Consider the following 72,089-nt stretch of genomic DNA (forward strand, 5'->3'; position numbering starts at 1 on the left):
CGTCACGCTGTCGGAGAACTCATCTACCTCTCCGTCTCTCTTGCTGGATCAAGAAGGCCGAGATCATCGTCGAGCTGTACGTGTGCTGAACGCGGAGGTGCCATCTGTTCGGCACTAGATCGGAACGGATCGTGAGATGGATCGCAAGACGGTTCGTGCAACGGATCGCGAGATGGTTCATGGGACGGATCGAGGGACGGATCGTGGGAAGAATCGCGGGACGGTTCGTGGGACGGTTCGCGGGGCGGATCGAGGGACGTGAGGACGTTCCACTACATCAACCGCGTGTCTTAACGCTTCTGTTGTGCGATCTACAAGGGTACGTAGATCGGAAATCCCCTCTCGTAGATGGACATCACCATGATAGGTCTTCGTGCGCGTAGGAAATTTTTTGTTTCCCATGCGACGTTCTCCAACAGTGGCATCATGAGCTAGGTTCATGCGTAGGTGTTATGTCGAGTAGAACACAAAAAATTTTGTGGGCGGTGATGTGCGATTTGCTGCCCTCCTTAGTCTTTTCTTGATTCTGCGGTATTGTTGGATCGAAGTGGCTCGGACCGACATTACTCGTACGCTTACGAGAGACTGGTTTCATCTCTACGAGCAACCCCGTTGCTCAAAGATGACTGGCGAGTGTCGGTTTCTCCAACTTTAGTTGAATCGGATTTGACCGAGGAGGTCCCTGGAGAGAGGTTAAATAGCAATTTATACATCTCCATTGTGGTGTTTGCGTAAGTAAGATGCGATCCTACTAGATACCCATGGCAACCACGTAAAACATGCAACAACAATTAGAGGACGTCCAACTTGTTTTTGCAGGGTATGCTTGTGATGTGATATGGCCAATGACGTAATGTGATATATTGGATGTATGAGATGATCATGTTGTAATAGTTAATATCGACTTGCACGTCGATGGTACGGCAACCGGCAGGAGCCATAGGGTTGTCCTTAAACTAACGTTTGTGCTTGCATATGCGTTTACTATATTGCTAGGATGTAGCTTTAGTAGTAATAGCATGAGTAGCACGACAACCCCGATGGCGACACGTTGATGGAGATCATTATGATGGAGATCATGGTGTGGCGCCGGTGACAAGAAGATCGTGTCGGTGCTTTGGTGATGGAGATCAAGAAGCACATGATGATGGCCTTATCATGTCACTTATGAATTGCATGTGATGTTAATCCTTTTATGCACCTTATCTTGCTTAGAACGACGGTAGCATTATGAGGTGATCTCTCACTAAAATTTCAAGATGAAATTGTGTTCTCCCCGACTGTGCACCGTTGCGACAGTTCGTCGTTTCGAGACACCACGTGATGATCGGGTGTGATAGACTCAACATTCACATACAACGGGTGCAAAACAGTTGCACACGCGGAACACTTGGGTTAAACTTGACGAGCCTAGCATGTGCAGACATGGCCTCGGAACACAAGAGACCGAAAGGTCGATCATGAATCATATAGTTGATATGATTAGCATAGAGATGCTTACCACTGAAACTATTATCGACTCACGTGATGATCGGACTTGAGATAGTGGATTTGGATCATGTACCACTCAAATGACTAGAGAGATGTACTTTTTGAGTGGGAGTTCTTAAGTAATATGATCAATTGAACTAATTGTCATGAACATAGTCTAATGGTCTTTGTGAATTACGATGTGGCTTGCGCTATAGCTCTACTGTTTTTTTATATGTTCCTAGAGAAAATTTAGTTGAAAGTTGAAAGTAGCAAACTTTGCGGACCGAGTCTGTAAAACTGAGGATTGTCTCATTGCTACGCAGAAGGCTTATGTCCTTAATGCACCACTCGGCGTGCTGCACCTCGAGCGTCGTCTGTGGATGTTTTGAACATCTGACATACACGTTTCTGATGACTACGCGATAGTTCAGTGCAAAATACTTAATGGCTTAGAAGCAAGGCACCGAAGACGTTTTGAAACATCACGGAACATAAGAGATGTTCTAAAGAGATGAAATTGTGATTTCATGCTTGTGCCCTTGTTAAGAGGTATGAGACCTCCGACAAGATTCTTTGTCCACAAAGTAAAGGAGAAAGTTCAATCGTTGAGCGTGTGCTCAGATTGTCTGAATACGACAATCGCTTGAATCAAGTGGGAGTTAATCTTCCAGATAAGATAGTGATGGTTCTCCAAAGTCACTGTCACCAAGCTGTGAGAGCTTCGTGATGAACTATAACTGTTGGAAATATGCCCTAGAGGCAATAATAAATTAGTTATTATTATATTTCTTTGTTCATGATAATCGTTTATTATCCATGCTATAATTGTATTGATTGGAAACACAGTGCATGTGTGGATACATAGAAAAAACACTGTCCCTAGTAAGCCTCTAGTTGACTAGCTCGTTGATCAAAGATGGTCAAGGTTTCCTGGCCATAGGCAAGTGTTGTTACTTGATAACGGGATCACATCATTAGGAGAATCATGTGATGGACTAGACCCAAACTAATAGACGTAGCATGTTGATCGTGTCATTTTGTTGCTACTGTTTTCTGCGTGTCAAGTATTTGTTCCTATGACCATGAGATCATATAACTCACTGACACCGGAGGAATGCTTTGTGTGTATCAAACGTCGCAACGTAACTGGGTGACTATAAAGATGCTCTACAGGTATCTCCGAAGGTGTTCGTTGAGTTAGTATGGATCGAGACTCGGATTAGTCACTCCGTGTGACGGAGAGGTATCTCAGGGCCCACTCGGTAATACAACATCACACACAAGCCTTGCAAGCAATGTGACTTAGTGTAAGTTGCGGGATCTTGTATTACGGAACGAGTAAAGAGACTTGCCGGTAAACGAGATTGAAATAGGTATGCGGATACTGACGATCGAATCTCGGGCAAGTAACATACCGAAGGACAAAGGAAATGACATACGGGATTATATGAATCCTTGACATTGAGGTTCAACCGATAAGATCTTCGGAGAATATGTAGGATCCAATATGGACATCCAGGTCCCGCTATTGGATATTGACCGAGGAGTACCTCGGGTCATGTCTACATAGTTCTCGAACCCGCAGGGTCTGCACACTTAAGGTTCGGTGACGTTTCGGTATAGTTGAGTTATAGGTGTTGGTAACCGAAAGTTGTTCGGAGTCCCAGATGAGATCGAGGACGTAACGAGGAGCTCCGAAATGGTCCGAAGGTAAAGATTGATATATAGGAAGTCCTGTTTTGGTCACCAGAAAAGTTTTGGGCTCATCGGTATTGTACTGGGAGTGCCGGGAGGGGTGCCAGGGACCATCGGGAGGGGTGTCACGCCCCAAGGGGTCTAATGGGCTATGGGAAGAGATAAACCAGCCCCTAGTGGGGTGGAATAAGTTACCACTAAGGCCCATAAGGTTTGAGAAGGAAAAAACACAAGGTGGAAAGAGTTTCCAAGTGGGAAGGTGGAATCCTACTCCAAGTAGGATTGGAGTAGGACTCCTCCACCTCCAATTTCGGCCAAACCCTGAGGGTTTGAGGCTGCCTCCTCCCCTCCCTCCCTCCTATATATACTAGAGGTATTCAGGGTTTTTGAGACACAACTTTGCCACGGCAGCCCGACCGCATACCTCCACGGTTTTCCTCTAGATCGTATTTTTGCGGAGCTCGGGCGGAGCCGTGCTAAGATAGATCACCACCAACCTCCGGAGCGCCGTCACGCTGCCGGAGAACTCAACTACCTCTCCGTCTCTCTTTTTGGATCAAGAAGGCCGAGATCATCGTCGAGCTGTATGTGTGCTGAACGCGGAGGTGCCGTCTGTTCGGCACTAGATCGGAACGGATCGTGAGATGGATCGCAAGACGGTTCGTGCAACGGATCGCGAGATGGTTTGTGGGAGGAATCGGGGGATGGATCGTGGGACGGATCGCGGGACGGTTCGTGGGACGGTTTGCGGGGAGGATCGAGGGACGTGAGGACGTTCCACTACATCAACCGCGTTTCTTAACGCTTCCGCTGTGCGATCTACAAGGGTACGTAGATCGGAAATCCCCTCTCGTAGATGGACATCACCATGATAGGTCTTCGTGCGCGTAGGAATTTTTTTGCTTCCCATGCGACGTTCTCCAACATCAAGACTTTCTATGTCAAGCCAAAGATGGTCAGCAGCCAACATGCCTACTGCGGAGGGATCGTGATCAGCAAGCTCCCCCGGGTCGAATGGCCGGAGGGTACTTTTATTGATACCGTCAAAGCCTGGTAAAAGGAGTGGTTTTACATCATCGAACCTCGGGATACAATCTGGCCGGTGCCCCGTCAAGTTCAGATCCAGACCCCCCAAGAGGCTAACCTCGTGGGTTAGAAAAGGTCTTGACTCGGGATTGGCCTCGGAGGTGAAGTCACTCGAGAAGCGCATCACACAGATGGTGGAGTGATACGTCCATTTTGCATCATGTTTTCATGTTGATATTTATCGCTTCTTTGGCTGTTATTTCACTTCACGGTACTATCCTTATGCCTTTTCTCTCTTATTTTACAAGGTTTACATGAAGAGGCAGAATACCGGCAACTAGAATTCTAGCCTGAAAGTGGAGCAAAGTTGAGATACCTATTTTGCGCAACTCCAAACGCCGTGAAAATCAACGGGGATTGTTTTCCCAATTTATCGAAAATACTGGGCCGAAGAAGTGCCAGAGGGGCACCAGGGGGTGCCCACAAGCCTGCACGGTGTAGCCACCCCCCCAGGCCGCGCCATGGGGGCTTGTGGGCAGCCCACTGGCACACTGGCCCTAGCTTTTTCGTGGTTTCGCCGCCGCCACGAGGCGGAACTTGAGCAGAACCAATCTAGAGCTCCGACAGGACGATCCTGCCGGGGAGGCTTCCCTCCCGGAGGGGGAAATCGTCGCCATCGTCATCACTAACACTCCTCTCATCGGAGGGGACTCATCACCATCAACATATTCATTAGCACCATCTCATCTCCAAACCCTAGTTCATCACTTGTAACCAATCTCCGTCTTGCGACTCCGATTGGTACTTGTAAGGTTGCTAGTAGTGTTAATTACTCTTTGTAGTTGATGCTAGTTGGATTATTTGGTGGAAGAGTTTATGTTCAGATCCTTGATGCTACTCATTACCTCTTTGATCATGAGTATGATTATGCTTTGTGAGTAGTTACTTTTGTTCCTGAGGACATGTGATACGTCATGCTAATAATAGTCATGTGAATTTGGTATTCGTTCGGTATTTTGATATGTTGTATGTTGTTTTTCCTCTAGTGGTGTTATGTGAACGTCGACTACATAACACTTCACCATTATTTTTGCCTAGAGGAAGCCATTGGGAAGTAGTAAGTAGGTGATGGGTTGCTAGAGTGACAGAAGCTTAAACCCTAGTTTATGCGTTGCTTCGTAAGGGGCTGATTTGGATCCACTAGTTTAATGCTATGGTTAGACTTTGTCTTAATTCTTCTTTCGTAGTTGCGGATGCTTGCGAGAGTGGTTAATCATAAGTGGGATGCTTGTCCAAGTAAGGGCAGTACCCAAGCGCCGGTCCACCCACATATCAAACTATCAAAGTAACGAACGCGAATCATATGAACATGATAAAACTTGCATGACAGAAATTCCCCTATGTCCTCGGGAGCGTTTTTCCTCCTATAAGACTTTGTCCAGGCTTGCCCCTTGATACAAAAGGGATTGGACCACTTTGCTGCACCGTTGCTACTTTTGTTACTTGTTGCTCGCTACGAATCATCTCACCACACAATCACTTGTTACCGACAATTTCAGTGCGTGCAGATATTACCTTGCTGAAAACCACTTGTCAGATCCTTCTGCTCCTCGTTGGGTTCGACACTCTTACTTATCGAAAGGACTATGATTGATCCCCTATACTTGTTGGTCATCAAGAATCTTTTCTGGCGCCGTTGCCGGGGAGTGAAGCGCCTTTGTTAAGTGGAACTTGGTAAGGAAACATTCATATAGTGTGCTGAAATTTATTGTCACTTGTCACTATAGATACTAATCCTTTGAGGGGCTTGTTCAGGGTATCTTCACCTCGAACGGAAGCACGAATGGTTGCTCCTCAACCTGCTGCACCTACTGAAAATATTTGCTTTGAATTTCCGTCGGGTATGCTTGAGAAACTGCTGGCTAATCCTTTTACAGGAGATGGAACATCACATCCAGACTTGCATCTAATCTATGTAGATGAAGTTTGTGGTTTATTTAAGCTTGTAGGTGTGCCCGAGGATGAGCTCAAGAAGAAGGTATTTCCTTTATCTTTGAAGGATAAGGCGTTGACATGGTATAGGCTATGTGATGATACTGGATCATGGGACTACAATCGGTTGAAATTGGAATTTCATCAAAAGTTTTATCCTATGCATTTAGTACATCGTGATCGGAATTATATTTATAATTTTTGGCCTCGTGACAGAGAAAGCATCGCTCAAGCTTGGGGGAGGCTTAAATCAATCTATATTCATGCCCCAATCATGAGCTCTCGAGAGAAATTATCATTCAGAACTTCTATGCTCGGCTTTCTCATGATGGTTGCACCATGCTTGACACTTCTTGTACCGGTTCTTTTATGAAGAATATATTGACTTCAAATGGAATTTATTGGAGAGAATTAAACGCAAATCTGAAGATTGGGAGCTTGAAGAAGGTAAGGAGTCAGGTATGAATTTCACGTTTGATTGCGTTAAATCCTTTGTTGAGACAAATACCTTTAGTGAATTTAGCGCTAAGTATGGACTTGACTCTGAGATAGTAGCTTCATTGTGTGAATCATTTGCTGCTCATATTGATCTCCCCAAAGAGAAGTGGTTTAAATATCATCCTCCTTTAGAAGTCAATGTAGTTAAACCCACTCCAGTTGAAGAGAAAGTCATTGCCTATAATGATCATGTTGTTCCCAGTGCTTACATTGAGAAACCACCTTTCCCTGTTAGGATAAATGATCTTTCTAAAGCTTCAACTGTGATACGTAGAGGCTACATTAGAACACCTACACCCCTTGAGCAAATTAGAGTTGAACCTAGCATTGCTATTATCAAAGATCTTTTGTCTGAAGAAGTTGAGGGACATAATATTCACTTCTTTGAAGATGCTGCTAGAATTGCTAAACCTCATGCTAGAGACAAACATAGGCCTGTTGTTGGCATGCATGTGGTTTCTGTTATGATAGGAGATCATTGTTATCATGGTTTATGTGACGTGGGTGCTAGTGTTAGTGCAATACCTCAATCTTTACATGATGAAATCAAAGATGAGATTGCACCTGTTGAGATAGAACCTATAGATGTCACTATTCAGCTTGCCAATAGAGATACTATCTGCCCTGTGGGAATTGTTAAGGATGTTGAAGTCTTGTGTGGTAAAGCGAAGTATCCTGCTGATTTCCTCGTTCTTGCTACTGCACAAGATAGCTTTTGTCCCATCATATTTGGTAGACCCTTTCTCAATACTGTCAATGCTCATATTGATTGTGAGAAGAAAACTGTGACTGTTGGCTTTGAAGGAGTGTCACATGAGTTCAGTTTCTCCAAGTTTGGTAGACAACCTCATGAAAAGGAGTTGCCTAGTAGGGATGAAACTATTGCCTTAGCCTCTATTGTCGTGCCTCCTACTGATCCCTTAGAGCAAACTTGCTTGAGCATGAAAATGATATGCATATGGATGAAAGGGATGAGATAGATAGAGTTGTCTTAGAACAATATCCTATCCTTAAGAATAATCTGCCTGTTGAACTGCTTGGGGATCCACCCCCACCAAAGGGTGATCCTGTGTTCGAGCTTAAACAGTTGCCTGATACTCTTAAGTATGCCTATCTTGATGAAAGAGAGATATATCCTGTTATAATTAGTGCTAGCCTCTCAGAGCATGAAGAAAAGAAGTTACTACAAACTCTAAGGAAGCACCATGCTGCTATTGGATATACTCTTATTGATCTTAAGGGCATTAGTCCTACCCTAGGCCAGCACAAGATTAAAATTGATCCTGACTTCAAACCAGTTGCTGATCATCAAAGGAGATTAAATCCTAAGATGAAAGAAGTAGTGAGAAAATAAATACTAAAGCTCCTGGAAGCAGGTATCATCTATCCTGTTGCTCATAGCGATTGGGTGAGTCCGGTGCATTGCGTTCCTAAGAAGGGAGGCATTACCGTTGTCCCTAATGATAAGGATGAATTGATCCCACAGAGGATTATCACTGGCTATAAGATGGTGATCGATTTTAGGAAATTGAATAAAGCCACTAGGAAAGATCATTACCCTTTGCCTTTTATCGACCAAATGCTAGAAAGGCTGTCCAAACACACACACTTCTGCTTTCTAGACGGTTATTCTGGTTTCTCCCAAATACCAGTTGCACAATTTGATCAGGAGAAAACCACTTTCACCTGCCCTTTCGGTACCTTTGCTTATAGACGGATGCCTTTTGGCTTATGTAATGCACCCGCCACCTTTCAAAGATGTATGATGGCTATATTCTCTGACTTTTGTAAAAAGATTGTCGAGGTTTTCATGGATGACTTCTCCGTTTACGGGTCTTCCTTTGATGATTGCCTCAGCAACCTTGATCGAGTCTTGCAGAGATGTAAAGACACCAATCTTGTCTTGAATTGGGAGAAGTGCCACTTTATGGTTAATGAAGGCATCGTCTTAGGACATAAAATTTCTGAAAGAGGTATTGAAGTCGATAAAGCTAAGGTTGATGCAATCGAGAAAATGCCATACCCCACAGATATCAAACGTATAAGAAGTTTCCTTGGTCATGCTGGTTTCTATAGAAGGTTCATTAAAGACTTCTCTAAGATTTCTAGGCCTCTTACCAATCTCTTGCAAAAGGATATTCCTTTTGTCTTTGACGATGATTGTGAGGAAGCCTTCGAAATACTTAAGAGGGCTTTGATAACTACACCTACTGTTCAACCACCTGATTGGAACTTACCTTTTGAGATCATGTGTGACGCTAGTGATTATGCTGTTGGTGCTGTCCTAGGGCAAAGAGTTGATAAAAAGTTGAATGTTATTCACTATGCTAGTAAAACTCTAGACAGTGCCCAAACAAACTATGCCACTACGGAGAAGGAATTTTTAGCAGTCGTGTTTGCATGTGAAAAGTTCAGGTCTTACATAGTTGATTCCAAAGTCACTATTCACACTGATCATGCTGCTATTAAGTACCTCATGTAGAAGAAAGACGCTAAACCTAGACTTATCAGATGGGTTCTCTTGCTACAAGAATTTGATTTGCACGTTGTCGACAGAAAGGGTGCTGATAACCCAGTAGCAGATAACTTGTCTAGGTTGGAGAATGTTCTTGATGACCCACAACCTATTGATGATAGCTTTCCTGATGAGCAATTGAATGTCATCAATGCTTCACGTAGTGCACCATGGTATGCTGATTATGCAAACTATATCGTTGCCAAATATATACCACCTAGTTTCACGTACCAGCAAAAGAAGAAATTCTTCTTTGACTCGAGACATTACTTTTGGGATGATCCTCACCTTTATAAGGAAGGATTTGATGGTGTTATTAGACGTTGTGTACCTGAACATGAACAGGTACAGATCCTACAGAAGTGTCACTCCGAGGCCTACGGAGGACACCATGCGGGAGATAGAACTGCACACAAGGTATTGCAATCAGGTTTCTATTGGCCCACTCTCTTCAAGGATGCCCGTAAGTTTGTCTTGTCTTGTGACGAATGTCAAAGAATAGGTAATATTAGCAAACGTCAGGAAATGCCTATGAACTATTCACTTGTCATTGAACCATTTGATGTCTGGGGCTTTGATTATATGGGACCTTTTCCAAAATCCAATGGGTATACTCACATCTTAGTTGCTGTCAATTACGTCACTAAGTGGGTAGAAGCTATCCCCACTAGTAGTGTTGATCACAACACTTCTATCAATATGCTGAAAGAAGTTATCTTCCCTAGATTTGGAGTCCCTAGATATCTAATGACCGATGGTGGTTCACACTTCATTCATGGTGCTTTCCGTAAAACGCTTGCTAAGTACGATGTCAACCATAGAATTGCGTCTCCCTATGACCCTCAGTCCAGTGGTCAAGTAGAGCTAAGTAATAGAGATATTAAACTGATTCTGCAAAAGACTGTCAATAGGTCTAGAAAGAATTGGTCTAAGAAGCTCGATGATGCACTATGGACTTATAGAACTGCCTATAAGAATCCCATTGGCATGTCTCCGTACAAAATGGTGTATGGGAAAGCATGTCATTTACCTCTTGAGCTAGAGCATAAAGCTTATTGGGCAATCAAAGAGCTCAACTTTGATTTCAAACTTGCCGGTGAGAAGAGGTTATTTGATATTAGGTCGCTTGATGAATGGAGAACTCATGCATATGAGAATGCCAAGCTGTTCAAAGAGAAGGTTAAGAGGTGGCATGATAAGAGGATACAAAAGCGTGAGTTCAATGTAGGTGATTATGTCTTGCTGTATAACTCTCGTTTAAGATTCTTTGCAGGCAAGCTTCTCTCTAAATGGGAAGGCCCCTATGTTGTTGAGGAATTATATCATTCCGGTGCTATCAAGATCAACAACACGGAAGGTAATTGTCCGAGAGTGGTACATGGGCAGAGAATCAAGCATTATATCTCAGGTACTCCCATAAATGTTGAAAGCAATATCATCAATACCATAACTCCGGAAGAATACCTAAGGGACATTTATCACCCTGTTTCAGACTCCGAAAACGAAGAGGTATGTGATTCGGTAAGAAAATAGAGTCCAAAACTTTTCCAGTAGGAAATTTTCTCCATTTTGGAATATTAGAAAAAATACAAAAATTGGAAGTAGTCCGGAAAGTGCGCGACGAGGCGACAAGCTTGCACGGCGCGGGCCCACCCCCTGGCCGCACCGTGAGGGCTTGTGGCCACCTTGTGTGCCTCCCGGACTCCGTTTTCGTGCAGGGTACTCCTTCTGGTCTGGAAAAAATCACTATATACACTTCCGTTTGGTCTGACCCCTGCATCATGCAGATTTCCTCTGTTTTTCGTTTCGAGCCTGTTTTCTGCCGCAGATCTAGGCCAAGATGTCTTCTCAGGATTCAGAGGGGGAGAGCTATGTGACTGATTACCTTGCTAACCCCAAGGTCTATGCTGACTTTGATCCATATGGCTGGACCACTGATGAGGAAGAAGACTATGATCCCAAGGCGAAGGAACAAACAAGTTTCGATGAAGAGGAGGCTCCTCTACCTCAACCTGGACACACGCATGTGGAGTTCAAGAAGTTGAGCCTCCCTAACTCAAGGAACAAGCCTAAGACCTTGTTTATCCCTTCTCGTTTCTTGTACGAGAGTAAGGAGGAATTATGCCAAAGGGTGTTGAAGCTTGAAGAGGAAAATGATGATCTGAGGGACCAGAATTTTATGCTCAAGTGGAAATTAAACAAGCTCAAGACCTCTTCAACAACTCCACCACCATCACCACCAAAGTAAGACAACTGAACATTGGTATGGGAAATCCCCTTGGCTTTTGCCAAGCTTGGGGGAGTTGCCCCCGTATCGTATCACCATCACATCTTTTGCCTTTACCTTTGTTTTAGTTTTCCTTTTCAGTTTTCTTTTTCTCTAGTAGTTTAAAAGTCTTAGTGTTTTAGTCTTGAGTTTTGCTTTGTGTCACCCCCAATGTATTCTTGCTTGTGAGCCATATAATAAAGAGTGTCTTAGTTGAAGGGCTTTGCCTCTTGCCATGATCAAAAGAGTGAGAATAGAACAAAAGCATGAAAGATCATGTAATGATCTTATGGGAAGTGACGGCTTCACATATAAAAAGAATGGGGACTGAAACTTGTTGAGGGTAGGCAAACGCAGACCTTGGTCATTGTTGCAATTAATAGGAAGTGATAAAGAAGGAGAGGTTCACATATAAATATACCATCTCTGACACCATCTATGATTGTGAACACTCACTAAACTATTACATGCCTAGAAGTAGATGTTGGACAAGGAAGACAACGTAATGAATTGTGTTTGCTTGGCTCTGAATAATGTTATATGATTAGAGATCCGTTAGCATGTGACGATTGCTTCCACCTCATATTAGCCAAAACTCCCGCACCAAGTAGAGATACTACTTGTGCATCCACAAACCTTCAACCCAGTTTTGCCATGAGAGTCCACCATACCTACCTATGGATTGAATAAGATCCCTCAAGTAAGTTGTCATCGGTGCAAGCAATAAAAATTGCTCTCTAATATGTATGATCTATTAGTGTGTGGAAAATAAGATTTATACGAACCTGTGATGAGGAAGACATAAAAGCGACAGACTACATAATAAAGTTCTTTATCACAGGAGGCAATATAAAGTGACATTCCTCGCACTAAGAGGACACGCATCCAAACCTCAAAAGCGCATGACAACCTCTGCTTCCCTCTGCGAAGGGCCTATCTTGTACCTTTACATTTTTCCCTTGAAAGAGTCATGGTGATCTTCACCAATTCCTTATTTTGCCTTTGTCTTGGCTACCGTCACATGCTTGGGGAAGATCTATATTCATATGTCAACTTGGAGGTAGGCATTCATGAATTATTATTGTTGACATTACCCTTGAGGTAAGCAGTTGGGAGGCAAAACTATAAGCCCCTATCTTTCTCTGTGTCCAGCTGAAACTTTGATCTCATGAGTACCACGTGAGTTGTAGCAATTGTAGAGAACGAAAGAATGATTGAGTATGTGGATTTGCTTTACAAGCTCTTACTTGACTCTGTCTGATGTTGTGATAAATTGCAATTGCTTCGATGACTAAATGCTATCGGTCGTTACTTCTCGGTAAGGTTCTTGATCCATGCTTTACTTTGTGAAGGAATTATCACTTTAGCATGAGAGATTATATGTTGGTATTGCTGTTCTGAGCTTGGTCATGATGCATGCATGTTCGTATCTTGTTTTGTCGACACATCTCTCCCTAAACATGCGGACATATTTATTCAGCTCGGCTTTCGCTTGAGGACATGCGAGGTCTAAGCTTGAGGGAGTTGATACGTCCATTTTGCATCATGTTTTCATGTTGATATTTATCGCTTCTTTGGCTGTTATTTCACTTCAAGGTACTATCCTTATGCCTTTTCTCTCTTATTTTGCAAGGTTTACATGAAGAGGGAGAATACCGACAACTGGAATTCTGGCTTGAAAGTGGAGCAAAGTTGAGATACCTATTCTGTGCAACTACAAACATCGTGAAAATCAACAGGGATTTCCCCCCAATTTATCAAAAATACCGGGCCGAAGAAGTGCCAGAGGGGCACGAGGGGGTGCCCACAAGCCTGCACGGCGCGGCCACCCCCAGGCCGCGCCATGGGGGCTTGTGGGCAGCCCACTGGCCCACTGGCCCCCCTCTTTTGCTATATGGAGGGTTTCGTCCAGAAAAAAATCACAGAGGACCTTTTTCGTGGTTTCGCCGCCGCCACGAGGCGGAACTTGAGCAGAACCAATCTAGAGCTCCAGCAGGACGATCCTGCTGGGGAGACTTCCCTCCCGAAGGGGGAAATCGTCGCCATCGTCATCACTAACACTCCTCTCATCGGAGGGGACTCATCACCATCAACATCTTCATCAGCACCATCTCATCTCCAAACCCTAGTTCATCACTGGTAACCAATCTCCGTCTCGCGACTCCGATTGGTACTTGTAAGGTTGTTAGTAGTGTTAATTACTCTTTGTGGTTGATGCTAGTTGGATTATATGGTGGAAGAGTTTATGTTCAGATCCTTGATGCTACTCATTACCTCTTTGATCATGAGTATGATTATGCTTTGTGAGTAGTTACTTTTGTTCCTGAGGACATGGGATAAGTCATGCTAATAATAGTCATGTGAATTTGGTATTCGTTCGGTATTTTGATATGTTGTATGTTGTTTTTCCTCTAGTGGTGTTATGTGAACGTCGACTACATAACACTTCACCATTATTTGGGCCTAGAGGAAGCCATTGGGAAGTAGTAAGTAGATGATGGGTTGCTAGAGTGACACAAGCTTAAACCCTAGTTTATGCGTTGCTTCGTAAGGGGCTGATTTGGATCCACTAGTTTAATGCTATGGTTAGACTTTGTCTTAATTCTTCTTTCGTAGTTGCGGATGCTTGCGAGAGGGGTTAATCATAAGTGGGATTCTTGTCCAAGTAAGGGCAGTACCCAAGCGCCGGTCCACCCACATATCAAACTATCAAAGTAACGAACGCGAATCATATGAGCATGATGAAACTAGCATGACAGAAATTCCCGTGTGTCCTCGGGAGCGTTTTTCCTCCTATAAGACTTTGTCCAGGCTTGTTCCTTGCTACAAAAGGGATTGGGCCACTTTGCTGCACCGTTGCTACTTTTGTTACTTGTTGCTTGCTACGAATCATCTCACCACACAATCACTTGTTACCGACAATTTCAGTGCGTGCAGATTTTACCTTGTTGAAAACCACTTGTCAGATCCTTCTGCTCCTCATTGGGTTCGATACTCTTACTTATCCAAAGGACTATGATTGATCCCCTATACTTGTGGGTCATCAAGACTCTTTTCTGGCGCCGTTGCCGGGGAGTGAAGCGCCTTTGTTAAGTGGAACTTGGTAAGGAAACATTCATATAGTGTGCTGAAATTTATTGTCACTTGTCACTATAGATACTAATCCTTTGAGGGGCTTGTTCAGGGTATCTTCACCTCGAACGGAAGCACGAATGGTTGCTCCTCAACCTGCTGCACCTACTGAAAATATTTGCTTTGAATTTCCTTCGGGTATGCTTGAGAAACTGCTGGCTAATCCTTTTACAGGAGATGGAACATCACATCCAGACTTGCATCTAATCTATGTAGATGAAGTTTGTGGTTTATTTAAGCTTGTAGGTGTGCCCGAGGATGAGCTCAAGAAGAAGGTATTTCCTTTATCTTTGAAGGATAAGGCGTTGACATGGTATAGGCTATGTGATGATACTGGATCATGGGACTACAATCGGTTGAAATTGGAATTTCATCAAAAGTTTTATCCTATGCATTTAGTACATCGTGATCGGAATTATATTTATAATTTTTGGCCTCGTGACAGAGAAAGCATCGCTCAAGCTTGGGGGAGGCTTAAATGAATGCTATATTCATGCCCCAATCATTAGCTCTCGAGAGAAATTATCATTCAGAACTTCTATGCTCGGCTTTCTCATCATGATTGCACCATGCTTGACACTTCTTGTATCGGTTCTTTTATGAAGAGATATATTGACTTCAAATGGAATTTATTGGAGAGAATTAAACGCAAATCTGAAGATTGGGAGCTTGAAGAAGGTATGGAGTCAGGTATGAATTTCACATGATGAAACTAGCATGACAAAAATTCCCGTGTGTCCTGGGAGCGTTTTTCCTCCTATAAGACTTTGTCCAGGCTTGTCCCTTGCTACAAAAGGGATTGGGCCACTTTGCTGCACCGTTGCTACTTTTGTTACTTGTTGCTCGCTACGAATCATCTCACCACACAATCACTTGTTACCGACAATTTCAGTGCGTGCTGATTTTACCTTGCTGAAAACCACTTGTCAGATCTTTCTGCTCCTCGTTGGGTTCGACACTCTTACTTATCGAAAGGACTAAGATTGATCCCCTATATTTGTGGGTCATCATTGAGGCGAAGATCGAGCTGATCAACGTGATTCAGGTCATGCTTCGCCTTCGTGTCCTACCCTGCCAACATCGGGATACTCCATTGTGGTCCACCAGCTCGGTGCCAGACAGTGTGCACCAGTTCTACCACACTACCCATGAGAAATTGTGGAAGGTGTTTCAAACCTCAATAGGAATGGCCTGCCGAGGAAGAAGACATCGTCTTAGTTGCCAATTCCCCTCCTTTGAAGGTATGACCGAGCTTTTATTCTTACTCAAAGCTTTAGTTTTTAGCAAGAATCTTATCCTTTCCCCGAATGTTCCTACAGGGCTGGCTGGACAAGGCTGTGAAAATAAATGGCTCAGCCCCCCTGCCTGAGGACCCCAGGTCGCCATTGTTGACCGTGATGCTGGTTGTGGTGCCATACGCAACGCCGAAGAAAAAAAGAGAAGAAGAAGAGGGAGACCCGCGGGGGCCTCCGCTCAAGTGGTCATCCAGATACCAAGTCTAGAGACACCCACGCTTCCTCCACCCATGAGGAAGAGGATGCGGAGTACACGGAGGAGAAAGACTCCCCCCAAACAAGAAAGAGGGTGGTGCCGGAGGGGTCGAGGAGGGCTTGCCTCCTCATGCCCCGAAGAGACCCTGCAGGAACAAGGTCATCCTACCCGACGTCAACCCGAATTCTGATGAGGACTCTGGGGATTTTGAGAGGGTTCCCCGACGGACCCCGAGGATCAAGCCGCCGACCCAAGGGTATGGAATCCGAATTTTATTCAATGGAGTTATACCGAGCTTTTGTTAATAAACAGACATGCGCTTTTCCCTGACGCAACCCTACCGAAAATCTCCTGGTGAACGAGCTCTCGGAGGGGGTTCACCACCAGCCAAGCTAGCAGAGAGGAGGAATGTGTCCCGTACTGCCCTTCCCTAGGCCTCGGGCGAGGCCGCGGAGGTGATATCCCAACAGGCCCCCAAGGGGACAAGGTGGTGATGGCCGAGGTTCATACGTCGGCCACCGAAGACCGAGAGGTCCCAGCCGAGGTTCATGCCTCAGTCATCGAAACCCAGGAGGTTGATCCCCTCCCAGCGAGTGGAGAGGGGGCCGCGATTCATCCGATATTCCTCCGAAGACAACTCTAGGGACCTCCAGTCCTTCGGCATCTTCAACGTTGCCTTTCCCGGAAGGGGAAGACGAGATGTTGCCACTGGTGCCGCTCATGACAGAATGGGTTGCGGACGAGTGGCCTGCAATGATGGAGGAGGCTTTATCCAGCTCATCCATTGTCGATGATCATCACACCCTTATGGGTGCGATTCTACAAAGTATTCATTCCATTGATAGCGGACTAAAGGAAGCCTTCAACGGTTTACTGGCGGGCTTCAAGGTAAAACATGTCGTGTTAGATTTATTTATAAGGTTTTACGTGCCTCATAGGTATAATAGCCCCCGAGCAACGGGTAAGTTGAAAAACTTACTCGTGGATCAAAAGAACTTATAGACATGGATAAAAATAGTTCGAGGACCCTTAAACTATAACAACTCAGGGGAGTACTTTGGCCGAGTGTCCCCGCCCCGATAGCACAGATGCTTATTAATCCATAACTTCTCTCGCAGGCCTCGTCCTCGGCTGTGGCTGAAAGTGCATGTAGTTGCCATGTGTAGTTTTGGTAATTGATGACAATCCTAATGGACTAATGTTTGCATTGAGTTATACATTTTAAGGAATGTTCTATATGCAACACATGAAGAATATTGGATGATTTTAAGTATGCTTGTTCCATGAATATGCAAGGAGCCCGAATGAATTCTAAATGAATGTTGTATAGATATTGTTGTGCATACATCAAGGATGAGCTCAATGAGTGAATCAAATATGATACGATCAAGATGAATTCCATGTGATGAACTAATGTGATCTATGTGGAGTTCATTGAGGACCTAAGACATTCTCATACTTTGGCTTATGGTTTGAGCCATGATGTATCAAGATCTTGAGAGAATAATTAAAGAGAAGAATCCTACATATGTCTTGAAAATAGGATCATGATGAGCTCATATGTTGTATCATGAAGACGAGCAAGTTATAGCCAATATGAGATTCATGGAGACACTTGATATGGTCATGGTGAATTGAGATATTGGCAATCATTTCTTAAAGCAATTAAGCCTAACAAGAAATCAATAGAGCCTTCAAGGCATTAAGATTAATCATGGATCTAAGATAAATGTTGACCAAGATGAAGATCAAAGAGTTAACTCAAAGTTGGCCATCACACAAGCACAAATGATGTACCACATGGGATCCTGTGGTATGGTAAGTCATTGTCAATTTCACGTTGTGTACTAACCCATACTAGGTGTTGTCTATGTCTATAAGGGTTAGGTAATTCTAGTGGGCTCGCATCAAGACAGAGATTCCAAGTGTCCATGAGATGATTACATCAAGGGTTCTTGATCATGTTTGACAAGGACAAGTTCAGGATAACCATTTCTAAGGATTACATTCTTGAAGCTTTTGGATGTTCACATGATAGGCAAATGAAGATGAATACAAATCAAGGCTTTCCACATTGTGTATGGGAGAGCTACTTGAAGACTTCATCAATGTCTTGCCCTCAGCTTGAGCCAAGAAGAAACAATAACATCAAGCTCAAGTCTAAGGCCTGACTCAAAGGTATTAGTTCCTTTGACGTTAGTGGTGCTGAGTGATGATCATCGAATAAACATATACACTCAAGTATGGATTATAAGTAGCTATGTAGTGTAGCTCTTTTACGATTCTTGAGTTTTAGGGATCCCGCACTATTAAGAGGGGACCACTAGCTCTCGCAAGAAACTTGCTCAAAACTCTAGGGAATTCCACTCTCTCTATCTTCTCGTTGGTCTGCTCCTGTTCGGTAGTCCGATGGTTCTCGAACGTCCGGACCTCCGATGGCCGATGTCGTTCGAAAATCCGGAGCGAACCAACAGAGTCAAACTTTCAGACTTACGGCCCCTCCGGTTGTCCGAGAACCGGACGTTCGGGTACGGTAGGAATTCTGTTGCCACCAAATAGATCCAAAATGTCGGAGTTTCGACCTGTCAGGGCGACAGTGTCCCGGACGGCCGATGCTTTTCGGTCGTGCATGCGCTGTTCACTTTTTCACCTGATGTTGACCTAATATCTTATGTGTCTTCGAACGACCGACGTCATACAGACGACCGTATGCTTATTACCTCTCCACCGAACATTGTGGTAATAAGATACCTTCTGCATCTTTCGACGACCGACCACTGTCGGACGTCCGACCCCTAATGGATGTCCGGACGACCGTGAGCTGCCGGACGTCCGGAAACTACACTACATAAGTAGGCTCCAACGGTCACCTTGGTGCCACCACTATATATAGTCTTCTCCCACCTCGTGTGGGGGTGCGAAAAACAAACAAAAGATTCCAAGTACATCTTTCTTTCTCACTCCCATTTTCCTACACCAAAAGCTAGATCCCAAGTCCATCTTTGAGTGCCTTTGAGGGTTGCTCCAATCAAAAGATAGATCGTCTCGTCTCCTTTTATCAAACCAAGCTATTTTTTATTTGAGCAAGTTTTGAGCAGTCCTCGTGATCTTGTTACTCTTGGAGGTTGGAGACTCCTAGGTGGTAGGAGTTCTTCACAGAGGAATCAAACCGGTGTGATTACCCCCAGAAAGTTTGTGAGGGTTTGGAAGCCACCTCAAATGCTTACCACTAGTGGTTGAGAAACGCCTTCATGTTGTTGTCTCAAAGGGAAAATAGGGTGAGCCTTCGTGGCGTTGGTGTGCCTTCGTGGTAACATCCACCTCTCTAACGGTGAATAGCTTCCCTCCAAGGAAGTGAACATCGGGATACATCCTCGTCTGTGTGACTTCGGTTATCCTTAACCCTAACTCCTTACTTGTGGTTACTTGAGCGTACATTCACTACATATTGTTGTCCTCATTATATTGTGTTAGCTATTTCCCTGTAAAGACTAATCAGTCAGGCCTACACTTTATATCCCGCAGTTCATACTTGCTACTATTGATATATCTTGTGTTTAGTGTGATTTGCTCACTTGTGCCATACACTTACACATATTGTGATACTAGTCAAGTAAGTTTGTGTAACTTACTTGTGCTTGTGAGTAATCTTGTTGTGATTCATCTTGGTAGAACAAGTTGTTGTTGCACATAGTTGAGCCTAGTATATTTAGGATTTGTGCTTGAAAAGTATCCTCTTAGTTTATTTCTGCATTAGGATTAAGCCAAATTCGTCGAAGTTTTTAAAATGCCTATTCACCCCCCCTCTAGACGACATCGTGGTCCTTTCAATTGGTATCAGAGCAAGGTCTCTCCTTATTAGGATTCACCACCTAGAGAGTATCGATGTCGACTATTGGATCAGTGCACAATGACACCTTTTACTTTGATGGCACAAATTATCACTTGTGGAGAATTCATATGCTTTATCACCTTCGGGCCATGGGCCCAAATGCTTTACGAATTGTTCTTGTAGGGATTCCTGCTGCAAAGGATGATCCATCTCCATCTATAGATGACATGTATCTTGATTGTGAGGCCTCCTTTGCCATTCATCAAACTATAAACCCTGGAGTGTTTAAGTCAATCTCGACTTGCAAGTCAGCTCGTGAAGTTTGGACCAAACTCGAAGATATATATGGTGGGTCCAATCTCGATGAAGGCAATATTATGTTGAAGGAGTTGGTGCACGAGCTCTTCACATTTTTCTATCATGAAGAGCCCTCCATTACTTCCATCTCCGATTACTTGCACACTTCAGCATCTTCTACTCCGCCAACATGTGGCGTGCCACAAGGTAATGACATGGTGAGCGAAGAAATATCTTGTGATGATGGTGTTAAGCTCATTTTTAATGAACTTGCTTGTGTTGATGATAATGTTGTATCCTCTATGGACATGGGCATATCTTGCACCACATATAGTGTAACTTACTATGTTGATAGTTCATGCATATCACCTAAGGATTCCTTGACAAATGTTTGTGGTGATATGCTTTCTCTCTCGTGTTTCCATGATCAAAATGCTTTGGTTCCCTCTAGTTTCCCGATGACTAACCATTTAGGGGAAATCAAGAAAAATGAGGCACTCTTGACTGATGAAGAACCTGGTTCTCCAAAAGAATCATCACCAAATCCCTTTGTTCACATGTGCCTCATGGCAAGAGGTAATGATGAGGTATCATCTTCTCTTCGTGATAACGATGATATTTGTAATGAGGATGATGATGATGACTTGATTGAAAATCTCTATCTGATTGGTAAAATTCTTCATAGAGCTAAAAATAACGCCTATAAAAGGTTTCAAGATGTTCTTGCTTACTTTGAAAATTGTAATGATTCATTTATGTATGAACAAGCTAAAAGTGAACAACTTGAACATGAACTTGATAAGGTTCATCAAACATGTAGAGACTTAAGATCTTCAAAAGGAGAGATTGAAATTGCTCATGGTAAACTTAAAGAGGATTTTGAGATCCTTCTCCTTGAATGCAATAATTTCAAGGGATATCTCATCAAAACCTCTAAGATCGATGAGGAGCTTCAATCTACTCATGATAAGTCTCTAATTGCTACTTACTCCTCTCATATTGTCGATGATACTTGTGCATCTAACTCTACCTCATTTGAAGCATCAACGTTGGAGGAGAATGTTGAGTTATGTGCTCAACTTGATTTGCTAACTAACAATTATGGGAAATTGGAATAAAATCATGAAAATCTCTCAAGCACTCATGAGGATCTTTTAATCTCTCATAATGAGCTAAAGTTAGCACTTGAGACTATGTCCGTCAAGGTAAAATCTTGTGAGTCTCATGTGAACATTAGCACATCTACTATGAATGCTTTATTGCCATGTGCTAATCCTTGGAATTCATCCACCTCCCATATTATTACCAATCATGATGAATTGCTCACATTGTCTTGTTGCTCTAACCATGAAGTTTCTACTTCCACTAGTCATCTTGTTTCTAGTGTTGAAACTAACCATGTAGAAGAAATTAATGAGCTCAAGGCCCAAGTCACTAGCTTAAAGAAAGACTTGGAAAAGTGTGATGATGGACATAGTTATCATTAGAATAAGAAGAAGTCCGAGAACAATAAAAGGGGACAAGACCAAGCCACGAACAAGTCCAACATTTCTTGCTTTAAGTGAAAAATGGTTGGGCATCACGTGAGATCTTGTCCATTAAAGATAAAGGCTTATAAATATATGCTACATGGGAAGAGACCTCAAGCTCAATCTTGAGCTCAACCTCATGTTTTAGAACGACCAGTATGCATGATCAAACATGTTGTTTGTTCCCAAGTTGAGAAAGTAAATAAGAAGAACAGAAAGGGGAGTATATTTGTCGAAGGAAGGGGCACATAGCTTCAACATGCCCCACTGGTAACATCTCTAAGCCTCCAATTATCAATGATCATTATTCACTTAGGAAGGATATTTTTGGCAATTTGTTTGCCAAGTATGTTGGTGCCCAAAGTGGTTCGGAAGTGGATAAGATCATTTGGGTTGCCAAGACTATTATTACTAACTTCTTAGGACCCAACTTGGTTGGGACCATCAATCTCGAACTTGATAGGTTTGTGTGGAGGGCATTGAAGACTTGACTGGTTCATGAAGAAAAAATATTTTCAACGTTTATTATGGTTCAAGCCAAGTCAAGAATATTACCATTATATTTTCTATTACAATGCCTCTCCTAGCGGTAACTCATATATATTGTCTACATTGAAAGTTACTAGCCCCTCTCATGTTCAGGTTTGGTACCTAGCATGTGCTTTGATATGTTGTGCCTCCCAGTATGCTTGATTTGTGTTATCTAACATGTGTAGGTTGTTATGCATGTCATATTGTTGTGTGTGTAGTCTTGATCCTTACTTGCATCTTGGTTGCACCTTACTGGGCTCTCTTGAGACATTAATGGGTCATCACATTATGGGGGAGTGTCATGCTCTACGCACATCACTAACCTAAAATGTGTATATATTGGACACCACCTAGTATTTATAGTGCAAGATTATCTAGTTACTTTGTGGTATGTTAAGGTCATCTAAACGTTCAATTTCTCATCCATTGATCATTTTTAGTTGGATTTAAATTGCCTCGTATGGAAAATACATGGACTATCACATTATGGGGGAGTGATATGCTTTGTGCCTACCACAATCCTTGGTAATATAAACATTCAATGAATGCCACTTAGAATCTATTATTTATATTATTCTATATCTTTGTGGCTTGCCATGGTCAATATGTCTCTATTTGCATAATAATTCTTCTGGTATTTAATTCCTTAGATGTGTGTGAGTATGACATTCTACTACAGGATTATTCATGGTTTAGCTTCTAGACCATACTTAAAAGAAGGGCATATATGATTCAAGCCTTTCAAATTATTTCTCTACATGATGATCTAGCTAATTGGCATGTTAATAATATGGTATCTAAGCATTGTGCGTATTGCTAAACTCCCATATCATGCTTGTGTGAGTATAAATGACTTTGTGCTTATTTGGAATCTATCACGGAATGATAATTCTAAATACCATTGTGTTCTTTTACACATGGTATCCCTTGTATGGTAGAGTTTCATGGTCATCTTTATTTCGGCTTTGCTTCTACTTGCATTTTATAACTAGCCGAGAAATTCATTTGTCTCCCGGTAATCTCCCATGCATTTTTTGAGCTCGTATTACTAATTTTATGATGTTGTGGGAGTTATTATCTTATTACCTATACTATAACATATCTACTTGAGTGAGACATGCATGTAAGATTATGCGCAATGCATATCTTATATGCCCATTTCTTTTGCTTGGTTCATGTGTTGGACTTGGTGTGCTATCATATGTTGATTTGTGAGTTTGATTTATTTTGGACAACATGAATGATTGGTGAGGTTATTGGAAGTATTAACAATTATGTGTTCGTTTGTCCAATTTGTATCTCTTTGGATTTTAATAGGCTTGTGTAGGCATATTTACTATGTGTAAATTCTCATGCCTTATCTATCATATTTTTGACCCAATATATATATGGTAAATCCGTCATATACTTTAAAGCTAAGATGTGCATGAAATTAAAATTCATATCTATATGCACATAACTGAGTGGTTTTTGCCCTATATATTGTAGTTTGGCTAACTACTTCGGACCCAATAAGTCTGGGGACCATATTGTACTTAAAAGTGATCTAGGTACTTTGCAGAAGCATTGCTGTCTTGGCTTATTCATATAGAAGGTGGTGCCATCACAAGGGAATTAGAGCCAAGAGTACATGACTCAGCCATTACTACTCTATACCAATGCTTTCTCGGTAACAAGTATTTACTTCAGGCATGTATAAAAGTAGAGTCAACCTTGTGTAGGTTGCATCATAGCATGAAATAGTACTTATTCTATTTTGTGTTTTCCTACATATTCTTGAAAACACTCTATTGCAATATTTAGACAATTGAGGAGAATCATCTAATGGGGATCTACAAAATCATATTCATGGTTCATCCATACCAAGACATGCCAAATAAGCAACTCATTTCATGTCATTTCCTAAAATGTTCTCTCATGTGCAGCTTTTATGAAAATTCCAAAAACACTATAATTGCTTGTAGTATTGGTGTCTTCGTAGGAATTCATGGTCATGCGAATGAGATCAATTTGTGCCATGGTCCTTGTGCCATGTGCCTTGATATTATGTTAGGATAACATGTGTATGATAATGGATTCACTTGTGCATATCATGTTCTTATCAATTGCGACTTTTTATGTATGCAAGTTTCATTGTGGATACATAGTGTCCACTTAGAAATTTGTGCACATAAGTAAGTTACCATCTTTGCGATATCACTTGATCCTTGCCGGTCAATTGGTTCCTTCCTTATTGATTCATTCGCGGTGTCGGTAAGATTTGCGAAGTAAGTGCCTATATGTCTTGCACATAATCTTACGCACTCATGTGTTTGGATGTATTTTGGACCCGCGCTTATCATAATGATTGATTTGGATATTCACATTATACCTTTTCCAAAATATGTTGTTTGGATCTTTAAAATGTTTATCGAATTCTTATTTTCATATCCCATCTATTGCAATCTCTAGATCCTGAGTTCCGCAAATTTCCTGTCAATAATATGTGCATTTTATTTCACTCTCATCTTGCAATACGCATACAGTAAGGAGGAACTCATTGTCTTCGTGATTTGTCCCATTTTGGCATTTGTTGCCAATGGGGGAGAAGCTTAGAGGATTTAAGATATCTAAAAATATTTTTTATTGCATGAATTGGTATATATAGAGCAAATAGAGAAAACTCCACCTAGTTCATGTCAACCAATATATGCAAGAAAATTCATAGTTCATTCACACATGCATATATTATGGGGGAGCATGCTCTATATATTGTGTAGTATTTTGATGTTAGTACATCGAGTGTGATATTTTGATGTTAGTACACCGAGTGTGACAAACTCAAGTATCTTTGTGACACTTGATGCTATCAAAACCATCCCACGTATTCAATATATCCTTGGGTAAATTGCATATTTGTGTTAAAATTCATTATATAAATCCTCTTGTTGAGATTGTCATCAACTACCAAAATGGGGGAGATTGGAAGTGCATGTAGTTCCCATGTGTGGTTTTGGTAATTGATGACAATCCTAATGGACTAATGTTTGCATTGAGTTATACATTTGAAGGAATGTTCTATATGCAACACATGAAGAATATTGGATGATTTGAAGTTTGCTTGTTCCATGAATATGCAAGAAGGAGCCCGAATGAATTATAAATGAATGTCGTATACATATTGTTGTGCATGCATCAAGGATGAGCTCAATGAGTGAATCAAATATGATACGATCAAGATGAATTCCATGTGATGAACTAATGTGATCTATGTGGAGTTCATTGAGGATATGAGACATTCTCATACTTTGGCTTATGGTTTGAGCCATGATGTATCAAGATCTTGAGAGAATAATTAAAGAGAAGAATCCTACATATGTCTTGAAAATAGGATCATGATGAGCTCATATGTTGTATCATGAAGACGAGCAAGTTATAGCCAATATGAGATTCATGGAGAAACTTGATATGGTCATGGTTAATTGAGATATTGGCAATCATTTCTTAAAGCAATGAAGACTAACAAGAAATCAATAGGGCCTTGAAGGCATCAAGATTAATCATGGATCTAAAATAAATGTTGACCAAGATGAAGATCAAAGAGTTAACTCAAAGTTGGTCTTCACACAAGCGCAAATGATGTACCACATGGGATCCTGTGGTATGGTAAGTCATTGTCAATTTCACGTTGTGTACTAACCCATACTAGGTGTTGTCTATGTCTATAAGGGTTAGGTAATTCTAATGGGCTCGCATCAAGATAGAGATTCCAAATGTCCATGATATGATTACATCAAGGGTTCATGATCATGTTTGACAAGGACAAGTTCAAGATAACCATTTCTAAGGATTACATTCTTGAAGCTTGTGGATGTTCACATGATAGACAAATGAAGATGAATACAAATCAAGGCTTTCCACATTGTGTATGGGAGAGCTACTTGAAGACTTCATCAATGTCTTGCCCTCGGCTTGAGCCAAGAAGAAACAATAACATCAAGCTCAAGTCTAAGGCCTGACTCAAAGTAATCTAACACCAATACAAATAGAAATCAAGTTTGCTACAGTACCTTAAGAGGTGGTAGTTTGTTTTCTTGTGCTAATGACATCACGAGTTTCTGTTTAAGTTTTGTGTTGTGAAGTTTTCAAGTTTTGGGTGATGTTCTCATGGACAAAGGGATAAAGAGTGGAAAGAGCTCAATCTTGGGGATTCCCAAGGCATCGAAAGCCAAATTCAAGGACACCAAAAAGCCTAAGCTTGGGGATGCCCCGGGAAGGCATCCCCTCTTTCGTCTTCAATCCATCGGTAACATTACTTGGAGCTATATTTTTATTCACCACATGATATGTGTTTTGCTTGGAGCGTCGTGTATTATAGGAGTCTTTTTTTCACAATCATCCTTGCTGCACACCTTTTGAGAGAGACATGCACTCATCGTGAATTTGCTAAAATACTCATTGAGCTTCGCTTATATCTTTTGAGTTAGGCAATTTAGCTCACATGTGCTTCACTTATATCTTTTGAGATAGATAACTTTGATCTAAGTGCTTCACTTAGATATTTTAGAGCACGGCGGTGTCATATTTTGGAGAAATAAGAACTCTCGATCTTCACTTATATCTTTTTGAGAGTGCTCTCTCTGAGTAACTTGGTAGTTGGCTTGTGCTATGAAAGTAGTCCTAAAGATGATAGGCACCCAAAGAGGATACAATAAAACTTCCATATTCATGTGCATTGATTAGAAAGATAAGTTTGATTCCTCTCAATTAGTTTTGAGACATGGGTTTGGTAATATTAAGAGTCATGTTAGTAGGGTGTTGTGAATCTAGAAATACTTTTGTTGAAGTTAGTGATTCCCGTAACATGCACGTATGGTGAACCGCTATGTTAGGAAGTCGGAGCATAATTGATTCGTTGATTGTCATCCTTTGTGTTGCGGTCGGGATCGGGCGATGGTTAACACCTACCAACCCTTCCCCTAGGAGCATCCGTTTAGCACTTTGTTTTGATTGCTAATAAAAACTTTCGCAATAAGTATGTGAATTATTCATGACTAATGTGAGTCCATGGTATAGATGCACTTTCACCTTCCACCATTGCAAGCCTCTCTAGTGCCGCGCAATTTTCGCCGGTACACAAAACCTATTGGGGAACGTCGCATGGGAAACAAAAAATTTCCTACGCACACGCAATACCTATCATGGTGATGTTCATCTACGAGAGGAGATTTCCGATCTACGTACCCTTGTCGATCGCACGGCAGAAGCGTTAAGAAACGCAGTTGATGTAGTGGAACGTCCTCACGTCCCTAAATCCACCCCGCGAACCGTCCCACAAACCGTCCCGCGATCCGTCCCACGATCCGCTCCGATCTAGTGCCGAACGGACGGCACCTCCGCGTTCAGAACACGTACAGCTCGACGATGATCTCGGCCTCCTTGATACAGCAAGATAGACGGAGAGGTAGATGAGTTCTCCGGAAGCGGGACGGCGCTCCGGAGGTTGGTGGTGATCTAATCTCAGTAGGGCTCCGCCCGAGCTCCGCAGAAACGCGATCTAGAGGAAAAACTGTGGAGGTATGTGGTCGGGCTGCCGTGAAAAAGTTGTCTCAAATCAGCCCTAATACCTCTGTATATATAGGTGGGAGGGGAGGGGCCTTGCCTTGAGGCTCAAGGAGCCCCAAGGGGGGAGGCCGAAGGGGGGGAGGAGGATTCCTCCTCCAATCCTAGTCCAACTAGGATTGGAAGGTGGAGTCCTTCCTTCCTTCCCACTTCCCCTTTTTTTTCTTTTCTCTTTGATTTTCTTATTTCCTGCGCATTGGCCTTCTTGGGCTTTCCCCCCAGCCCACTAAGGGGTGGTGTGGCACCCCTAAGGCCTATGGGCTTCCCCGGGGTGGGCTGCCCCCCCAGTGAACATCCGGAACCCATTCGTCATTCCGGGTACATTCCCGGTAATTCTGAAAACCTTCCGGTAATAAAATGAGGTCATCCTATATATCAATCTTCGTGTCCAGACCATTCCGGAAACCCTCGTGACATCCATCATCTCATCCGGGACTCCGAACAACATTCGGTAACCAACCATATAACTCAAATACGCATAAAACAACGTCGAACCTTAAGTGTGCAGACCCTGCGGGTTCGAGAATTATGTAGACATGACCCGAGGGACTCCTCGGTCAATATCCAATAGCGGGACCTGGATGCCCATATTGGATCCTACATATTCTACGAAGATCTTATTGTTTGAACCTCAGTGCCAAGGATTCATATAATCCTGTATGTCATTCCCTTTGTCCTTCGGTATGTTACTTGCCCGAGATTCGATTGTCAGTATCCGCATACCTATTTCAATCTCGTTTACTGGCAAGTCTCTTTACTCATTCCGTAATACAAGATCCCGTGACTTACACTAAGTCACATTGCTTGCAAGGCTTGTGTGTGATGTTGTATTACCGAGTGGGCCCCGAGATACCTCTCCGTCACACGGAGTGACAAATCCCAGTCTTGATCCATACTAACTCAACGGACACCTTCGGAGATACCCGTAGAGCATCTTTATAGTCACCCAGTTACGTTGTGACGTTTGATACACACAAATCATTCCTCCGGTGCCAGTGAGTTATACGATCTCATGGTCATAGGAATAAATACTTGACACGCAGAAAACAGTAGCAACAAAATGACACGATCACCATGCTACGTCTATTAGTTTGGGTCTAGTCCATGACATGATTCTCCCAATGATGTGATCCCGTTATCAAGTAACAACACTTGCCTATGGCCAGGAAACCTTGACCATCTTTGATCAACGAGCTAGTCAACTAGAGGCTTACTAGGGACAGTGTTTTGTCTATGTATACACACAAGTATTGTGTTTCCATTCAATACAATTATAGCATGGATAATAAACGATTATCATGAACAAAGAAATATAATAATAACTAATTTATTATTGCCTCTAGGGCATATTTCCAACAGTCTCCCACTTGCACTAGAGTCAATAATCTAGTTCACATCTCCATGTGATTCTAACAAATCCAACACCCATATAGTTCTTGGGTCTGATCACATCTTGCTCGTGAGAGAGGTTTTAGTCAACGGTTTTGAAACTTTCAGATCCGTGTGTTCTTTACAAATCTTTATGTCATCTTATAGGTGCTGCTATTACGTGCTATTCGGAAATACTCCAAATATCTACTCTACTATACGAATCCGTTTCACTACTCATAGTTATTCGGATTAGTGTCAAAGCTTGCATCGACGTAACCCTTTACGACGAACTCTTTAACCACCTCCATAATCAAGAAAAATTCCTTAGTCCATTAGTTACTAAGGATAAATTTTGACCGCTGCTAGTGATTCAATCATGGATCACTCTCTGTGCCTCTCAACAGACTTTGAGGCAAGGCACACATCAGGTGCGGTACTCAGCATGGCATACTTCAAATTCTACGGCCAAGGCATAGAAGACAACCTTCGTCTATTCTCTTTATTCCGCCGGGGTCGGGTTTTGAGTCTTACTCAAATTCACACCTTACAACACAACCAAGAACTCCTTCTTTGCTGATCTATTTTGAACTCCTTCGAAAACTTGTCAAGGCATGCATCTTGTTGAAACTTCTATTAAGCGTTTCGATCTATCTCCATAGATCTTGATGCTCAACGTTCAAGTAGCGCAATCCAGGTATTCCTTTGAAAAACTCCTTTCAAACAACCTTTTATGCTTTACAGAAATTCTACATTACTTCTGATCCACAATATGTCAACCACATATACTTATCAGAAATTTTGTAGTGCTCCCACTCACTTCTTTGGAAATAAAAGTTTCTCATAAACCTTGTACAAACCCAAAATCTTTGATCATCTCATCAAAGTTGTATATTCCAACTCCGAGATGCTTGCACCAGTCCATTGAAGGATCGCTGGAGCTTGCATACTTGCTAGTATCTTTAGGATCGACAAAACCTCCTGGTTGTACCACATACAATGTTTGCTCAAGGAAACCGTCGAGGAAACAGTGTTTTGACATCCTATGTGCAATATTTCATAAATAATGCAGCAACTACTAACATAATTCTAACATACTTTTAGCATTGCTACGAGTGAGAAAGTCTCATCATAGTCAACTGTTTGATCTTGTCGGAAACATCTTTGCGACAAGTCGAGCTTTTCTTAATAGTGACTTACCACCATCATCGTGTGTCTTCCTTTTAAAGATCCATCTTTACTTAATAGTCTTACTACCATAAAGCAGTTCCTCCAAATTCTACACTTTGTTTTATGCATGGATCCTCTCTCGGATTTCATGGCCTCCAGACATTTGTCGGAATCCGGGCCCACCATTGCTTCTCCATAACTCATAGGTTCATTGTTTCTCAACAACATGACCTCCAAGACAGGGTTACCATACCACTCTGTAGTAGTACGCGACCTTTGTCGACCTACGAGGTTTGTAGTAGCTTGATCTGAAGCTCCAATGATCACTATCATCAGCTTCCACTTCAATTGGTGTAGGCGCCACAGGAACAACTTCCTGTGCCCTGCTACCCTCTAGTTGAAGTGATGGTTCAATAACCTCATCAAGTTCTATCACCCTCCCACTCAATTCTTTCGAGAGAAACCTTTCCTTGAGAAAGGATCCGTTTCTAGAAACAAACACTTTGCTTCCGGATCTGAGATAGGAGATGTATCCAACTATTTTGGATATCCCATGAAGATGCATTTATCCGCTTTGGGTTCGAGCTTATCAGACTGAAACCTTTTCACATAAGCATTGCATCCCCAAACTTTCAAGAAACGACACCTTAGATTTCTCTCAACCTCAGTCTATACTGTTTCATCTCAACGGAATTAAGCGGTGCCCTATTTAAAGTGAATGCGGTTGTCTCTAATGCATAACCCATAAATGATAGTGGTAATTCGATAAGAGACATCATAGTATGCACCATATCAAATAGGGTGTGGCTATGACGTTCAGACACATCATCACACTATGGTGTTCCAGGTGGCATGAACTGCGAAACAATTTTCACATTGTCTTAACTGTGTACCAAAACTCGCAACTCAGATATTCATCTCTATGATCATATCGTAGACAGTTTATCCTCTTGTTACGACGAACTTCACTCTGAAACAGAATTGAACTTTTCAATATTTCAGACTTGTGATTCATTAAGTAAATACTCTTGTATCTACTCAAATCGTCATTGAAGTAAGAACATAATGATATCCAGTGCGTGCCTCAGCACCCACTGGACTGCATACATCAAAATGTATTACTTCCAACAAGTTACTATCTTGTCTCATCTCAAAGAAAACAAGGCCTTGCTCATGTGGTATGATCTGCATGTCTCAAGTGATTCGAAATCAAGTGAGTCCAAACGATCCATCTGCATGGAGTTTCTTCATGCGTTTTATACCAACATGACTCAAGTGGCAGTGCCACAACTAAGTGGTACTATCATTATTACTTTGTATCTTTTGGCACTACTATTATGAACATGTGTAAGATTACGATCGAGATTCAATAAACCATTGAGGGTAATTATTCAAGAAAATAGAATAACTATTATTCTCTTTAAATGAATAATCGTATTGCAATAAACATGATCCAATCATGTTCATGCTCAACGCAAACACCAAATAAAAATTATTTAGGTTTTACCACCAATCCCGATGATAGAGGGAGCGTGCGATGTTTGATCATATCAACCTTGGAAACACTTCCAACACTTACCGTCACCTCGCCTTTAGCTAGTCTCCATTTATTCGGTAGCTTTCATTGCATGTTACTAATCACTTAGCAACCGAACCGGTATCCAATACTCTCGTGCTACTAGGAGTAATAGTAAAGTACACATCAATGTCATGTATATCAAATATACTTCTGTCGACTTTGCCAGCCTTCTTATCTACCAAGTATCTAGGGTAGCTCCGCCTCAGTGACTGTTCCATCATAACAGAAGCACTGAGTCTCGGGTTTGGGTTCAATTTTGGGTTTCTTCATTAGTGCAGCAACTGTTTTGCCGTTTCACGAAGTATCCCTTCTAACCTTTGCCTTTCTTGAAACTTAGTAGTTTTACTAACCATCAACTATTGATGATCCTTCTTGATTTCTACTTTCGTAGTGTCAAACATCGCGAATTACTCAAGGATCATTGTATCTATCTGATACGTCTCAAATGTATCTATAATTTTTGATGGTTTCACGCTGTTATCTTGTCATCTTTGGATGTTTTATGTACCTTTTATATCTTTTTTGGGACTAACTTATTAATTCAGTGCCAAGTGCCAGTTCCTATTTTTTCTGTGTTTTTGGTTCTTTTCAGATCTGATTTTGGAACGGAGTCCAAACAGAATAAAATCCCCGAAATGATTTTTTCCCGATCGGAAGAAGATTAGGGGGCATGTGGGCCAAGCCAGGTGGGCTCCAGGGAGCCCACAAGCTCCCACTCCGCCACCAGGGAGGGAGGCGGCGGTGTCAAGGCTTGTGGCCTCCCTGAGCGCCCCCTGACCTAGGTCTTGCGCCTATATATTCCCTAAAATACAGCAAAAAATCAAGGGAGCCTCGAAAATACTTTTCCGCCGCCGCAAGCTTCCGTTTCCGCGAGATCTCATCTGGAGACCCTTCCCGGCACCCTGCCGGAGGGGACTTTGGAGTTGGAGGGCTTCTTCATCATCATCATCGCCCCTCCAATGACTCGTGAGTAGTTCACTTCAGACCTACGGGTCCGTAGTTAGTAGCTAGATGGCTTCTTCTCTCTCTTGGATCTTCAATACAAAGTTCTCCATGATCTTCATGGAGATCTATCCGATGTAATCTTCTTTGGTGGTGTGTTTGTCGAGATCCGATGAATTGTTGATTTGTGATCAGATTATCTATGATATATATTTGAGTCTTTGCTGATTTCTTATATGCATGATTTGATAACCTTGTAAGTCTCTCCGAGTCTTGGGTTTTGTTTGGCCAACTAGATCTATGATTCTTGCAATGGGAGAAGTGCTTGGTTTTGGGTTCTACCATGTGGTGACCTTTCCCAGTGATAGTAGGGGCAGCAAGGCACACATTAAGTAGTTGCCATCAAGGGTAACAAGATGGGCTCTGTCGTTGATATGAGATTGTCCATCTACATCATGTCATCTTGCTTAAGGCGTTACTCTGTTCTTTTGGACTTAATACACTAGATGCATGCTGGATAGCGGTCGACGTGTGGAGTAATAGTAGTAGATGCGGAAAGTATCGGTCTACTTGTTTTGGACGTGATGCCTATAGATATAATCATTGCCATAGATATCGTCACGACTTTGCACGGTTCTATCAATTGCTCGACAGTAATTTGTTCACCCACCGTCTACTTGCTTTCATGAGAGAAGCCACTAGTAAACACTACGCCCCCGGGTCTATTCACATCCATCGTTTACACCTCCTCTTTTAATTTGCTTTGTTACTTTGTTGCTTTCAGTTCTTACTTTGCGAACAATCTATAAGGGATTGACAACCCCTTCATAGCATTGGGAGCAAGCTTTTGTGTTTGTGCAGGATCTTGTGATACTCCTCCACTGGATTGATACCTTGGTTCTCAAACTGAGGGAAATACTTACCACCGCTGTGCTACATCACCCTTTCCGCTTCGAGGGAACACCAACGCAAGGCTCCATAGCCGTAGCAGAAGGATTCCTGGTGCCGTCGACACGACTATTCCTGTCGCCGTTGCCGGGGAAGCATAGCTGAGATCACTATCCTTGATATGTTATAGTTCATCACAAAGCTCTCATAGCTTGGTGGCAGTGACTTTGGAGAACCATCACTATCTTATCTGGAAGATTAACTCCCACTTGATTCAAGCGATTGTCGTATTCAGACAATCTAAGCACATGCTCAAGGATTGAGCTTTTCTCCTTTACTTTGTGGACAAAGAATCTTGTCGGAGGTCTCATACCTCTTAACAAGGGCACAAGCATGAAATCAAAATTTCATCTCTTTATGTTCCGTGACGTTTCAAAACGTCTTCGGCGCCTTGCCTCTAAGCCATCAAGTATTTTGCACTGAACTATCGCGTAGTCATTAGAAACGTGTATGTCGGATGTTCACAACATCCATAGACGACACCCGAGGTGCAGCACACCGAGTGGTGCATTAAGGACATAAGCCTTCTGCGTAGCAATGAGGACAATCCTCAGTTTTACAGACTCAGTCCACAAAGTTTGCTACTATCAACTTTAAACTAAATTTTCTCTAGGAACATATAAAAACAGTAGAGCTATAGCGCAAGCTACATCGTAATTCGCAAAGACCATTAGACTATGTTCATGACAATTAGTTCAATTAATCATATTACTTAATAACTTCCACTCAAAAAGTACATCTCTCTAGTCATTTGAGTGGTACATGATCCAAATCCACTATCTCAAGTCCGATCATCACGTGAGTCGAGAATAGTTTCACTAGTAAGCACCTCTATGCTAATCATATCAACTATACGATTCATGCTCGGCCTTTCGGTCTCATGTGTTCTGAGGCCATGTCTACACATGCTAGGCTCGTCAAGTTTAACCCGAGTGTTCCGCGCGTGCATCTGTTTTGCACCCGTTGTATGTGAACGTTGAGTCTATCACACCCGATCATCACGTGGTGTCTCGAAACGAAGAACTGTCGCAACGGTGCACAGTCGGGGAGAACACAATTTGAGCTTGAAATTTTAGTGAGAGATCACCTCATAATGCTACCGTCGTTCTAAGCATAATAAGGTGCATAAAGGATTAACATCACATGCAATTCATAAGTGACATGATATGGCCATCATCATGTGCTTCTTGATCTCCATCACCAAAGCACCGACACGATCTTCTTGTCACCAGCGTCACACCATGAGATCCAGAATCTTGATCTCCATCAATGTGTCGCCATAGGGGTTGTCGTGCTACTCATGCTATTACTACTAAAGCTACGTCCTAGCAATATAGTAAACGCATCTGCAAGCACAAACGTTAGTTTAAAGGCAACCCTATGGCTTCTGCCGGTTGCCGTACCATCGACGTGCAAGTCGATATTAACTATTACAACATGATCATCTCATACATCCAATATATCACATCACATCGTTGGCCATATCACATCACAAGCATACCCTGCAAAAACAAGTTAGACGTCCTCTAATTGTTGTTGCATGTTTTACATGGTGACCATGGGTATCTAGTAGGATCGCATCTTACTTACGCAAACACCACAACGGAGATATATGAATTGCTATTTAACCTCATCCAGGGACCTCCTCGGTCAAATCCGATTCAACTAAAGTTGGAGAAACCGACAGTCGTCAGTCATCTTTGAGCAACGGGGTTGCTCGTAGCGATGAAACCAGTGTCTCGTAAGCATACGAGTAATGTCGGTCCGAGCCGCTTTGATCCAACAATACAACGGAATCAAGAAAAGACTAAGGAGGGCAGAAAATCGCACATCACCGCCCACAAAAACTTTTGTGTTCTACTCGAGATAACATCTACGCATGAACCTAGCTCATGATGCCACTGTTGGGGAAAGTCGCATGGGAAACAAAAAATTTCCTACGCACACGCAATACCTATCATGGTGATGTTCATCTACGAGAGGATATTTCTGATCTACGTACCCTTGTAGATCGCACAGTAGAAGCGTTAAGAAACGCGGTGGATGTAGTGGAACGTCCTCACGTCCCTCGATCCACCCCGCGAACCATCCCACGAACCGTCGTGCGATCCGTCCCACGATCCGCTCCGATCTAGTGCCGAACGGACGGCACCTTCGCGTTCAGCACACGTATAGCTCGACGATGATCTCGGCCTTCTTGATCCAACAAGATATACAGAGAGGTACATGAGTTCTCCGGCAGCGTGACGGCACTCCGGAGGTTGGTGGTGATCTAATCTCAGCAGGGATCCGCCCGAGGTCCGCAGAAACGCGATCTAGAGGAAAAACCAAGGAGGTATGTGGTCGGGATGCCGTGAAAAAGTTGTCTCAAATCAGCCCTAATACCTCCGTATATATATGTGGGAGGGGAGGGGCCTTGCCTTGAGGCTCAAGCAGCCCCAAGGGGGTCGGCCGAAGGGGGGGAGGAGGATTCCTCCTCCAATCCTAGTCCAACTAGGATTGGAAGGTGGAGTCCTTCCCTTCCTTCCCACTTCCCTTTTTTTCTTTTCTCTTTGATTTTCTTATTTCCTGCGCAGGGGCCTTCTTGGGCTTGCCCTCCAAACCACTAAGGGCTGGTGCGGCACCCCTAAGGCCTATGGGCTTCCCCGGGGTGGGCTGCCCCCCAGGTGAACATCCGGAACCCATTCGTCATTCCCGGTACATTCCCGGTAATTCTGAAAACCTAACGGTAATCAAATGAGGTCATCCTATATATCAATCTTCGTCTCCGGACCATTCTAGAAACCCTCATGACGTCCATGATCTCATTCGGGACTCCGAAAAACATTCGGTAACCAACCATATAACTCAAATACGCATAAAACAACGTCGAACCTTAAGTGTGCAGACCCTGCGGGTTTGAGAACTATGTAGACATGACCCGAGGGACTCCTTGGTCAATATCCAATAGCGGGACCTGGATGCCCATATTGGATCCTACATATTCTACGAAGATCTTGTCGTTTGAACCTCAGTGCCAAGGATTCATATAATCCCGTATGTCATTCCCTTTGTCCTTCGGTATGTTACTTGCCCGAGATTCGATCGTCAGTATCCGCATACCTATTTCAATCTCGTTTACCGGCAAGTCTCTTTACTCGTTCCGTAATACAAGATCCCGTGACTTACACTAAGTCACATTGCTTGCAAGGCTTGTGTGTGATGTTGAATTACCGAGTGGGCCCCGAGATACCTCTCCGTCACACGGAGTGACAAATCCCAGTCTTGATCCATACTAACTCAACGGACACCTTCGGAAATACCTGTAGAGCATATTTATAGTCACCCAGTTACGTTGTGACGTTTGATACACACAAAGCATTCCTCCGGTGCCAGTGAGTTATACGATCTCATGGTCATAGGAATAAATACTTGACACGCAGAAAACAGTAGCAACAAAATGACACGATCAACATGCTACGTCTATTAGTTTGGGTCTAGTCCATCACATGATTCTCCCAATGATGTGATCCTATTATCAAGTAACAACACTTGCCTATGGTTAGGAAACCTTGACCATCTTTGAACAACGAGCTAGTCAACTAGAGGCTTACTAGGGACAATGTTTTGTCTATGTATCCACACAAGTATTGTTTTTCCATTCAATACAATTATAACTTGGCTTGTATATTCCAATATGCTAGTGGGAATCTTCATTATATAACTTGGCTTGTATATTCCAATGATGGGCTTCCTCAAAATTTCCATAGGTCTTCGTGAGCAAGCAAGTTGGATGCACACCCACTAGTTCTCCTTTTGAGCTTTCACACACTTATAGCTCTAAGTGCATCCATTGCATGGTAATCCCTACTCTTTCACATTGATATCTATTGATGGGCATCTCAATAGCCCTTTGATACACCGAGTCGATGTGACCATCTCCTCCTTTTTGTCTCACAACCTCCACCACACTCTATCCCACTTATAGTGCTATATCCACGGCTCACGCTCATGTATTGCGTGAGAATTGAAAAAGGTTTGAGAAAGTAAGAGTGCAAAAACAATTACTTGGCCAATACCAGGGTTGTGCATGATTTAAATTAGTTGTGTGGGGATGATGGAGCATAGCCAGACTATATGATTTTGTAGGGATAATTTTCTTTGGCCTTGATATTTCGAAAGTTCATGATTACTTTGCTATTATGCTTGAAGTATTATTGTTTTCATGTCAATAGCAAACTATTGTTTTTAATCTTACGGATCTGAACATTCATGTCACATGAAAGAAGTTAAAAAGGACAAATATGCTAGGTAGCATTCCACAACAAAAATTCCGCCTTTATCACTTCCCTACTCGAGGACGAGCGGGAGTTAAGCTTGGGGATGCTTGATACGTCTCCAACGTATCTATAATTTTGATGGTTCCATGCTATTATCTTGTCAAACTTTGGATGTTTTGTATGCCTTTAATATCTTTTTTGGGACTAACTTATTAACTCAATGCCAAGTGCTAGTTCCTATTTTTTCCGTGTTTTTGACCCTTTTCAGAGGAGAATATTAAATGGAGTCCAAACGGAATAAAATCTCCGAAAAGATTTTTTTTCCGGAACAGAAGATACGCAGGGAGCTTGAGAACCAAGGTAGAAGGCACCACAGGAGGCCACAAGCCCCCTAGGCGCGACCAGGGGGCCCGCGCCTAGCAGGCTTGTGGGCCCCGTGTGGCTCCTCTGCCCTACTTCTTCCGCCTATAAAACCCCGAAAAATCCAAAACCACGAGAGGGATCCATGAAAATACTTTTCCGCCGCCGCAAGTTTCTGTCTACGCAAGATCCCATCTGGGGCACGTTCTGGTGCCCTGCCGGAGGGGGGATTCGGATACGGAGGACTTCTTCATCAACACCATTGCCTCTCCGATGATGCTTGAGTAGTTCACCATAAAACTTCGGGTCCATAGCTAGGAGCTAGATGGCTTCTTCTCTCTCTTGGATCTTCAATACAAAGTTCTCTATGATCTTCATGGAGATCTATCCGATGTAATCTTCTTTTGCGGTGTGTTTGTCGAGATCCGATGAATTGTGGATTTATGATCAGATTATCTATGAATCTTATTTGAGTTTCTTCTGATCTCTTATATGCATGATTTCATATCCTTGTAATTCTCTTCGAGTTGTGGATTTTGTTTGGCCAACTTGATCTATGATTCTTGCAATGGGAGAAGTGCTTGGTTTTGGGTTCATACCGTGCGGTGACCTCACCTAGTGACAGAAGGGGTAGCGAGGCACACATCATGTTGTTGCCATAAAGGGTAAAAAGATGGTGTTTATATCTATTGCATGAATTTATCCCTCTACATCATGTCATCTTGCTTAAGGCGTTAGTCTGTTTGTCATGAACGCAATACACTAGATGCATGCTCGATAGTGATCGATGTGTGGAGTAATAGTAGTACATGCAGAAAGTATCGGTCTACTTGTCTCGGACGTGATGCCTATATGTATGATCATTGCCTTGGATATCATCATGACTTTGCGCGGTTCTATCAATTGCTCAACAGTAATTCGTTCACCCATCGTAATACTTGTTATCATGAGAGAAGCCTCTAGTGAACACTATGGCCCCCGGGTCTACTTCACATCATATTTTCAGCTCTACACTTTTACTTTGTTGCACTTTCCACCTTCAAATCTCACTTTGCAATCAATCGTGAAGGGATTGACTACCCCTTTATAGCGTTGGGTGCAAGTTTGTTTGTTTTTGCACATGTACTTTGTAGACTTGCCTTGATACTCCTACTAGATTGTTACCTTGGTTCTCAAACTAAGGGAAATACTTACTGCTACTCTGCTACATCACCCTTTCCTCTTCAAGGGAAAAACCAACGCAAGCTCAAGAGGTAGCAGAGGCTGGTTAAGAGCCCCCAGTTTTTTGTGGTAGTCGGATAAATCGGATTTTGAAATAGTTACCACAAGGTTTGCAAAGGTACAAACCCCTCATATGACACGGAATAACCTCCATCGGGTTTTCGTACTTATGCTCAGATTGCAGACCAGTTCTCGCTTATTATGTCAGTCAGTTTTCGGCTTTCTCCACTCAGGTATTTTTGTGAGGCCAGCTGGTAATACAATTGCAGTGGTTCTCCCTTTACCCCTTTAGCTGAACTAGCGAAACGTAAGGGGGTAAGCACAGGAGCGGGGCAACCCCACTATTGACCCAAGACATAATTCAGAACCGATTCATATAAAGCAATATCCTAGAAACCGAGCACTTAAAAAGTAGTGACGAGGTAGTGCTTGGGACGGTATTTTCATCCAAGCCCCGGTCTATTAGCCGGTTGTACTTGATATGTATTGAACAAATTTACCTTTCGGCGCCAATGAGCAGGAAATATATATATATATATATATACATATACATATATATATATGTGTGTGTGTGTGTGTGTGTGTATGTGTAAAAATATTGTAAAAGAGTCTATAAATAATATTTTCTAGGAATTTCTATAATTCATGGCGCCAAGGCAGCTGTTACAGGTAACTATTATTTTGAACAACATATTTCAAAGAAACGTTTTCCCCACGACCTTCCATGGTTACTTGACGTCTGCCCTATTTCTAGCTGCGCAATTTCTCCTATGCTTCTTAGAAGGGAGGGGTAGTATCCTTTAGAGGTGGTTGCTGTTAGCAGACGGACCTTGAATTGAGGGTCTTGAGAAGTTGCCGTGGTGTGGGTGAGCTTGACGCTTGGGAGATCCTTAATGATATCTCGTTTTTGTTCCTGGAGACGTTTGGACCGTAGTTTAGTCGAAGCGAACATATGGTCCTTGGTGGTGGATCCCACAGATGCCCATGGTATTTTGAGAGAAAAATTGTGTCTACGAGGGACATACCTTACGAGTGACTGGGCCATGCCGTGGGGAGCGTATCCTTATTTCCTTGGAGGCGGAAATGTCTCTGGGAGATCCGATTGATCTCAGGCTCGCTTGCCCGCCTACCGCGCCTTGATGGCTGGTTTGTGGCTTGATGCTTCGCCATCGTATTAGCATTCAGCTGCCAAGGCGGGTGTGCGATCCTTAGTCCAGAGGGACTGTTCCGTGTTGCTATTGACAATGATACCTCCCATGGGTCCGGACATCTTGAGCTTTAGGTAGGCGTAATGAGGCACATCGTTGAAGTGGGCAAATGTTGTGCAGCCGAGAAGTGCGTGTTTTCCGCTGCGGAAGGGGACGATGTCGAAGGTTAAGTCTTCACTGCGGAAGTCGTCGAGTGAGCCGAACACGACCTCCAGCATTATCGTGCTGGAGCAGCGGGCTTCGAAGCCTGGGATCACTCCTTTGAAGGTAGTGTTGCTGGGTTTGGTCCTTGATGGGTCTATGCCCATCTGTTTCACCGTGTCTAGGTAAATTAGTTTATGGCTACTTCCTCCATCCATAAGGACTCTAGTGAGGTGGTACCCATCTATGATGGGGTCTAGGACAAGGGAGATCGACCCTCCATGACGGATATTGGTCAGATGATCCCTATGGTCAAAGGTGATTGGGCAAGCCGACCATGGGTTGCACTTCGGGGCTACGGGCTCTATGGCGTATACCTCTCGAAGGGCTCGCTCCCTCTCCTTCTTTGGTATGTGAGTAATGTATATCATATTCACGGTTTTCACCTCTAGGGGGAATATTTCTGCCCCCCAGTGTTCGGACCGCGAGGCTCGTTGTCGTCTTTGCTTCGTGGGCCCTTGCCTTGTTCCTCGGCTGCTAGTTTTTTAGCCTATTTAAACACCCAACAGTTACCGTTGGTGTGGGTGGCGGGCTTGTCTTGGGTGCCATGGATCTGGCAGGGCCTTTCCATAATGTTATCTAATGGATTCGGTCCATCCATGTTACCTTTAAGGGGTTTCTTCCGCTATCGAGGTTTTGAGGTGCGGACGCCAGCATTTACGAATGTGTCATCAGCGTCACCGTTATAGTGGCAGCGTTTGTTCTTGTTTCATCTTGGCTTGACTTTTCCATCGTGAATTTCAGAGACACCGGGGTCATCTGCATTATGGACGCGTCGAGCTAGCCAATTGTCCTTGCCCACGCAAAAGTGGGTCATGAGGGAAGTGAGGGCGGACATTGTTCTTGGCCTATCCTAGCCGAGCAGGCGAGCCAACCATTCGTCCGAGATATTATGCTTGGAGGAGGCTATCACATGGGCATTCGGACAATCCACAATCTGGTTCTTCTTGGTTAGGAACCGATTCCACAATTCTCTGGCCGATTCACCCGCTTTTTGGACGACGTTACTCAGGTCGGAGGAATTCAGCGGTCGGACATAAGTTCCCTGAAAATTAGACAGGAAGGCTTCTTCGAGCTCTTCCCATCTTCCGACGAAATTTTTGGGTAAGCTATTTAGACAGTGTCGCACTGGTCCTTTCAGCTTTAGGGGTAGGTACTTAATGGCATGGAGGTCATCTCCCCTGGCCATATGGATGTGGAGAAGGAAATCTTCTATCCACACGGCGGGGTTTATAGTCCCGTCGTATTGTTCTATGTTCACGGGTTTAAACCCTTCCGGAAATTGGTGCTGCATGACCTCATCTGTAAAGCACAGTGGGTGGGCGACGCCTCTGACCCGGGCTATATTGTGTCGAAGATCAGCTATTGGTTGTAACCTATATGGTTCCCGATCTATGTTGTTGTGGGTAAACCAACGTTGGTCTCCATCCAGTCGAGTGGGAGAGTACCTTCTAGATCCATAGATGGACATGTTGCGACCTGTTCTATTGCCCAAGTCGTGTCGTAGGTCGTGTCTGCCCCTGGATTGCACATGTTCCTTTCCTTTCCCGCGGGGAGGCTCGGGTCTATACTCGGCTTCCCCGGACACTCCGTCGCTCCCTCGAGGTGTGCGGTTGGGCTGATCGTACTATGTGTGCGTGGGGGACACGAGCTCCGTGCCCCCGTCATCTAACTGAGGCAGCAGGCACCGGCGTGGTAGCTTTTGTTTTGATCCGGCCACTTGGTGCCATATCCTTCTTCGGCTGCGAGTACTTTTGTCCATCTACTATTGATCATATCTTGTTTGGCTTGGAGCCGTTGTTGCTTCTGTTTTAGGCTGCAGGCGGTAGCTATGAGCTGTTGCATGAACCGTCCATGACCCTCAAGGTCCTTTGAAATTGTGAAGTCTTCAGCCTCTAGGCTGTCTTCCGCGTCAACACGGGGGAGGTAGTTGTTGTCGTCTAAATCGTCGGGGTCGTCGGGATCGTGCTGGCCCTCAGGCTTGTTCGGGTCCTCTGGTGTCTGCTCGGGAGGTACGAGGTTGTTGCGGTCCTCTGGGGTTATATTGTCTCCGATGACGTGTATGGTCTCCCTTCCCTTGTTCTCCTTGGCCCGCTTACGTTGCCTTCGGCGCTTTGATGGCTCCTCCCTGGACTTATTGCTGTTTTGTTTGGGGGTATGATCGCCATTGTCACCGGGTGTGTCCACCATGTATACGTCGTAGGTGGAGGTGGCAGTCCACCGCCCGATATTTACATGGACGGGGTCATCGGCCTCATCGTCCATGTCTTCGACCTCCTCAGAGGCGTAATCCAAAATGTCGTTTAAGTCTTTGATGGTGGAGACCAAGTGGGTGGTGGGTGGGCCGTATAAGTCATCATAACCCATATCTGGACCGATCCGAGTATAGGTCGAGCTCAGGTCATCTGCGATTTTCAATGACTGGATCTGATCGAGCATCTCATTTAACATCGAGAGGCTATCTTGATCGATCTCTTGACGATTTTTGGAGTTGACCTCGATGGCTTCCATGAGGGACACGTATTCTGCAATGTCCGTTTGTTGTTTTTCGGGCACTAAGGTTGGGTACACGCACAAAGCCAACTTTTCGACAAAGAGGGAACCGAGGGCATGTCTGGGGAGAGACCCGAAGTCAAGGATTCGGGATTTTGGAGCTCATGGGACGAAACCGTGATCTTAGCGGGGAAAATATCGCACTAGGTGTTGACGGAGAATTCGAGATTCCCGAACCTTATCTCCTGATCGAGGACAAAGCCTCCAATTCGGCCAAGGCGGCCGGTTGGGTCTGCACGCATCGTGAAGCTGCCGAACGCGAGAACCTGCCCTGGAACGAAGATGTCCCCGTTGTTGTTTCGATCGCTAATGATTAAGCGAGCCATCAATCTTTCGATGGTCTCACAATGGAACTATCAATGAAAGCACCAATGTCGGTGTATAAACCAGTGGATCTCAGGTAGGGGGTCCCGAGCTGTGTACATTGAATCGATGGGTTACAGGGGAGGAAGCAGGTAATATTTACCCAGGTTGGGGCCCTCTTGAGGAGGTAAAACCCTACGTCATGCTTGATTATATTGATGCGGATGATAATTACAGAGTTGATCTACCTCGAGATCCTATGAGCTAAACCCCTAGATGATACAACCTGCCTATACACATGAACTCTCTTGTTTATATAGACATGAGGGGTGCTACGTCTCCAACGTATCTATAATTTTTGATGGTTTCATGCTATTATCTTGTCAAACTTTGGATGTTTTGCATGCCTTTTATTTATTTTCTGGGACTAACTTATTAATCCAGTGCCAAGTGCCAGTTCCTATTTTTTCCATGTTTTTGACCCCTTTCAGAGGAGATTTTGAAACGGAGTCCAAACGGAAGAAAATCCCCGAAAAGAATTTTTCTGGAACGGAAGAAGATCGGAGAGCTTGGGGGCCAAGCCAGAAGAGCCCCAGGGGCCCCACAAGCCCCCACCCCGAGGCCAGGGGGGCCGCGCCATGCAGGCTTGTGGGCCCCCTGGAGGTCCCCTGACCTAGATCTTGCGCCTATAAATTCCCAAATATTCCCAAAAAGTCAGGGGAGCATCGTAATCACTTTTCCGCCGCCGCAAGCTTCTGTCTCTGCAAGATCCCATCCGGGGCACGTCTTGGTGCCCTGCCGGAGGGGGGATTCGGACACGGAAGGCTTCTCCATCAACACCATGACCTCTCCGATGATGCGTGAGTAGTTCACCATAGACCTACGGGTCCATAGCTAGTAACTAGATGGCTTCTTCTCTCTCTTGGATCTTCAATACAAAGTTCTCCATGATCTTCATGGAGATCTATCCGATGTAATCTTCTTTTGCGGTGTGTTTGTCGAGATCCGATGAATTGTGGGTTTATGATCAGATTACCTATGAATCTTATTTGAGCTTCTTCTGATCTCTCTTATGCATGATTTCATATCCTTGTAATTCTCTTCGAGTTGTGGGTTTTGTTTGGCCAACTAGATCTATGATTCTTGCCATGGGAGAAGTGCTTGGTTTTGGGTTCATACCGTGCGGTGACCTCACCCAGTGACAGAAGGGGTAGCAAGTCACGTATCGTGTTGTTGCCATCAAGGGTAAAAAGATGGGGTTATCATCATTGGTTTGAGATTATCCCTCTACATCATGTCATCTTGCTTAAAGCGTTACTCTGTTCGTCATGAACTCAATACACTAGATGCATGCTGGATAGCGGTCGATGTGTGGAGTAATACTAGTAGATGCAGAAAGTATCGGTCTACTTGTCTCGGACGTGATGCTATATGCTAGATCATTGCCTTAGATATCATCATGACTTTGCGCAGTTCTATCAGTTGCTCGACAGTAATTTGTTCGCCCACCGTAATACTTGCTTATTTGAGAGAAGCCTCTAGTGAACACTATGGTCCCCAGGGTCTACTCCACACCATATTCTCAGCCTTACACTTTTTACTTCGTTGCACTTTCCGCCTTCAGATCTCACTTTGCAAACAATCTTGAAGGGATTGACAACCCCTTTGAAGCGTTGGGTGCAAGCTTGTTTGTTTTTGGGCAGGTACTTTGGACTTGACGAGGCCCTCCTTTTGGTTTGATACCTTGGTTCTCAAACTGAGGGAAATACTTACTACTCTGTGCTGCATCACCCTTTCCTCTTCAAGGGAAAAACCGACGCAAACCAGAGAAGTGACAAGAAGAATTCCTACGCGTTAGGGAAGGACTTTTGTTGCCGCAACAAGGGGTTCCTAGGGTTACATACAACCGGCCTCCAAGTGGGGACAGATGCACCGATCTAGCCTACTTAACTTGGATAACACGCCAGTCTTCGGACCTTTTCTTCTTTAACATGAGGTCGTCAGGCAATCAGGTCTTCAACAACACGACCCGTTAGGTCGACGTGTAAGAGATGGGCCGACCGTCGGAGGACCACTTAGTCCCGGACTCCCTCAGCAGCCTAATTATTTTTATAGCAAAGGACATGCCTGAAACTTCTCTTATATAAAGCAAGCGCTCCCGAGGACACATGGGAAATTCTGTCTAGTCATGTTCATCATATTAAGTTGATTCATGTTCGCCACTTTGATGATTTGATATGTGGGTGGATCAGTGCTAAGGTGCTATTCTTAATTGAACTAACAACCTACTTATGATTACCCCTTATCGCAAGCATCCGCAACTACGAAAGAAGAATTAAGAATAATCTAACCATAGCATGAAACATGTGGATACAAATTAACCCCTTATGAAGCAACACATAAACTGGGGTTTAAGCTTCTCTCTCACTCTCGCAACCCATCATCTATTTGTTAGTCCACAGTGACTTCCCTTATGCCCATAACATGGTGAAGTGTCATGTAGTCGATGTTCACATGACACTACTAAGAGAAGTAACAATATCCATATCATCAAAATATTGAACAAATACCAACTTTACATGATTACTTATAACAAGACTTCTCCCATGTCCTTAGGAACAATAATTACCACTCACACGTCATCAACATGTTCAGTATGAGAGGTGTAATAATAATAATTAAGGATTTGAACATAATATCTTCCTCCAAATAATCCAACAAGCATCAACTATAAGATGTAATCAACACAACTAGTAACCCACATGTACCAATCTGAGGTTTTGAGACAAAGATTGAATACACGTGATGAACTAGGGTTGGATATGAGATGGTGCTGTTGAAGATGTTGATGAAGATTGGTCCTCCCACGAAGGAGGAAGCATTGGTGATGGCGATGGCTTCGATTCCCCCCCTCCGGAGGGGAATTCCCCGACAGAATTTCTCTACCGGAGAGCAAAAGGGCATCTCCCCATGTATCCGCCTCAAGACGGTGGCGCTTCATCCCGAAAGATGACTTATAATTTTTTCTAGGACAAAACACACCATATAGGAGAAGATGGTTGAGAGAGGGCCAGCTAGGGTCCCACAAGCCATGAGGGAGCGTCCAGGGGGGTCGCGCCCTATTGGCTTGTGCCGAGCTGGTGGCCCCTCTCCGTTAAATGTTTGGCCCATAAATTCTCAAATATTCCGGAAAAACTCTTTGTAAAGTTTCAGGTCATTTGGAGCAAGTTGATTTTTCTGCCTTTTTCTCGGTTTCCCGGTCCAGAATTCCAGTTTCCACATATTTTCCTCTCAGTGATGTACCTTGCATATTCAGAGAGAAAGGGCATAAGACTTGTATGATAATAAGGGATAATGGGAGGATCAACACAAATATGAATAATAATTCATGATGTAAAATGAACGTATCAACTCCCCCAAGCTTAGACCTCGCTTGTCCTCAAGCGGAAGCCGAGCTCGAAAATAGTGACCACATGATTTGAGAGAGAGGTATCGATAAAAACAAAATACAAGCATGAGAGCATCATGAATATTAGCATAGCAGCAAATATTTTATCATATAACTTCTCATAAACAAGTGATAATCCATTCACTACTATTGGAGCATGAAGCATGAACTTTAGTGATACTCAACAAACCATATTGTCGGTTATTGGGGCAATCATAATCCATCATAATTCAGATGAGAGTCTATGTAAGAGCTTTCTTGTTGGCAAGTTGACATACTCAACTATCATATAATGTTCTATGATTTCTCACGCTCAAGGATATTTCTGGAGCTCATGTTTCCATAGGACGCATAGGAAGATAGGGACTTAAATGGCTCACCACCCAACTTATTTACCTCTAGGATAATGTCAACAATAATAAATCATGATCATCTACATCCACTTGGGTATATAAGTCCAAATATTTCCTCAACACATGGTGCTTGCCACTATAGGATTAATAGGTTGGAAGTGGGATAAACTTTATTAACTCAAGCACAAAGTTAAGCTCCTGGAAGTAAAAGATGGGCCCTTCGTAGAGGGAAGCGGAGGTTATCATGCGCTTTTAATTTGTTGGATGTGTGAACTCTTAATGCAAAGGAACGTCACTTTATATTGGCCCTTATGATAGCAAGCTTTATTATGCACTCTATCACTTTTATTTCTTTGCCATCACAAGATCGTACAAAGCTTATTTTCCCTTGCAATAAAAGATCATATAGATTTAGGAGCAATTTGTATTGCTTGATGCACCAATGACAACTTACTTGAAGGATCTTACTCAATCAATAGGTAGGTATTGTGGACTCTCATGGCAAGAAACTGGGTTTCAGAGTTATGGATCCACAAGTAGTATCTCTACTTAGTGTGGAAATTTTGGTATAGCAAAGGATCTAAAGCAAGCATCACATGTTAAAGGATCCAAGACCATATAACTTCTATGTGAATATAAACTACCATGATCATTATGTTATCTTCCTTGTCCAATATCAACACTTGATCATTATATAATATTTGATGAAGGTTCACAATCATAAAAGATGTCGAGGATAGTGTATTTATATGCGAGTCTCCTCTCCTCTATCATAATCTTGCTTAGATTGCAACAATGACTAATACTATGTTTGTTTACTATCAACAACTTTTATCACTTATACCCTTTGACGGGGTTGTACCATAGGGGTAGGCCTACGGACCTGCTTCCCAAGGCCCACCTAGGGCCCCATATGGACATTAGTGTCCTACAAGTCACCGATGTAGTCACGACCTCACTCGGGGCAAGATGCCCTCACTCGGCTTACCTGAAGTCATTCGAATCGCCTTATGTCAGTCGGACGCACCCTGGCACTCGAACCACAGCGAGACGATGTCACCGAAGTGGCTGCAATGGCTAAGGACTTAAACTATCACATGAAGTGCAGTGAAGACCTACGTTACGAGTAACGCCATAAGTTATAGATGTCGTTTCTAGTAACTCCCATATTAATTAGCATTAACCTGCCTTGTAATGAAGCTTGACCGGTCGTGGCACACTCTATATAAGCCACTCTCGGGCTCCTCCTCAAGGGTTCAACATCTTGTAATCTGACATACCCCATAAGGAAACATCAACTTCAGGGCTCGAGGCATATGGCTGTTACCACTCTCGAGTGGGGCCTGAACTCGTACATCCAAGTGTATCCACTACACTTAGTTAGACTTCGCCCCTTCCTTTGTACCCACGATATTATTGTCAGTGTCATTCCCACGACAGTTGGAGCCCACCATGGGATTGCATGTCTAGCAAATCCGGTGCAGTTGGAGTTTTTACCTTTTCTGTCAACATGATGACACTCGGAGGGAAGATCCTCTTTGGTTCCCTCAGCTTCATCTCGATGACTCAGCATGGCTGCAGGATGCGCCACTGGACACCGACGCCCTCCCTGCTCGACGTACGTTGCATTTTAGCGCGGTTGCACACGGAGTCTTGATCCGGCAACCATCGATGTCGTACCACTCGGCGCCCCCATGCCCCGCTGCAGTTCGTGGCAAGCGCTCCGGGTGCTCATGGTTGTAGCGGTGGATCAAGCACGCCATGGCCCACCAGACCATCTTGGGGTAGGTGGCTATGCTCTGTTCCGATGAGCCAACCGTCAGCATTTTTCCATCATCGAGCAAAGAATCACTCAGTGACTCCGATTGCGAAAGCAGTGGAGGTGTCGCTGAGGTCTTGATGGCCAACGCGAACAGGGGAGGCGGCCCCGGTTTTTCTGCAGAGAACTCTCCCAGGCGGGATGGTGGAGAGCGTTGCCATAGCAACAGCAGCCACCATGTTCTGCAGCTACTCACAGAGCAGCAATGAGAGGAACTTCGGTAGAGGAACGAGCAGGCTCTCCGCACTCCCATCACCGGGAACACCCCGGAAGAGATTGCGCTGGAGAACGCACGTGTGGCCAATCTGGCCGAGCGCGAGCGACTCGAGCGACTCCAACAGTCTCTCAATGCTCGGGCCGCGAGGGACCAGCCAAGTTCTAGTCGCAGCCATCGACACTTGTTCACGAACGACCGCCCACTGCACATCGAGGTGATGTGGACTCCTTTGTTGAACCTGCCCGCTACCACTCGGATCGCTGATTCCATTCAGCCGAGTGACACGGCGGTCGGTGAAGGCATTCCTTAGATCCAAGCTCTGTTGAAGACTGCCTTGGAGCAGAATTCCGCGGTTTCGCGGTCGCAGAATCACAACCATAGCAGGTCCGTCCTGGCGGACACAGTGCAGTCGGCTCGTAGCCCTCACACGTTGGGGAGACGCCAAAGGTGTCCTCCTCTTCCGAGAGGCCCACATGGGGACCGAAGGCGGGATCGTGAGGTCCGAAGCAGAATACCTCCTCCGAGGAGTGGTTCACTCGGTCATCGCCCTCATGACCGCAGGCCAAGCCCGAATCAACATTGGGGTAATGGGGACGACGGCTATCGGTCCCCTCAGTTCAAAGCAAGGTCTATAATCACGCAGAACGTGGTTGACTGGTCTTGAGCCAGCCGGGGGGGGGTATCTGGCCTCGAATGCTTTGGCCGACACATCCAAGAGGCGGAGATCCCCTCCAATTACCAATTGGCTATGGGGATCGGCAAGTTCAACGGTGAGTCAAAACCAGAGACCTAACTGGAGGACTACCGAGTGGCCGTCCAGATAGGCGGCAGGGACGACTACGTCGCAATGAAGCATATGCCCCTTATGTTAGAGGGGTCGGCGAGAGCGTGGCTCAATCAGCTTCCCCCCAGTAGCATCCATAGGTGGGGTGACCTTGCCCGAGTGTTCGTCAAGACCTTCAAGGGCACTTACAAGCGTCCAGGCGGCTTGATAGAGCTGTAACACTATGTCCATAAGAACAACGAGACTCTCAAGGAATACATCCAGTGGTGGACCACACTGCATAACACACTGGAGAATATCACCGAGCATCAGGCCATGTGTGCTTTCAAAGCAGACACTCGGTATCATGAGCTCATCCTCAACTTTGGCCGATTGGGGGATCTGTCTTTCAGTCAGGCCATGGAAATCGCCAATCGGTATGCAAACGGCGAAGAAGAAGACCGCCTCCGCAGCAGTATAGGCCGCGCCAGCGAAGCCCCCCAAGTCAGGTAACGCAGGAAAAAATAGAAGCGAAAGGGCGAACCATCGGGCAAAGTTGAAGTAGCTGTTGTCCCAGGGCAGAAGAAGGCAGAAGAAGAAAAAATATTGGGCACGCAAGAAGAAGGCAGAGTCCAAGAGCAGTCTATTGGACCAGTTGTGTCTGATTCATGCTAGGAAGGACGAGAACGGGGAGACCATCCCCGCCAAGCACATGGCTCGAAGATGCCCCTGCTCTAGAAGGAGATGGGCGGAGAAACCTCTAGGGGCAAAGAAGACGAGGACGATCAAGAGGATGCCTCCGCGTATCCTAACATCGAGGGGATCCTCATGATTTTTGCTGATGTCGAGAGCAAGAGACAATTGAAAGTTATCAATCGGGAAGTGAACATGGCGGCCCCGGCTGTCACGAAATACCTCGAGTGGGCAATGACGCCCATCACATTTGACGAATCGGATCAACCGACCAACATTGCCACCCCTCGGAGGCACGCTTTGGGGGTCGATCCAGCGGTCAATGGGTTCCGACCGCGGAAAGTCCTCATGGACGGTGGCAGTGGCCTTAACATCATATACGTTGACAGTCTCAAAGCTATGAACATTCTGTTGTCCCGGATGAGCAAGAGTAACATGCAATTTCATGGGGTCATTCCCAGAAAGAAGGCTAAATCACTCAGTCAGATTACCTTGAATGTTGTATTCGGCGGCGAGAAGAATTACTGAACGGAAAGGTCGACCTTTGAAGTGGTCGACTTTCGAAGCGCATATCACACCATCCTGGGTAGGCTCTCCTACGAACGTTTCATGGCCTGTCCATGTTACGTGTGTCTTAAGCTTAAGATGTTAGGGCTGAAAGGCGTGATCATGATGATTGGCAATCAAAAGGTCGCCGAGGAGTGCCTCCAGCAAGGTTCTAGGATTACCAACGAGCTGGTCCTCGCTGTCGAGTTCTATGGGTACAAGAAGTAGGTGGATTCCGCTGACATGCTCAAGTCGAAACAGCCGGCGAATGAGTCTGACTTTCAAACGGCCGGTGAGACAAAGCAGGTCCACATCCACCCCACTTATCCGAGTGCTTCCGCAACGAACATCTCCACATCGCTTGGACAGAAATAGGAAGCCGAGCTCATCCAGTTCCTCCATGAGAACTGGGGTATCTTCGCATGGAAGCTGTCTCACATGCGGGGGTTCCCAGGGAACTGGCTGAGCACCGCCTACGAGTGGACTCAAAGGACAAACCCGTCAAGGAACACCTGCGCCGTTCCTCCGTGCAGAAGTGTAGGGCTATTGGGGAGGAGATCGCTCGGCTCCTAGTTGCCGAGTTCATTCGCGAGGTTTACCACTCCGAGTGGTTGGCCAACGTGGTTATGGTGCCAAAGGAGAACAATTCACTCTGAATGTGTATTGACTTCAAGCATCTCAATCGGGACTGCCCGAAGGACCACTTCCTTCTAGCTTGCATAGATCAAATCAAAGATTCAACTACCATATGTGAATGTCTGTCATTCCTAGATGCGTATTGAGTGTACCACCAGATCCAAATGTATGGGCCTGATGAAATAAAGCGGCCTTCATCACCCCATTCGGGTGTTTTTTCTACATCACGATGACATTCGGCCTCAAGAATGCTGGGGTCACTTTCCAGCGCATGATCCAAAAATGCTTACAACAACAAATGAGTCGGAATGTCGAAGCATACATGGACGACATCATGGTCAAGTCCGGGAAAGGTTCTAACATTGTGGCCGAACTCGCCAAAACCTTTGCGAACCTCCGATGCTTCGGGATTAAGCTCAATCCAGCCAAATGCACCTTCCATGTTCGAGCTGGAAAGCTACTAGGTTTCCTCATTTCCGAACAGGGAATCGATGCCAATCCCAACAAGATCAGCGCCATCATACAAATGAGGCGGTCAGAGCACATCCATGATGTGCAAAGGCTTACGGGTTGCCTCGCGAATCTGAGACACTTCATCTCAAGACTCGGCGAGAAGGCTCTACCTCTTTACCGATTGATGAAGAAATCTGATAGATTCGAGTGGACCGACGAGGTGCGGGTCGCATTCAACCAACTCAAAGCTTTGCTTTCCACTCAGCCAGTGTTAGATGCTCCGGGCAGCCAGGAGCCCTTGCTTCTATACATTGGTGCCACTAGCCAAGTGGTTAGCGCCGTACTCACCGTAGAACGAGAGGAAGCGGGCAAGGTTCATAAAGTACAAAGGCCCATTTACTACATTTCCGAAGTATTGACCCCGTCAAAGAAAAGATATCCACATTACCAGAAGCTGGTTTATGGGATCTATCTCATAGTAAAGAAGGTGGTCCACTATTTCCATGATCACTCGGGACGCTACGGGATGAGTGGCCAAATGGGCATTGGAGCTCCTCCTGCTCGAGATCAAATTTGGAGCCAAGAAGGCAATCAAGTCTCATGCCTTTGTGGATTTCTTGGCTGAATGGATAGAGCAAGAGTAGCCAGCTCCGGGCATCCCCGAGCATTGGAACATGTTCTTCGATGGTTCCAAAGTGCTCCATGTCTTGAGGGCTAGAGTGGTTCTCGTTTCCCCCAGGGAGACCGACCCAATTATGTGCTCCAAATCCACTTCGATTCATCCAACAACGAGGCTGAGTACGAGTCCCTCCTGTACGGGCTCCGCATGGCCATCTCACTCGGCATTCACCATTTGATGATCTATGGCGACTTGGATCTCATTGGAAATCAAGTAATGAATGAATGGGACATTCGGAGCCCAGCAATGACAGTCTACTGCAGTGCAGTCAGGAAACTGGAGAAAAACTTCGAAGGGTTGGAACTACACCATGTACCCTGAGACAAGAATCAAGCGACCGATGACTTGGCAAAGATCGAGTCCACTCAGAAAATCATTCCAAAGGGCGTGTTCCTCGAACATTTACACGCCCCTCAGTCAAGGAGGAACCCTTAATAGAAGAGACCCCACAAGCAATCGGTTCATATAATCCGACTGAGATCGACGTCCTGGCCGTGGTCGACCTCGTCCACGAGATGTTGGTCATCAGGCCCGAGTGGACACATCCTTATCTGGCTTACTTGCTCCGACAAGAGCTCCCCAAAGACGAAGAGGAAGCCCGCCAAATCGCTCGGCGGTCTAAAGCTTTTGAAGTCTTCAGAGACAAACTATACAAGAAGAGTGTTAGAGGAGTCACTCAAAAGTGCATTTCCCAGAGGAAGGACTACAAATCTTGCATGAGATGCACTCGAGAAACTGTGGACATCCTGCGTCCTCTCGGACCCTAGTGGCCAAGGACTTCCAAGCAGGTCTTTATTGGCCCTGAGTCAATGAGGCAGCAAGAGACTTGGTCGATCTGTGTGTTGGATGCTAGTTCTACAAGAATCAGTTGCACAAGCCTGCATCCGCACTGAAAACCTTTTCACTCACTTGGCCATTCGTTGTATGGGGCCTCGACATGGTCGCCCCCTGCACACTGGGACGAGAGGATTCACCCACCTGCTATTTGCGGTGGATACGTTCACCAAGTGGGTCGAAGCTAAACCCATCAAAATCTTGGACGCAGAGACAACCGTCAGCTTCATTCGGCAGATCATCTTCAGATTTGGAGTCCCTCACGACATCATCACCCACAACGGAACTAACTTCGACTCGGAGGAATTCCACGAGTTTTGTCATTCCCAAGGCACTCGGGTCAATTACGCCTGTGTGGCTCACCTACAGTCGAATGGGCAGGCAGAACGGGCGAATGGTATGGTACTTCAGGGATTGAAACCCCGACTGATGAGAGATCTCAAATATGCCACAGACGCATGGGTAGAAGAGTTACCTTCCGTCCTATGGGGTATGCGAACGACTCCGAATCATTCAACCAAGTGTACTCCATTCTTCATGGTGTACAGGTTGGAAGCCGTTCTACCAAGTGACTTATGTCACAACTCTCCTCGAGTGGAGCAGCACAACGAAGCTGAAGTTGAAGCAGCACGCCAAGACAGTTTGGATCTTCTAGAGGAAGAGAGAGAGCTCGCCCCCATTCGATCCACTTTGTACCAGCAAGACTTACGATGCTACCATGAAAATAAAGTCACGGGCCGAGCGTTTCAAGAGGGATGATTTGGTCTTCCGACTAGACCAAAAAAAACCACAAGCTGGCACCTCCATGGCAAGGGCCATACACTATCTCCAAAGTCCTGTACAATGGAGCTTATCAATTGTACAACCTCGATGACGACATGGAAGAGCGCAACACTTGGAACGCGGACTTGCTCTGCAGGTTCTACATGTAGAACTTTCCTTTTTTTTCATTCTTGTAATTAATCCGAATGGTTAGAAGAATAAAGTACTTTCTTTCTTCATCTATTGACAAATACTTCACTCCTGTGAAACACACCCCCAGTCGGAGTAAGAGCAAATCCGCTTTCGCTTAAGGTTAAACCTGCCCCGAGCGCGGACAACCTCCACGCTCGGGGGCTTAGCTGCGAACCAGTTTTTCGCCTAAGTTAAAACGGTTACGAATGGAGACATGATCGTCATTCGGATACCAAGATGGACAAGACCATCGACGAGTTTGCGAGAACTATCATTTCATCTTGGTAGCGAACCTGTTTTTGCCTAAGGTAAACCCTTCCCCGAGTGGGGACAACCTCCATGCTTGGGGGCTTAGCTACGAACGAGATTTCGTCTAAGTTAAAGCGATTCCGAATGAAGGCAAGATCTTCATTCGGACGCCAAGATGAACAGAACATTCTTATCTTGGTAGCGAACCTATTTTTTCCTAAGGTAAACCCTTCCTCGAGTGGGGACAACCTCCACGCTCGGGGCTTAGCTGCGAACCATCTTTTGCCTAAGTTAAAGCGGTTTCAAATGAAGGCAAGATCTTCATGTGGACGCCAAGATGAATAGAACAATCATATCTTGGTAGAGAACCTGTTTTCACCTAAGATAATCCCTTCCCCAAGTGGGGATAGCTCCATGCTAGGGTGCCAGAAATTCCTCCCCAACAACGGCGCCAGAAATTCTTCTACTATCCCACAGACAACACTGCCAGAAATTGACACGTTGACAGAGGTTGGGCTTGCGTTGGTTTTTCCCTTGAAGAGGAAAGGGTGATGCAACACAGGAGCAGTAAGTATTTCCCTCAGTTTGAGAACCAAGGTATCGACCCACAAGTAGGGTCTCGTCAAGTCCAGTGTACCTGCGCAAACACAAACAAGCTTGCACCCAACGCTTCAAAGGGGTTGTCAATCCCTTCAAGATTGTTTGCAAAGTGAGATCTGAAGGCGGAAAGTGCAACGAAGTAAAAAGTGTAAGGCTGAAAATATGGTGCGGAGTAGACCTTGTGGGCCATAGTGTTCACTAGAGGCTTCTCTCAAAATAGCAAGTATTACGGTGGGTGAACAAATTACTGTCGAGCAATTGATAGAATCGAGCAAAGTCATGACTATATCTAAGGCAATGATCATACATATAGGCATCACGTTCGAGACAAGTAGACCGATACTTTCTGCATCTACTACTATTACTCCACACATCGACCACTATCCAGCATGCATCTAGTGTATTGAGTTCATGACGAACAGAGTAACACTTTAAGCAAGATGACATGATGTAGAGGGATAATCGCAAACCAATGATGAAAACCCCATCTTTTTACCCTTGATGGCAACAACATGATGCGTGCCTCGTTACCCCTTCTGTCACTAGGTGAGGTCACCGCACGGTATGAACCCAAAACCAAGCACTTCCTCCATTGCAAGAATCATAGATCTCGTTGGCCAGACAAAACCCACAACTCGAAGAGAATTACAAGGATATGAAATCATGCATAAGAGAGATCAGAAGAAACTCAAATAAGATTCATAGATAATCTGATCATAAATCCACAATTCATCGGATCTCGACAAACACACCACAAAAGAAGATTACATCGGATAGATCTCCATGAAGATCATGGAGAACTTTGTATTGAAGATCCAAGAGAGAGAAGAAGCCATCTAGTTACTAGCTATGGACCCGTAGGTCTATGGTGAACTAGTCACGCATCATCGGAGAGGTCATGGTGTTGATGAATAAGCCCTCTGTGTCCGAATCCCCCCTCCAACAGGGCACCAGAACGTGCCCTAGATGGGATCTTGCGGAGACAGAAGCTTGCGGCGGTAGAAAAGTACTTTCGATGATCTCGTGATTTTTTTGGGATTTTTAGGGAATATATAGGCGCAACCCCTAGGTCAGGGGACGCTCAAGGGGCCCACAAGCCCAGATGGTGCGGCCTCCCCCTGGCCGCGGGGTGGGGGCTTGTGGGGCCCCTGGGGCTCCCCTACCTTGGCTCTCAAGCTCCCCGGTCTTCTTCCGTTCCATAGAAAATCATTTCGGGGATTTTCTTCCGTTTGGACTCCGTTTCAAAATCACCGCTGGAAGGGGTCAAAAACATGGAAAAAACAGGAACTGGCTCTTGGCATTGAGTTAATAAGTTAGTCCCAAAAAATAAATAAAAGGCATGCAATACATCCAAAGTTTGACAAGATAATAGGATGAAACCATTAAAAAATATAGATACGCTGGAGACGTATCAGGGGGCTTAGCTGCAAACCGGCTTTCACCTAAGTTAAAGCTATTACGAATGAAGGCAATATCTTTATTCGGGCGCCAAGATGAACAGAACAATCATATCTTGTTAGCAAACCTGTTTTCGCCTAAGGTAAACCCTTCCCCGAGTGGGGACAACCTCCATGGTCGGGGGCTTAGCTGCGAACCATCTTTTGCCTAAGTTAAAGAGGTTCTGAATGAAGGCAACATCTTCATTCGGACGCCGAGATGAACAGAACAATCATATCTTGGTAGACAACCTGTTTTCGCCTAAGGTAAACCCTTCCCCGAGTGGGGACAACCTCCACGCTCGGGGGCTTAGCTGCGAACCAACTTTGGCCTAAGTTAAAGTGGTTCCGGATGAAGGCAAGATCTTCATTCAAGCGCCGAGATGAACATAACAATCATATCTTGGTAGTGAACCTGTTTTCGCCTAAGGTAAACCCTTCCCCGAGGGGGGAGAGCCTTCATGCTCGGGGGCTTACCGGTGAACCAGCTTTCACCTAAGTTAAAGCGGTTCCGAATGAAGGCAAGATTTTCATTCGGGTGCCAAGATGAACTGAATGATCATATCTTGGTAGCGAACCTGTTTTTGCCTAAGGTAAACCCTTCACCGAGTGGGGACAACCTCCACACTCGGGGGCGTAGCTGCGAACCAGCCTTCACCTAAGTTAAAGCGGTTCCGAATGAAGGCAAGATCTTCATTCGGGTGCCAAGATGAACAAAACAATCCCGAGTGAGGACAACTTCCACACTCGGGGGCTTAGCTGCGAACCAGCCTTTGCCTAAGTGAAAAACGATACCGAGTGAGGACAACTTGCACACTCGGGGGATTAGCTGTGAACCAGCCTTTGCCTAAATCTAAAATGATCCCGAGTGAGGACAACATCCACACTCGGGGGCTTAGCTGCGAACCAGCTTTCGCCTAAGTCAAAAACGATCCCAAGTGTGGATAGCCTCCACACAAGGAGACTCGGATGCGAACGAGCCTTCGACCGAGTAAAAGTGACCAAGCAAATAAGATCCAAAGTTGAATGTGGATAAACAAAATCAAGTTTAGCAAAAGGCGTGCATAGAAGAGAGCTCAAGGCCCGCTCAATGTGTGGGGTTACATAAAACCACTCGGCATCCCAAGGCGAATTGAAACTTAAACGTTTTTCCTCCGAGCATCACTCAGAGGACAAAGAATGCACTGCTTCCACGAAGGTGTCAAGGTCGATTCCTTCCACAATCCAAGTGGCATCCGCCATACACATCTCCATGAAGTCTTCGAACTTGGCGCTTTTCCTATTACAACCCGAAGACTCTTTAGCTTCTCTTCGTCCACTCCTTTACAATGGATGCAGACGAGTGAAATGGCGATGTTGGCTCCGGCCCTCGCCGGTGACTTCTTCCAGGATTTGAGTTCATTGGGGATGGCCTTCACATGGTTCACAATGGTATGGGCGTCCTTCAGAAGTGCATTATCAGGGGCATTCTCTTTGTCTATCTCCTCAACGGCCGATAGGAGCCATTTGAAACATCCCAATAAGTAATCGATGCGAGCCTCCAACCTAAGGAGAGCCCAGGCAGCGATGTCCTTCAGAAGCCCTCTCTTGGGGTCAAACTCTTTCTCTATTCGCGTCCTTTCTTATTGGGCATGAGCGGAGAAGGGTGAATTTAGTGAGAAAACAAAAAGATGAGAAACATCACTCGGAAATTCCAAAGTGGCTATGGGGGAGCATTCGGACGCTTAACATACCATTAAGCTTCTCAGTGTTCCATGTTCAAGTCCTCAAGGAACTTCTCCAGCTCGGCTTTCTAGGCACCACCTTCTCAATTTTGGCCTCCCACTCGGCATAGTGCCTCTTCAGCTCGGCAAGCTCCGTGGCAGATTTCTCCACACCACCCTTTAGAAACCAATTCTCTTCTTCGACTGACCCTACCGTCTTAAGCTTGGTTTTGGCCGCCTGGGTCTTCTGCTTGGCCTCCTTCCAAGATGATGTGAGCTCATCGTCACTCTTCTTGAGGGTGTCCTTCATGGTAACTAGAGAAATGGAATTCTTCAGCCTCTCACAAAGGCGATCTGACAAGACAGCCTCACTCGGATAGGAAAAACAACTGAAGCAGGAATCAGTCGGACAACGAAAGCTTACCTTCAGCCATGCGTTTCTCGTGCTCCAGTCGCTTATTCTTGGCCTTTTCTGCATCAAGGCTCAGTCGGAGTTTCTGCAGCTCTTTCTCCAAACATCATCACGGCCCCCAGGGCCACAAGCAGTCTGCCATCAACAAAAACAAGTAAAGCAGAATACCGTATTGTAACTCTAAGACTACCGCCGACTGATTCAGTCAGCAGTAGCCTCGGGTACTACACCCAGTGGGTGCGCTCAGCACGCCCCCACCGGAGGTATAGAGGAGAGAAAAGGGTTCCGCACCCTACCAGCCTCTATCGAACATACAAGGAAACTGAAACCATCGCTGACTGCTTCAGTCGACGGTAGCCTCGGGCACTACACCCAGTGGGTGCGCTCAGCGCGCCCCCACAAAAAGACAACACCCAGTGGATGTGCCTCCGAGCATACCCACTTGGGGTACCCACTCGGGACTAGATTCGGAAACAAGTATGAAACAAAAGCATACATGAAAGGGACTCACCTGAATGTTCGTTGCCATGGCTTCACTCGCACCGTACGCCTCCTTCAGCCGCCCAACCATCACATCCAGCTGGGCCAAGGCCTCCTTGCGCGCCCCCTCCCGATCCTCTGGGATATGGTGGAGCTCGAATATGTTGCGGCATTCAGGGTGAGGCGACGGAGCAGTCAACGGACCTAGTCCAAGTGTCGCTCCAGCCAAGGTGGTCTCCTACACCATGGGAGTCTTGGCCTTGACAATCACTTGGGTGGGAGTCATAGCCTGCTTCAACACTTCTCCAACTATAGAAGCAGCGTCGGGATCGAGTTCAATCACATTTTGCCGCTCTGCACATGTTCACAAGGCATTCGAAAGGCCACTCATATGGCTAAACCCCGAGTACCAAATTAATCAGCGGAAAAGTTTAAGGGTCACCTTTGGATGAAGCGACATCAACATCGGCTTTCCCTTTGTCATAGGTCTTCGGTTCCAAGAAAGCAGTCGAGGTATCGACCCTGCAACAGAAACAACAAAAAATCCTATCATCACTTCGTAGACATTTATCAAGCTGGGATGGATCATTTGGCGGGGATACTTACGCTCAGGCCACGGCCATGTCAACCTTGATGTGCGGCAGAAAGGCCTTCCAGAGTTTGGAACTCGTGATCTTAGGTTGCTTGGCGACCTGCTCCGGCGGCGCCTCGGACTCGCTCCGACCCTCTTTGGAACTACGAGTCGGCATGCCAACGCACTCGGATTCGCCACAAACAGAGTCCTCAAGGTGCCGGCACTGACTCTAGGGTCCTGGCGCGCCTTTGAACGGGTCTCGGGTGGAGCCTCATCGGACGGAGAACACTCCGCCTCGTCCCCGTGTTCATCGTCGCTCTCGTCCGTCTCCTCGTCATCACCATCATCATCGTCGTTATCCTTCGAACCCTCCAGGTGCTTAGTGTCGCTCTCAATGTTGATGGGTGTGCGATCAATCATCGGAACAGAACTGACCATCCCTGTAAAAGCCTGCCAAATGAAGAAAACAAAATCACAAATAGGTAGTGAAGCAACGGAAAATTCACTCGGCCCAGATTCTCTATGGCTTACCTCATTCGATGGTAGTTCCACTGAGAAAGGAGGCACCAACCTGGTGCCCCTAGGATTGTCCCTCACTGGCGTGATGGCCTTGAGCTTATTCTCCAATGCCTCAGACCAATCTCCTCAATGTGAACACGGGTTGGGTAACTCAGCCCCTCGTACTTTTACATTGGATGGGCTCTGGCATGGAGAGGCTGAATCCTACGCTAAAAGAAGACTTCCAGGAGGTCCATTCCATTCACGCCCTTCCGCAAGAGAGCAACCAACGCTTTCACCAAGATATCTATATCAGTCTTCTCCTCCTTGGACACGGTCAAGGAAGGAGCCGACTGGATCCTATCAACCATATAGGGCGGGAGGCCCGAATGACCCTTGCCGACTGGGACATCTTGGTAGTAAAACCGAGAATCTTGCGAGTTCTTCATCGAATCTGCAAAGTTCATCTAGGGAAAGCTACTTTTGACCCTAAGTTGTATGACTAAACCTCCACAGAGCTGCACCCCATTGGTCTCCCCCCCCCCGACGGGGAAGATTTCTTCACAGCCATCACCCGACACGTGAACAAGCACTTGAACAACCCCCCATGCGGATAACATCCGAGAAGGTTCTCAGACAAAGATACAAACACATCTAAGTATGAGATGGCGTTGGGGGAAGGTGGTGGAGTTGTGCATCGAAGATGTCAAGAAACGCTCGGAAAAAGGGGTCCCGGTGTGCGAGCTCGTCCTCGCCATTGTCGGGGAGTTGCCAGCTCCTCGGGGCAATCAGGCCTTCGCTCTCCAGCTTCCGCAACCGCCCCTCGGGGACTCGGGACGACATCCAGTCGCCCTGGATCCAACCCCATAGGGGCGCACCAACGCTCGAAGAGGATCCGCACAAGCCCTTCTTGGCTTGCTCGACCTTCGTTGTCGCTCCCTTCACCATGCCGCACAACGGAGGAGTCGAGGCAGGGAGTCGTTGGAGATGGCCGACGGCTCCCGGTTATGGTGGCGAGAGGGGAAGTGGTATGGAAATGGCCCGGATCTGAAACATGGTTCCCTCTCCTAACCACCTCGCACTTTAAATACCCAATGATAAGATGCCGCATCGAGTACTTCGTCAGCCCGAGGAAGATCCACAGAATCCCGAGGATGGCACGCATTGTAGCACGACAACGACATCATAAGCGCGGAAATAGGGGCGTCGCTCCACTACCTCCACTACTCACGTCATCGATGTCAATTCAAAAAGCGGCACAAAAACCACTCCCCCTCATACCCCGAATGGATTCCGTATCCACGGCGTGTGACGAGGCGGACCGAACGTTCTCCGCACTTATCCCTCTATGGGACCCGTGATCACTCGGGTAATGTAAGAAAGCGACCAGCTCGCCCTTACCTCGAGCGTGTGGGATCCATCCCATCTCACTGATTGGACATTTGGAGTTCTGAAATAAGGATTTCCGATTCATTGAATCTATCTTCCTGAAAGATGGTCGATCACTACCAACTTTACACATACCAGGATTCTCGAGCATTCAGATTTAATCGCTCTTGAATCCGTAGTGGTTTGCTGAGAGTCCGAATGACGCAGCCTCGAGCATATCCGAAACATCAAGGACGCCTAAGGAGGTCATTCACTCGGTCTGCAATACCTCAACCGACTCGGGGGCTATTGACGGAGTTGTACCTTAGCGGTAGGTCTATAGACCTGCTTCCCAAGACCCACCTAGGGCCCCGTATGGACATTAGTGTCCTACAAGTCATCGGTGTAGTCACGACCTCACTCGGGACAACGTGCCCTCACTCGGCTTACCTAAAGTCATTCGGATCATCTTATGTCAGTTGGATGCACCCTCGCACTCGGACCACAGCAAGACGATGGCACCAAAGTGGCTGCAACGGCTAAGGACTTAAACTATCACATGAAGTGCAGTAAAGACCTACGTTGCGAGTAACTCCATAAGTTATAGCTATTGTTTCTAGTAACTCCCATATTAATTAGCATTAACCCGTCTTTTAATCAAGCTCGGCCAGTCATGGCGCACTCTATATAAGCCACTCCCAGGCTCCTCCTCAAGGGTTCAGCATCTTGTAATCTCACATACCCCATAAGCAAACATCAGCCTCACGGCTCGAGACGTAGGGCTGTTACCACTCCCGAGTGGGGCCTCAACTCGTACATCCAAGTGTATCCACTATCCGTAGTTAGACTTCGCCCCTCCGTTTGTACACACGGTACTATTCACACGGTCATTCCCACGACAGTTGGCGCCCACCATGGGGCTACACGTCTAGCAAATCCGGGGAAGTTGGAGTTTTTACCTTTTTCGTCAACATGATGACACTCGGCGGGGAGATCCTCTTCGGCTCCCTTAGCTTCATCATCGATGACTCAGCATGTCTGCGGGATGCGCCACTCGACACCGACATCCTCCCTGCTCAACGTGCATTGCATTTCAACATGGTTGCGCACGGAGTCTTGATCCGACAGCCATCGATGTCGTACCACTTGGCGCCCCCATGCTCCACTGCAGTTCATCGCAAGCGCTCCGAGTGCTCATGGTTGCAGCGATGGATCAAGCACGGCATGGCCCACCAGGCCATATCGAGGCAGATGGCTCTGCTCAGTTCCGATGAGCCCACCGCCAGCATTTTTTCGTCATCGAGCGAAGAATCACTCAGCGACTCCGATTGCGAAAGCAGTGGAGGTGCCACTTAGGTCTTGATTGCTGACATGAATAGGGGAGGCGGCCCCGGTTTTTCCGCGAAGAACTCTCCCGGGCGGGATGGGGAGAGCGTCGCCACGGCGACAGCAGCCACCTCGTTCTTCAACCGCTCACAGGGTAGCAACGAGAGGAACATCGACACAGGAGTGAGCAGGCTCTCCGCACTCCCATCACCGGGAGCACCCTGGAAGAGAACTTGCATGACATGTTTTGTCCTACCCCCCCCATCGCAGCGGGGTCCATAAGTAAACTAATGGAATAGGTCCTCCTTTTATTAGAGAACCGGAACAAAGCATTAACACATAGTGAATACATTAACTCCTCATACTACGGTAATCACCGGAAAGAATCCCAATTATTGTCACTTTGGGGTATGCGGATCCGAACACGTAGTAGGTGCATATAACTTGCAAGATTGGATCAAGAACATATATATAATCGTGAAAACATAAACAGTTCACATCTGAAATCAAGGCACTCGGGCCCTAGTGACAGACATTAAGCATATCAAAGTCCTAGCAACATCAATCTCCGAACATAGTGGATACTAGGGATCAAGCCCTAACAAAATTAACTCGATTACATGATGAATCTCCTCCAGCTCTTTACCGACCAGCAAGCCTACGAAGGGATTACTCACTCCCGGTGGAGAGCATCATGGAATTGGCGATGAAGGAGGGTTGATGATGATGAAGACCGAAGATTCCCCTCCTCGGAGCCCCAAACGGACTCTAGATTAAGCCTCCTGATGAAGAACAGGAGGTGGCGGAGACTCCTTATCGTAAAACGCGATGGAACTTCGTCTCTCTTTTTTCTCTCCAAAAATAGGATTTTATAACGTTGGAATTAGGGTTAGCGGAACCTCATGGGCCCCACTAGACACCAGGCCACGATAGGAGGGCCTGGCGCGCCCGGGTGCCTAGTGGGCGCCTAGGGCCTCCCCTATGGTGGGTCTTGGTTCTAGTATTTTTCATTTATTCGAGAAAAAATCTCCAAAATGTTTTATTCCATTCCAAGAACTTTTATTTCTGCACAAAAAAACACCATTGTAGTTCTGCTAAAAACATCGTCAGTCCAGGTTAGTTTCATTCAAAACATGCAAATTAGAGTCCAAAACAAGAGCAAAAGTGTTAGGAAAAGTAGATACGATGGAAACGTATCAACTCCCCCAAGCTTAACACATTGCTTGTCCTCAAGAAATTCAGTTGACAAACTAAAAGTGATAAAAAAACTGTTATGATATCTTTTGTTCTTGTTTACATATACATTCTTAGAGGGCACTCACGTTTTCACCATAAATCATGACTAATCATATCAATAATAACCCTTAGAAACTATATTAGCTCATATAATTGGCATAATCAACTAGTAAGCAATAATAAGATAACTCAAACGCCAACACTTGGTTAAAACAATCATGATATAATATGACAACAATGGTATCTCACTAGCCCTTTCTGAGACCGCAAAACATAATTGCAGAGCACCTCCAAAGTTCAAGAAGCAACAAACTAGACACAAAGCATGAGGATGACAATAGTGCTCTCACGTCTAGTGCTTATTTGCGAAGGTGATGACTCAAAGTAAAAATAAAACAACATGAAAGTAAATGGAAGGTGCCTTCGCTGAGGAAATCAGGGATTTGGAGTGGTGCTAGAGCTCATAGCGAAAATCAGAGATAAATTATTTTGGGAGGTACACCCTTCCTGTCAACGTTACCACCAAGAGTTATCGGTATCTTCCATGCTAAACAAATTAGCGGCAGTTCCCAAGCAGTAGATGTAAAGGTTCACTCCCCCTCCACCAACAAACATACTCCACGGCTAGTCGAATCCACGGCTGTTGTCCATACCAACAAAATCCAAGGGGAGTTTTGTTTAACTATTTGTGATTTATGATTTCGGGATTGGGAGTCCCTTTTTACCAGCCCCTCTCATACAAGGACGAGTGAATAAACACTCAACATGAGAATAATCTGCTTAGCATGGAATATAGTGACCGCCCCTTGTTGCTTCATGAGCGGTCGACGCACACAAAACATAAGTTCATTTGAAATATTAGAGGTGGCACATGCAAATTTACTTGGGACGACAGGGTAATACCACATATAGGTAGGTATGGTGGACTCATCTGGAATAACTTTATTTCAAGGATTTTGATGCACAAGCAGTATTCCCGCTTAGTACAGGTGACGTCTAGAAAATAGGTTGGGAAGCGACCTACTAGAGAGCGAAGACGGTCATGAACATGCTTTATGAATAATTATCGTTACATACTAGCATGAGTAGGATATAAGCACCATGAACATAAATATCGTGGAGGCTATGTTGGTTTTGATACAACTACATGTGTGAACATGCACCAAGTCAAGCCACTCGAACATTCAAAGGAGGATACCATATCATCATACTACATCACAATCATTTTAATGCATGTTGACGTCCAAGATAAATCATTATCCACTCCTAGCTACTTAAACATGACATTATACACGGCCATCTTTCGTGCTGGGCCGGGTTTCCGACCGGTCCTACCAAAGGCCAATGCAAAAAACCTAGTCCCGAGCCCAGCCCGGCCTGGCCGTCAGGCCTAAAAATTAGGCCTAAGCCCGGACCATTGGTTAAAAATCACGTCGCGCCTCGGGCCTCGGGTCGGGCCTCTTCCTTAAACTACAAAATTTCTAGGCCCCATCCCGGCCCGGATTGGCCATTGGGCTCAAGATCTAGGCCCAGGCCCGACCCATGGGTAATGTCGGGTCGCGTCGAGTGGGGCTTTTTCAGGCCGGGTCGATTAAGGCCGACCACGCCAGGTTGCCCATGGCCAGATCTACATGGCATGAACAAGTATAATCTCTAATTTTCATTGCAATCATGTTTGGTCATAATATGTCGAATCATGGATACTGGTCTAAACATATTTACAAAAAGAAAAACAAGTTGAGTTCATACCAGCTTCTCTATGCCACAGTCACTTCATCAAATATTATCATTATTCACTTTCACTTGCATGACGGAACGATATGGAAATAATAATAGTGCAAGAGTGTCATGGACTAAGCTGAAATCTGTAGCATTTTATTCAAGAGGAAAAACAAAGTAGTACGACTCTTTATTGAATCAATAACAATGCATATGAGAGCCACTCAACATTTTCATCGTGGTCTTCCCCTTGGGTATAACTCAAAGAAGGGAAAAGAAATTCAGAGAAACACAGTAAAATATTTTCGGAGTTTTTAGTTTTTGAAGAAGAAAGCAAATTAAAGAAGGGAAAACTAAAACGAGAAAAACTATTTACACGGGAAAGCTCCCAACAAGTAAAAGAAGAAAAGAGAAATCTTTTTGGGTTTTTTGCAAGTTTTTTCAACCACACAAGAAGAAGGCAAGAAAAAAATCTAACAAGGATAATACCATGCAAGAGTGTGAACAGCGACAACTAGAATATGTAAGCATGAATGTAAAGTCTGTGGAAACACGTACTACCCCAAGCTTAGTATTTTGGCCTAGTTTGGTAATCACGACCCATAGTAGTCGTCCGACCTCATTTCAAAGTGTTTGGGCGGCGACACCAGAGAGTCCCACTCCTGGGATCCTGATTGGCTGCTGCCTGGGCGTTCTGGTAGGCAATAATGTCCTCAGGCATGATCCCATATCCGTTTGTGGAAATAGAATCAAACGAAGCAGGTGTAGGCAACGAGATAATACCTCGGGTAACCTCAATAAATACTAACTTATACGCCAGCTTATCGAAGGAATCATCACTGCCAATAAATTGGTGATCAACCATAGACTGGCAGTCTAGATAAGCTCGTTGTAAAAGATAGTCATCATGATGAAAGGGACGTTAAAGCGTTTCGGTAAGCGAGTGGCATAGATACCACCATGGATTTTACACTAGATATGTTATTGTGTAAATGTCGAGCAGTAATAGCTCCCAAATTAAAGGTGTGATCATTATGGATTGCTCAGTGTACAATGGCAAGGTCATGAGCGCTAAGTATACTACTGTTCTTCCTAGCAGTTAAATACTTCATGATAAATAAAACAAAGTAGTACACCGAAGGAAACTACGGGCTTGAGGCAGTGGCTTTTGACACACCTTTCGTCTCACCGACTATTAAGGTGAGCACGAAATCCTTGAACTCAACCAGTTTGGGTTCTTTTAACTCCCCATGAGATGGAATTAAACATATATCACAAAATTCAGTAAGCGGTATTGGGGAGGCTTTATTATATAGATTAAAACGCACTGAAGGTGGGTCATGCCTATTTAGAAAATAGAAATTTTGAACAAAGGAATTAGTGAGGGTATGGTATTGATCACACTCATCTGCGATGAAGTTGGTCAACCCAGGATTGTCCACAAATTGCGCAAACTCATGGTGGAATCTGGCTTGTTCGATGAAGGGAGTGTGTGTCCATTCGCACGACTGGACCTCCGTCAATCGCCAGGTGGTGAGTCCAGCAGCAGATGATTCACCAATAACCCCCATGGCATTATTCTTGGATGAACTCCTCCTGAATAGGTTCACTTTTCCAAGAACAAATTTCTCAAAAAAATTGGGTCACAAAATAAAGTTAACAAAACTTCACAAGAATGATAGCAACTACTCATAGGGATGCCTAGAGCTTAAAACAAGCATTCAAACTACTTGGAAATTTAAGAATTCAACATGCAAGCTCATCTACAGGAGCACTTAGAGTAGCTAATTACTTCTAAGATAACCCGTTAAAGAAAAAACTAATTGGAGGAGTGGGGGAGTTACATACCAAGGAGCAATCCCCAAAAATTTCAGAAACGGAGTTTCGAGCAAAGAGATCGAAATCCACGGGTTTGAGAGCAAGAACCCGAGAGAGAGAGAGAGAGAGAGAGAGAGAGAGGGAGATACATGGATTTTTATGGAGGTAGGTGACGAAGTGAGCTGAAGGAATAAGTGAGTGGACCCCTGAGGTCCCACCACACACCTGGGCACGCCTGGTGGGGGTGGCGCGGCTTGGTGCCTAGTGGGCACCTGGGAGACCCCCCCCCCCCCGTGTGGTGTTTTTAGTGCTAGATATTCTCAAATATTTAGAAACAAATCGTGTGAAAATTTTAGGTCATTTGCAGAACTTTTATTTTTGGGCATTTTTTATGGCATGGAGAAATCAGAAAATAGGATAATCATGTCATTTATTGTATGTAACTAAAAATAACAGGAAAAGTAAAATGGGTATGGAGAGTTTTGCCTACTGAGTTCATCGACCTCATGCTTCTTGAAAATGATTCATTAACAAGGTTGATCAAGTCTTATTAGCAACCACTTCCTATTAGCATGATCTCGAAGAATTTTCGTAAAATGTTAAGTTACCCCAATGGGGATGTGCATATCCCCAACAATAAGTATCTCATTTTTATTTTTGGTAGTAGGTAGAGGTGTTGAAAACTTCCATTGGTGCTAGTTGGAGATTTTTCAACAACATTAACACCATTCACTTGAAATTGTTTCTTTAGAAAATGCACAATATGTTCTTTACCATTTACATGAAAAGTGATCTTGCTTTTGTTGCAATCAATAGCAACCCATGCAGTACTTAATAAAGGTCTACCAAGGATAATCAACATGTTGTCGTCCTCGGGCATATCAAGTATAACAAAGTCTGTCAAGATAGTAACATTTGCAACAACAACATGTACATACTCACAAATACCAATAGTATGGTAGTTGATTTGTTAGACATTTGCAATGAAATTTCAGTATGTGTGAGTTTGTTCGGCTCAAGTATTTTGTATAAAGAGAAAGACATAACACTAACACCAGATCCTAGATCACATAAAGCAGTTTTCACATAGTTTTTTTATGGAAGATAGTATAGTTCGTATTCTTGGATCTCCTAGTTTTTTAGGTACTCCATCCTTAAAGGTATAATTAGAATGCATGGTAGAGATTTCAGCTTCAGGTATTTTTCTTTTATTAGTGATGATGTATTTCATGTACTTAGCATAAGGGGCCATCTTTAAAAGATCAGTTAAGCGAGCACGCAAAAAGATTGGCCTAAGCATTTCAGCAAAGTGTTCAAATTCTTCATCATCTTTCTTATTAGTAGGTTTGAGTGGATAAGGCATGGGTTTTTGAACCCATGGCTCTCTTTCTTTGCCATGCTTTCTAGCAACAAAATGTCTTTTATCATAACGTTTATTCTTAGGTTGTGGGTTATCAAGATCAACATCTGGTTCTATCTCAACATCATTATCTGGTTCTTTATCATTGTCAGGTTGAGCATCTACATGAGCATCATCATTATCATTTTCATTATCACTAGGTGAATGCTCACTACCAAATTGAGTTTCAGCATCAGAGATAGAGATATCATTAGCATTAGCAGAAGGTTTTTCTACTTTAGGTTCACTAGAAGTATGCAAGGTCTTATCATTTCTCTTTTTACTTTTCTTCCTAGAAGGACTAGGTGAATCAATATTAATTCTTTATGAATGTTGTTTGTTTCTTTTAGGATGACCTTCTGGAGATAGTGGATCTTGAGTCATTGTTCCTCCTCTAGTCATTACTCTAAGAGCATGATCATTCATATTGCTCATTTCATGAAGTAGCTCACTTTGAGATTTAGCAACTTGTTCTAATTGTGTTTGAACCAAGAAGCATGTTTACCTAGACCTCTTACATCATTGGTGATTCTAAATAACAAGTCACTTAAGCGAGCAATCATATGAGAGTTTTGTTTCTATTGTTTCATGACATAGGAGTTGAAATGATCTTGCTTTCTAATATAATTATCAAACTCATATAAGCATTGACTAGGATGTTTATTGTATGGGATGTAACCTTCATCAAACTTTAAAAGAGAATTTATCTCCACCAACCGTGGTGGTGTTTTGAGACCATGTATTTCTTCAATAGGTGGTAAATTCTTAACATCTTCACCTTTAATGCCTTTTTCCACCATACATTTCTTTGCATATTGCATAGTTTCAGGACTAAGGAATAATATAAGCCTCTTCTTTGGAGTAGGTTTAGGTGGCGGTTCAGGAAGCTTCCATTCATCATGATTCTTCAATATATTAGTCAATAACTCCTCAGCTTGTTCAACAGTTCGTTCCCTAGAAGCATCGGTTAGTCCATTCTAAAATATATCAAGTATTTCATTTTTCTTAAGAGGATGCTCAGGCAAAGAATTCAGTAATTGGAGAAGCCTCCCCCAAGCTTGTGGGATACTCTCTTCTCCAATTTGCACAAAGTTAAGTATTTCATGTAAGGTAGCTTGTTTCTTATGAGAAATATTTTTCAAAGAAGTAATAAATTATATCTTGGGGACTACACACACAACCAGGAGTAAGAGGATTGTACCAAATCTTAGCATCACCCTTTAATGAGAATAGAAATAACTTGAGAATATAGTAGTAGCAAATTTTCTCATCATTAGTAAATAGGGTGGCTATATCATTTAGCTTAGTGAGATGTGCCACAATAGTTTCATTTTCATATGCATGAAAAGGATCAGATTCTACCAGAGTAATTATCTCTGGGTCGACAGAGAATTCATAATCCTTATCGGTAACAAATATAGGTGAAGTAGCAAACTTAGGATCATATTTCATTCTAGCATTGAAGGATTTTTCTTTCAACTTGCATAGTAGTTTCTTAAGATCTTTTCTATCCTCACAATCAAGAAAGTCTCTAGCAATTTCTTCATCCATAGCATAACCTTCAGGTATTTCACACATTTTAGTTCTAGGACAGTCGTGTCTAAAAGGTATTTCAATATTTTTAGTAGCAAAGACTTCATCAATTTCACCATGCTCAATTTTTTACCTCTAGCAAGTTGTTCATCAAGAAATTCACCTAGTGACACAATATCATCAAGAAAGGTACTAGCATCATCATAAGCATCATTCATAGCAGAGGTAGCATCATCAATAACTTGCGGCATATCATGATTAATAGCAAGTGGTTGTGGTGTTACAAGTCTATTCAAAACAGAGGGTGAATCAAGTGCAGATCTAGATGGCAGTTCCTTACCTCCCCTCGTCTT

Source organism: Hordeum vulgare, chromosome 3H (assembly GCF_904849725.1).
Source record: "Hordeum vulgare subsp. vulgare chromosome 3H, MorexV3_pseudomolecules_assembly, whole genome shotgun sequence".
Taxonomy (NCBI): Eukaryota; Viridiplantae; Streptophyta; class Magnoliopsida; order Poales; family Poaceae; genus Hordeum; species Hordeum vulgare.